Source organism: Schistocerca serialis, chromosome 6, assembly GCF_023864345.2.
Source record: "Schistocerca serialis cubense isolate TAMUIC-IGC-003099 chromosome 6, iqSchSeri2.2, whole genome shotgun sequence".
NCBI lineage: Eukaryota > Metazoa > Arthropoda > Insecta > Orthoptera > Acrididae > Schistocerca > Schistocerca serialis.
This window is the reverse complement of record NC_064643.1, coordinates 466822279-466894367: the sequence shown is the minus strand read 5'-3', so window position 1 is coordinate 466894367 and position 72089 is coordinate 466822279.

The window sequence follows — 72089 nt, the reverse complement described above, 5'->3', positions numbered from 1 at the left end:
GGTCAGATGAGCATCGGGTAATATCAACAGCAGCAGAAAATGGTATAACAGGTGTAGGATTCGTTATGAATAGGAAGGTAGGGCAGAGGGTGTGTTACTGTGAACAGTTCAGTGACCGTGTTGTTCTAATCAGAATCGACAGCAGACCAACACCGACAACGATAGTTCAGGTATACCTGCCGACGTCGCAAGCTGAAGATGAACAGATAGAGAAAGCGTATGAGGATATTGAAAGGGTAATGCAGTATGTAAAGGGGGACGAAAATCTAATAGTCATGGGCGACTGGAATGCAGTTGTAGGGGAAGGAGTAGAAGAAAAGGTTACAGGAGTATATGGGTTTGGGACAAGGAATGAAAGAGGAGAAAGACTGATTGAGTTCTGTAACAAGTTTCAGCTAGTAATAGCGAATACCGTGTTCAAGAATCACAAGAGTAGGAGGTATACTTGGAAAAGGCCGGGAGATACGGGAAGATTTCAGTTAGATTACATCATGGTCAGACAGAGATTCCGAAATCAGATACTGGATTGTAAGGCATATCCAGGAGCAGATATAGACTCAGATCACAATATAGTAGTGATGAAGAGTAGGTTGAAGTTCAAGACATTAGTCAGGAAGAATCAATACGCAAAGAAGTGGAATACGGAAGTACTAAGGAATGACGAGATACGTTTGAAGTTCTCTAACGCTATAGATACAGCAATAAGGAATAGCCCAGTAGGCAGTACAGTTGAAGAGGAATGGACATCTCTAAAAAGGGCCATCACAGAAGTTGGGTAGGAAAACATAGGTACAAAGAAGGTAGCTGCGAAGAAACCATGGGTAACGGAAGAAATACTTCAGTTGATTGATGAAAGGAGGAAGTACAAACATGTTCCGGGAAAATCAGGAATACAGAAATACAAGTCGCTGAGGAATGAAATAAATAGGAAGTGCAGGGAAGCTAAGACGAAATGGCTGCAGGAAAAATGTGAAGACATCGAAAAAGATATGATTGTCGGAAGAACAGACTCAGTATACAGGAAAGTCAAAACAACCTTTGGTGACAATAAAAGCAACGGTGGTAACATTAAGAGTGCAACGGGAATTCCACTGTTAAATGCAGAGGAGAGCATATAGGTGGAAAGAATACATTGAAAGCCTCTATGAGGGTGAAAATTTGTGTGATGTGATAGAAGAAGAAACAGGAGTCGATTTAGAAGAGATAAGGGATCCAGTATTAGAATCGGAATTTAAAAGAGCTTTGGAGGACTTACGGTCAAATAAGGCAGAAGGGATAGATAACATTCCATCAGAATTTCTAAAATCATTGGGGGAAGTGGCAACAGAACGACTATTCACGTTGGTTTGTAGAATATATACCATCTGACTTTCGGAAAAGCATCATCCACACAATTCCGAAGACGGCAAGAGCTGACAAGTGCGAGAATTATCGCACAATCAGCTTAACAGCTCATGCATCGAAGCTGCTTACAAGAATAACATACAGAAGAATGGAAAAGAAAATTGAGAATGCGCTAGGTGACGATCAGTTTGGCTTTAGGAAAAGTAAAGGGACGAGAGAGGCAATTCTGACGTTACGGCTAATAATGTAAGCAAGGCTAAAGAAAAATCAAGACACTTTCATAGGATTTGTCGACCTGGAAAAAGCGTCCGACAATATAAAATGGTGCAAGCTGTTCGAGATTCTGAAAAAAGTAGGGGTAAGCTATAAGGAGAGACGGGTCATATACAATATGTACAACAACCAAGAGGGAATAATAAGAGTGGACGATCAAGAACGAAGTGCTCGTATTAAGAAGGGTGTAAGACAAGGCGGTAGTCTTTCGCCCCTACTCTTCAATCTGTACATCGAGGAAGCAATGACGGAAATAAAAGAAAAGTTCAGGAGTGGAATTAAAATACAAGGTGAAAGGATATCAATGATACGATTCGCTGATGACATTGCTATCGTGAGTGAAAGTGAAGAAGAATTAAATGATCTTCTGAACGGAATGAACAGTCTAATGAGTACACAGTATGGTTTGATAGTAAATCGGAGAAAGACGAAGGTAATGAGAAGTAGTAGGAATGAGAACAGCGAGAAACTTAACATCAGGATTGATGGTCACGAAGTCAATGAAGTTAAGGAATTCTGCTACCTAGGCAGTAAAATAACCAATGACGGACGGAGCAAGGAGGACATCAAAAGCACACTCGCTATGGCAAAAAAGGCATTTCTGGCCAAGAGAAGTCTACTAATATCAAATACCGGCCTTAATTTGAGGAAGAAATTTCTGAGGATGTACGTCTGGAGTACAGCATTGTATGGTAGTGAAACATGGACTGTGGGAAAACCGGAACAGAAGAGAATCGAAGCGTTTGAGTTGTGGTGCCACAGACGAATGTTGAAAATTAGGTGGACTGATAAGGTAAGGAATGAGGAGGTTCTACTCAGAATCGGAGAGGAAAGAAATATATGGAAAACACTGATAAAGAGACGGGACAGGATGATAGGACATCTGCTAAGACACGAGGGAGTGACTTCCTTGGTACTAGAGGGAACGGTAGAGGGCAAAAACTGTAGAGGAAGACAGAGATTGGAATACGTCAAGCAAATAATTGAGGACGTAGGTTGCAAGTGCTACTCTGAGATGAAGAGGTTAGCACAGGAAAGGAATTCGTGGCGGGCCGCATCAAACCAGTCAGTAGACTGATGACCAAAAAAAAAAAAAAAAAAAAACATGGCTACACTCCATACAAATACTTTCAGAAACGACTCCCTGACACTTAAATCTATATTCGATGTTAACAAATTTCTCCTCTTCAGAAAAGCTTTCCTTGCCATTGCCAGTCTACATTTTATATCCTCATATCCTCTCTACTTTGACCATCATCACTTATTTTGCTCCCCAAATAGCAAAACTCCTTCACTACATTAAGTGTCTCATTTCCTAATCTAATTCCCTCAGCATCACCCGACTTAGTGTACATATAAAAGAGACGTTTATTACAGGCCACTGAGGATGCTGCATAGCAACTAAGGAACATGGATAACGGAAAAATGACGAAATTTACGAAGGTTCGATGTAGGAATGCAGCCAGCTCATCGACAGCCAGCTGCGGCCCAGCCCCGCCTGCTGGTCCGGACCCAGTGGGCAGATCTCTAGAACGGCTGACGCTGCCGGTCGCCGTCTGCTGGTGCTGGCGAGGCTACGGCGACGGCGACAGTGGCTGGCGCGCCATCGACCGCTCGCCGCCTGGGGCTCTGCTGTCCCAGCTCTGCTGTCTGATCACAGGGAGGATCGCCAACGCCACCTCCACTGCCCTATAGTCAGAGGCGACGTCTCGCGTGTAACAGTCCGTAACCCTACCACAACACACGCGTCACCAGTAGTCCCCTAACATTCCATACTACCTGCCACCTACCTCCCGATTCCAAGTCGCATTTCGAAGGAAACAACATGCTCTGGATATACCACAGATAATGTAATAAGCCAAAACATCTACATCTACGTGATTACTCTGCTATTCACAATAAAATGCCTGGCAGAGGGTCCAATGATCCACCTTCATCTGTCTCTCTACCGTTCCACTCTCGAACGGCACGCAGGACAAACGATCACTTAAATTTTTCCGTGTGAGCCCTGATTTCTCTTATTTTATCGTGATGGTCATTTCTCCCTATGTAGGTGGGTGCCAACAGAATTTTTTCGCAATCGGAGGAGGAAATTGGTGATTGAAATTTCATGAGAAGATCCCGTCGCAACGAAAAACGCCTTTGTTTTAATGATTGCCACTCCAATTCACGTATCATGTCTGTGACACTCTCTGCCCTATTTCGTGATAATACAAAACCAGCTGCCCTTCTTTGTACTTTTTCTATGTCTTCCGTTAGCCCCACCTGATGCGGATCCCACACCGCACAGCAGTACTCCAGAATCGGGCGGACAAGCGTAGTGTTAGCAGTCTCTTTGGTAGACCTGTTGCACCTTCTAAGTTCAGAAAATGGTTCAAATGGCTCTGACCACTATGGGACTTAACATCTGAGGTCATCAGTTCCCTAGAACGTTCAACTGCTTAAACCTAACTAACCTAAGGACATCACACACATCCATGCCCGAGGCAGGATTAGAACCTGCGACCGTAGCGGTCACCTTCTAAGTGTTCTGCCAATGAATCGCAGTCTTTGGTTTGCTCTACCCACAATATTATATATGTGAACATTGTGATCGCTGCCCACTGCGAGCCTGAATGTCGCCTGGTGCCTCTGCGGGTTCGTGACGCGTTAAGTACATAAGCGGTACTCACAAGCGTCATCTTTGACCTCGAACACCCGATACCACACAAAACCGTGCTTAGACTAACTCTCCGTCATAAAAACCACAGCGGTCTGTGTCATTCCCATCCAAACTCCGTGCTTGTCTTCTAGTACGCCGGCTGCTGTGGCCGATCGGTTCTAGGCGCTTCAGTCTGGTACCGCGTGACCGCTACGGTCGCATGTTCGAATCCTGCATCGGGCATGGATGTGTGTGATGTCCTTGGGGACTGATGACCTCATACGTTAAGTCCCATAGTGCTCAGAGCCATTTGAACCATTTCTTCTCGTACCATCAGACTGTGGAATGTTGCAGCTGCACTAACAAGTGCTCGAGTTTCGTGAATGGTATAGCCGCAGTACGAATATGTCTGTTGGAGCATTCGAATGCGGGTTACTGTGAAAACTGTCTATTGTGATGCCATGAAGAGAATTAATCCTACGAATGTGGTACTAATATTAGGGACATAGTTGCGACATACTGAACATTAAAACTGGGGTGGAGGTAGTGTGTTCGAGAGCGGCCCAAGAAGTACCGACCAGCGCAGAGATACTGCACAACAAAACGGTATCAACGGGCGCCAATGAGATGCTAGCAGGAAGCCGTGCCTGCTGTAGTTCGAAGCGCCACCGCAGCACCTCTGTTCTGAAATAGCGTCGCCAGAGGCCTGTTCGAGGTCGGACCCGCCCTCTTCCAGGAAGTTCTTGTCGGAGTAACGACGTGGTGCTGCCTGCTCGCCGTGACACAGCCCTTGTCAACCGTAGGGGAGAAACGCGCCACACTATTAGAACTGTGTCAGCAAATGCTTATCAACTTGTGTTTTCTAGTGGCTCTAGTGAAGCCACAGTACTGCCATTATCCAATGGTATCAAATCTCCACTCAGTAATCGTGGCCTATTTAATGTTTTCTAAACCGCAAGTCCATCCCTGCAGTTTCACAGCTACAGCCGAGCCTGAATTATTACGAGCCACCTCAGAGTCCTAGAAGTCGGACACAACGTTACAGAACATAATAATTCAGAAATATAACGTGCTGACAGAGAAATACGCCACGTTACGCTGGATAGATATACTGATTTGGAAGGACAGGAAGAACCTCAACTTGAAGGTGGCTTTTCAAGCAGTACAGGACGTCCTTCTAAAGAGCAACAGAAACTGTTCAGTCAAAGTGATTACGAACTATCTCCACCCAAACTGTCGAGACTGAGTGTATTAGAAGATAATGATGACAGCCTGCTAGAGAAAAGTTATGAAGATTATTAAAATCTTGGCTTCAATTCTTATAGCAAACTAATGACGCCCTATAAGTGCATTAAAAGTAAATCAAATTGCAGATTAATTTTAAGTTATGTGTCTAACAAAAGGCGATCAGGAGCCCTTTCAAATGAAATAGACTTTTTTTTTTTTTTTTTTTTTTTTTTTTTTTTTTTTTTTTCACTAGCTGCTTATATTTTATGACCCACCGTCTAATTTCTTATGGTGGGTCGTATATTGCCACTTAGCCGCTGTGACTGGGTCCGGGGTCCGCAGTGACTTAAAGTAACACCACACCGGCTCCCGTCCCCACTCACACCGTTGCCCGTGTCCCGCCACGTGGAGGCGGGCTCTGTTTAGATCCATTTGTTATCTTTTTTTTGTGCAGCATTAGAAAAACTTATAACTAATACAAAATCAAGTAAGATATTAATAAACAAAACGAAATTAAATATTTAGAAAGAAGGAAGGAAGAGAACTGAATAGAGAAGTTATATGTATAATATGGCCCGTCACCTGGTTGTGGGCTGCGGCCCGGGTCTTGGAATGACCATCAAGACGCTGGCCGTTGCTCACCATGCCTTTAACATCTACCATCCTAAAAACTACCTTAACTAGAAGAGATTAGGGTACGTTAAAGCTAGAAACTAAGACTAAGACCTCCATGTCCAGCCTGCTAAACTATTTACGATATACAATAGAGAGGTAACTGATTTTGTGCTTGGCTCAAAGTTGCTAATGAAAGGGTACTCGTGGTAAAAGTAATAAGGTAATGACGCTAACGGTTTGTGTTGAGCCTGCAAGGCTCCTAGTAGAGTACATCAGGCGCAAACACCTCCCGGCCCCGTCGACAACACGACCTGAACGGTGGTTTTCCCCGATCTACCATAGGTATCCGTCGGGTTGGGCTCAAAAGAGAGGAACCACAATTAAGATCCTTCCATCCAGGACGTGCGCCGCCTCTTACCAGGGGGGCGTAGGTCCCTTGAAGAGGTGCCCAACTTTAAGCTTCAGATGAGAGGTTCTTAGTATAGTGGAGGTTGAGGTATAGGCTGTGTAGGTTGGTTGTACAAACAGTTCACACTGAGCCAATGAGACTTACAATGATACGTGGTGTGGCAGTTAGCACCTTCCGGCCCCGCCAGCAACACAGCCTGAGCGGTGGTTTTCCCCGATCTACCATAGGTATCCGTCGGGTTGGGCTCAAAAGAGAGGGACCACAATTAAGATCCTTCCATACAGACTGTGCGCTGCCTCTTAACGGAAGGTGTAGGTCCCTTGAAGAGGTACCTAGCTTTAAGCTCTTATTGGACATGGAGATGCTGTAAACTATTTATATATACGGTGCAATCTGTTTTTAGGATTGTGTGTGACTTGTGCACCTCTTGTCGGTTGTTCCACTCTGTTCTTTGAATTTGACTTGGTTGACACTATGGATCATCCGCGCTGGACGCTTCAATATCTGTGTTGGTGCCCTGGTCTGTATCTGTTTCTTCTTCATCACTCGTGGTGCTAATCATATCTGTATCCCCCTGGGCATCGTGACGTCTGTTTGGACCGACTTGCCTTCGGTAGGGTCTGTTGCGCAAGTATTCTATTTGTTGGATCTTCGAGATTTCGTCCGTTAGTTTGTTGAGTTCAGTCCACCTTTCCGGGTCGCGTATTATGGCATGTAGTTCGTTCTGTGTGTTCAGGCGATTTATGTGTACTGTGTGTCTTGTGTTCGTGCGTTGTCCGCAGAAGAAGACAGTATGTTCAGGGGAACCTTCTTCCCCGCATGTGCATCTATTAGTCTGCTGCAGACTCACGCGGTACAGGTGCGTGGGATAAGGGCCATGTCCTGTGATGAAATGTACCATACCGCGGCTGGGATCAATATGTTTTAGTTTTAGTCTTTCCCGGATGTCAGGGAAGAAGTTGTAGACACGGCGGCCCTTATCGCTGTTGGCCCACTCGCTCTGCCAGGTATCCACTCGCCGTGCTCTGAGTTGGCGTGTTGTCTCAATCGGTACACCAGTGATCTGCCGAACCTGGTCTATTCTCCCCATCCTAAGCCAGTACATTGCTGCGCGGTACCTGATGGTGATATCTATGGGGAAAATTCCCATGACGACACATAGTGCGTCATTTGATGTTGTATTGAATGCCCCTGTTAGTCGAAGTAGAACACTTCTTTGGCCTCGACGTACAATGGTTCTGTTGGTTGAGAGATTTAACCTGTGGGCCCACGTACTGGCAGCAAAGCATAGTACTGACTCGAAGAGAGCGCAATGGTATGTTCGTGTCACTGACAGGGGTAGTCTGAATTGCTCCGAATTTAGCCTAGCCAGTTTGTGTAGTATCTTTTCTGCTTTGTTTGTGCATATTCGCATGTGTTCGTGGAAGTTCAATCGTTCATCAATGTATACTCCTAGATAGCGTGTGACTGCTAGTCTTTTTATGTTTGTGTCCCCAATTTTGACTATTGGGTTCCTGCGCAGGATACCCTTTAGCAATGTATAAGTTGTTTTGTTTCCTGCTATCTTTAATTTATTATCTGTGCACCATTGGGTTATTGTCCTAAGTGTTCCATTGGCTCTTTCTTCTAGCTGGGCACGGTTATTTGCTGAAACTACGACGAGTAGATCATCAGCATAAGCGACAGCTCCATCTGTCAAGATGTGCTCCTCTAGTAACTGTAGGAGCGGTTCTATAACTATGTCCCAGAAGATGGGGCCGCAGATCGACCCTTGTGGACAGCCTTTTGTAATTCGTTTAATCACTTTCTGGTTGTCCATTTGCCAAACGACCGTTCTGTCTCTGCAGTAGTCCATGAAACTATTATACAGAGACTCCGGTACCTGCAGGTGTCTGAGCCTCTTGAACAAGGCCGGCCACCAGAGGTTGTCGAAGGCACCTGAGATGTCTATCATAATTGCAAGTGTGTATTTGGAGGGTGTGTCGTGTACTATTTGGAGTGCTCTGTTAATTGCGTCGTCTATAGATTTCCCTTCCCTGAAGCCGTATTGGTGTGGTGTCAGTCCCCGTAGTGTTCGGTGTGCTTGTAGTCTTTTGCAGAGTAGTTTTTCTTGTACTTTACCGAGTGTATTGATAATGCAAATTGGTCTGTATGACTTGGGGTCTGATGGGTCTTTGTCTGGAGCCTTTTTGATGATAGCCGCCTTCGAGGTCTTCCACACTGCAGGCACACGGCCCAGCCTTAATGCATCGTTTAACAACGTTGTGAGAAACGGGGTGATCTGCGGTGCAATTTGTTTCAGTACCTCAGAGTGGATACCATCCGGTCCAGGCGCCTTTTTGTTTTTGAGTTCTGAGATCGCTGTCGCCACTTCTTCCTGCGCAAATGGACAGGTGACGGTTGGTGTGGTGTATACTGTGTCTACTTCGCGTCTCAGTGCTGCGTGTTGTGGTGTGTCTGTGTCTGCGATGTCGTCGGGCAGGAGTTTGCTCAGCAGGAACTCCGCTGTGCGTCTCCAGCCCTTAGTCATCTCACCATCCTCCTGTCGCAGCGTTCCCAGAACCAGTGGGCTCTTAATTTTCTCTGTCACGATTTTGTATGGTTCCCCCCAAATGTTTAGTTGTGTTTGTGCTGCTACATGGCTGTTCCAATGGTCTTTCCCGGTCTTATTCAGCTCAAGTTTATATTTATCCTTGGCAAGCCGGTAGTCGTGTAGTCGTAATTGTCTTTCTCTATCTGAAATTGCTCGTTGGTAAAGCTTACGTTTACGTTTTGAGTCTTGTTTGAGTCGTGTTAATTGTGTAGTCCAGGGAATATTTTGGTGTTTTGTCATTCTTTGCGTGGGTATGCAGGTGTTCTGTGTGTGTATAATGATATCTGTCAGCATGTGTGCTCTGTAATCAACACTGCCGGTGATGTCTTGCGGTATGTGCTCATGTATTTTTTGTCTGACCCTGTCCCAGTCTGTTTTGTCAAATAATAGTCTTTTTGGTAGTGTTTCTGTGTTGACGTTTGGTGTGCCACTTAAGGTTAGTGTGATGATGTTGTGGTCGCTAGCAGTGATCTGGTCATGTACGGTCCAGTCTCGTACGTGGTTGATGGCGGCATTATTAACGAGGGTGATGTCTATGTTTGATGAATGACCGTTGTGTCCGATGTGAGTCGGGTGATGTCCTTCCTTGTTGAGTACGTGTAGTCTGTTTTCTTGGATGATGTCATTTATTATTCTACCTCTGTCGTCAGTTCTGTCTGAATGCCACAGGGTTGATCTGGCATTTATGTCTGCACAGATGAGAAGTTTTTTGTTGCCAGCGTATTGCGCAACATCTCTGATGAGGTCTGCGTATGGTTTGATGCAATGACAGAATTGGGCGTACAGCGACGCGATGATCCAAGTATCCCCCTTGTGTGTGACTTCAACTGTAACTAGGTGCTCGGAACAGAGTTCTGTAATTTTGACTGGATGTATTTCTTTGTTTAGGATTATGACAGATGCCATGCAGCCTGTCCCCTCCGCAACTGTCACCGCACTTGGAGGAAAGTTGGGGATATGCCCTTGTCTAGTGTAGGGCTCCTGTATGCACAGAATGTCACTTTTTAGTTCACGTAGGACCCGTGGGAGCTCCGAATTTACAAGTATACTCCGCATAGCATTAAGCTGTGCTATTAGCAATTTGGGTGTTTAACTGTGGCGTAGCACTTGCTGCCAGTTTGACTGTAATCGAAGTATGTTCTCCCATGAGCCCTTACGTGATCCTTGTAAAGCTTGTCCATATCGAATGGTTCCTCCCTGCGGGCGCACACCTGCATGAGCAGGTCTAGTAGGCTGTCTGGATCTGTTGGAATATTCTCCGTTTTGAGAATCAGTCTATCGGTTTGCTCTGATGTACGGAAACAAACAGATTGGCCGTACGGGTGTAGGGTGCGGATGAGCATCCGCTGTGCCGTCTCTAAGATGTCTCTTTTTTCTAGCCTACTTAATTTTACATTTATATCTAGCTTGTCGTAACTAAAACTATCGGTGTCGATGGCGTGTGTTGGCGTCTCTGCAGCCGTGACGTGTCGTGATGGTGTAGTGGCGTCGTTGTGCACCTCTGCGGGGGGCGCTGGATTGACTTCCTCGTTGGTTGTTGTGGGGGTTTCCTTGGGCGTCGGCATTGAGGTTGTTGGTTGGGAGGCTGCGAAGGTGTTGGTATCATCAGGGGTATGCACTTTCGTATCACTAGGTTTTGAGGTAGCCTGCGATTGCCGCGATTGGTCGTCACACGCTTTCACTTTCGGGACTCTCTTAGGCTGATTGGGTTTCCTATGCGGTTTTAGTTTCCTAAAGGCTGCGATGATTCGTTTGTTTTTTGTGTGTGTTTCGTTTGTGCAGTCTTGATGTGTATCAGATGTGTTGGTTGTTTGTGCCTCCATTCTGCATTGATTTGACGTGATTTGGTTCCCACTTGACTGCTCGTCTGCGCTACCTGTGACAGACATAACAGCTTTTGCACTGTCGCCTCTGTTGCCAGACCCTCCGCAGACTTTTGTTGCGGTTGTTGCTGCGGCTTTTTGTGTGGCATTCGTGATGTCTGCCGGCGCTGTGGCCTGCTCAAGGTCGGTATTACTGTTTCGAATATTATTATGAACACTACAATCTCTGGCGTAAGGGCAATAATAGACGTCGTCTTCTTCCTCTGTCAGTGAGTCAGAGAGAGTTATTTTGCGTTTGATTTGATTACAGTCTGAGGTGTCTGATTTGTTCATGTTTTCCGTTTGGACTCCAGTTGTGCTTGCTTGCGTTACGGTTGTGTTTAGCACCGTTGGGTTCAAGGTCTCGCCTTGTATGAATTTTATTGGTTTGATACGTCCTTCGCATTTTGTAGTGTCGTATGTGCGTCGTTGTGCTGGGGTGGATGGGTGATCTTGAGTCGTTAGCAACGCTGTTTTGTGCAGTTGCTTTGGTTGGTCATGTGTGGTATGGTTTTCTGGTCTGTCGGTATCAGGATTTGGGGTTATCATGTCTATTCTCAGTAGTTCGTCTTCGAGTTCGTCTATCCTGTTCATAAGGGTCGTCTGGAATGTCATCCAGTACATTATTTGTCTTTTGATTAGTTTGGCGGCTTCTGGTGACATTTGTCCTGTGAGTGTTAGGTCGTCTATGTATTCAGTGATTGCATGATGGCTGTCCTCCAGGTTTGTATTGTGTATCAAGCCTGGAATGTGACCATTGTTGGGGTAGTCGTCAGGTAATAGTTTTTGCCTCTTACGCCAGAGTATTGCACGTAGATGGTTTCTGTGCCTGGTGGATGGTGACTTGTATGATCTTATTTTTTCAGGGGTTGATTTATGGAGCATGTTGTTTGACTCAGGGGGATGTTCAGTTGCCATAGTCAGTACTGTCAATTAGTCTATCAAGCAGCTGTTTGTAGGTTTGGCAGACGCCACCCCTGCTCTTATTGCAAATTCGGTTTCTGTTCCTGCAAGGGATGCAATCGATGGGCTCTGATGCTCGACAGTCCGCGCGTTTGTGGCCCTTTTTGCCACACCTTGAACAGGTCGTACCTGTGTCTGCGCAGGCTTTGGTTGTATGGCCAAGGTCACAACAGTTGTAACACTGGCTCACTGACGTATAGTCTTTGACAGATAGGGATTGGAAGTCTATGTACACCCTTCCTTTTTTGGTGAGGTACCAATAAATTCTTGGTGTGACTTCCAACACTTGGTGGTTGTATCCCTTTCCTTTGGGCCCTGTGCGGAATCTGATTTTCACGTCTTTGTCGAATTCGTCTTTTGTGAAGTCGTCACTGAGATTTTGGTCGTATAAACACTCAAGAAATTCTCTATCCGAGATAGTGTCTGTCACTCGATAGACTATCACCAAAGGTTGCCGCTTTCTGGGCCCCTCACACGCGATATTCTCAATATCTTTCGTCTTTTCTATTATTTTCCTACAGTCCTCCTGTGTTGCTGCTTCGACAATCACAGCTGTCTTCGTGTTTCTTATTGACTTAATGTGTAGGTTGTCTCGTCTTGGGTTGATGTTTTTTGTCAACGTTTGTTTTATTGTTTTCGTGTCTTGGTTGTTGGTAGACTTTATGAAGAGAGTGGTTGCTTGCTTGGCTTTTGCCACCTCAATGCGTTTATGTTCTTTGGGTGCGGTGGAGAGTGCCGCAGCGTATGTTAGTGTCTTGGCCTGTTGCTGTGCCTGTTCAGTAACCTTTCCTGTCAGATCCCTAATTTGGTCCCTGAGCTCTTGGTTTATTTCAGCGAGTTTTGTATTGTCTTCCTCGAGTTTGTTGACCTGTTCTGTGAGAGACTCAATTCTAAGGTCCTTAACGGGGTCAGCTGAGTGCTGAAGTTCGCGCAGTAGATCTTTGTTCTGCTCTTGCAGCAGCTCGACCTTTGCTTCTGCTGACGTGAGTTGGAAAGCCAAAGGGAATATTTTATTCCTTATCGTATTCAGTACGCTACTCGATACGTGTTTGGCCTTTAATTCCGCCCCAATGTCATTTAATAGCTCGTCAATTGCAGCGATCTTCTGGCTCGGTGACATAACGGCATATTCGTGGGCACCAGACGCCATGCCTATAGGCGATACTTTGCAACTGGTGCTGCTCTGCGCTCTACTAAGCGTCCCTTTCGTGGACTTGGGTGTGGTGTTAGCACCACTTAGTAGGCGTGCTCGATCCAGGATTGCGAATCTGTGTTATAGTTCTTAAAGAGTGACCTTTTTTTTAGTGTGTATTGCGTGTGCGGCACCACATTGTGACACGTAAGTCCCAAAAGCGATACGTCACAGAGCGAGGCCGAATGTGGGCTGGGTGGCTTCGCCGGCGATGTCCGATCGACACCGAGCGCCGCGGTCAGCTCCGCACGGCAGCCGGCCACGTGGTTCGCGGGACCAGGTGGGGACTGTGAGCCCGCGTAAGCTGCTGACTCCCGCGGTTGGACGCGGAAACACGAGTCGTGTTTAGCAACACAGGTTTGCTGTGGCCAGCGCAGTTTGGCCTACTTGCGAAACTCACGCGTAGTGCGTGTCAGCTGGCGCACCGCGACCTACTCTCGGGACTTTGCGTTCCGTCGCTCGGCGTGTCGCTTTACGTTACTCGTAATCGATTTTCTTCACTATCGACAGTTTATGACTTTTACCTATAATATGTCTATAATTCAGAATTATGATCGTTTCCCTTCACTGTATGGGTATTGTTCACATTGATTTCCTTCATATTAAGCTAGTCTTTTCTGCGAGATTTGCTACCATATGTTAGTCTTCGTTTTTAGTCTAAGTCCGTTATTATCAGTTTTTTATTCAGGACACTTTTGGAAGCTACCCTTCACTGTTCTAACATGTTATCGTGAGTTTGGTGGATATTTAACGTCTAATTACGGAGAAAAATCCTACCATACGTTACTTTGATGATTCGTCACACGGTAACTTTCCTTTCATATTGTTTTTAACACTTTCACAGCACTGCGGTTAGTAATGTTAGTAATGTCAAGCGTTCCTAATCGTATTAGTAGTGTTTTTGGATATTAGTTGTAGTGAAATACCTTTGATGAGGTCCAATATTCCGTAAATGTGCCCGCGAAGTCACTAATGCACTATTTCTCTAGTCTAAACACGAGAAAATTTTGTAGGACTGCTTCACTTCACTGTTATCCATCACTGATCACTGTTTTTTTCGTTCACTGGCGTGATTGTTCCCGAAAGAACCGACAAAAAGACCGTAGTTGCGGGAGCGCGCGCGAGACACGTCCGTACGCGCTCGTGCTGGACAACACAACAGACTGCTGCAGTTACAAACTATAAGCTGAACATGTAATATCGCAGTTTGATAAAATCAAAATGTTCAAATGTGCGTGAATTCCTAAGGGGCCAAACCGCTGACATAATCGGTCCCTAAGCTTACACACCACTTAAACTAACTTATGCTAAGAACAATGCACACACCCATGCTCGAGGGTGGAGCCCGGGCATCGCAATCCGTGACGTGGCTCGCAATCTGAAAGAGCAAGGTTGTATGTATCTACAGTTCAGGCACTAGAAGCATATAAAATGGCTCATGTGGACAATTTCAAAGCGTCGACTTCTTTTACCGAGAATCTTAAGGCTGAATACGGCATTTCGTCCAGGCATGCCATATCGTCACATGTAAGGACATAGCAAATGGCTTTGAGCACTATGGGACGTAACAGCTGAGGTCATCAGTCTCCTAGAACTTAGACCCACTTAAACCAAACTAACCTAAGAACATCACGCACCAAACTATTAAGTTTCTCCAAATAAACTGCTATTATTTGCACAGTGAAATACCTTAGACAGATCACAAAAAATGGTCCACAAGTGCAATCTTGTCATTCAGACATTTTAATTTGTGGACTTTGAAATGGCAGATGCCATGATCAGTGATTGCTTCAGAATCTTACATCTGCAGATATGAATGTTGAGTTACTTGTAATATTGAACTAATAGCATAAAACTGCAATTCATGTTGAAGAATAAGGCACTACATTAAAAGGTTAGTGTGTGATGTGAGCATTATCCGGGACTCACCATGGAGATAATACAGTAAGAATCTGAAAGAACTACAAGTGAAAACAGCCAGTAAGGAGATTACACTCAACTGTGTACAAGTGGTGGTAATGATGATGATGATGATGTTTGCATTGTGGGGCACTCAACTGAGCGGTTATCATCGCCCGTACAAATTCCCAACCTTTTCTCAGTCCATTCTTGCCACTTGCAGGAATGATGATGAAATGATGAGGACAACACAAACACCCAGTCATCTCGAGGCAGGTGAAAATCTCTGACCCCGCCGGGGATCGAACCCGGTGTGTACAAGACTGGGGCGTAGTGGCACAGATGGTTTTCAGTAAGTAGTCAGATATCATAGCAAAGTAATGAAGTGTAATGGACGTTTTGTCTCATGTGGCGCTAACTGAGAATGAAAATATTACATTATTAAGCTAAAGCTGCTTATGCAAAGTACCAGCTAATTAATACAGCAAGGGGGTTAGGACAGACAGGTAGGTTTGGTCTTTGGTGTACACCGAAAGAGCAAAACCACACAGGAAAAGCGCACAAGCCTCCCTACGAGGTACAGTATCGAAGGAAAGAAACAGGCGTACTGGCTGAAAGCTAAGTACATTTGTTACTAGCAGTTTGTTTCTGTAGTAACCTAGGGAAAGTATCAGAGGTGTATGTTTGACTAGGTTAGGACTGTTTGTTAAATGTCATTAGGTTACAGCAAAGTGCCTCAGTAAGTATAATTCCTTGCTGTTGCCAGTCTAGCAGTGGGCTTATTAAGTACTCAAAGTGTAAGTAAGAAATTGTGCTGTAGGGGCAGGTTCAAAAAGTGCGTTCTGTTCAGAAAAAGTAAAAATTAGTTGGAAAAACTGAGACACTAGTTTCCAACTAGTGCTTCCAATTTCTACATAACGAATATATTGTTTTCTATGCTGTCAAAGCGAAAAGTATTTGCGAACGTCCTGTGACACTTTTCATAGTGTTAGTTCAAACACAACAAAATACAGTGACAACTATTATTTAATTATGGATCCTTTTTTGTTCTCTCGAGGAAGCTATCTGTAATAATTGCATATAAGTTAGCACATTCCTAGAGTATTAGTAATATTTTAATCTTACGCGATAAATTTTAATTAAAATAACTTCTACAAAACTGGTAAGTAGGAACTATTTTACTCACTGGAGGCATCGTCATCTCCATAGAGATTGAGACATTTGACGTGGTGGTGTAAAAAAAAAACTTTCTCACGACGTCTGCGAACCGACTACCGTTTATCTGTCGAGCCATCTTGTCACGTGCCCTGCAGTTCCACACGTGAGGTAAAACGTCATTCATTCAACCACTGTTTACCTCCAAACAGAGTTGGTAGATTACTGCTGGAAAGTCTGGACTGTACGGAGAGAAGAAGTTGTTGTTGCTGATGGTAATAGCATTCTATCGGTGATTGTACCAGTATTATTAACGATCTTTCGTAGGTTTTGAGCAGGGGGGGGGGGGGGGGAAGTATTCTCTACAGGTTTAACCCCCGCCCCACCTCTAGGGTCTGGGGGGAGGAGACCCGTGCGGTTCTAGGCGCTAGAGCCTGGAACCGCGTGACCGCTACGGCGCAGGTTCGTACTTTGAGTACTTAATAAGCAGGTTCGAATCCTGCCTCGGGCATGGATGTGTGTGATGTCCTTAGGTTAGTTAGTTCTAAGCTCTAGGGGACTGATGACCCATAGTGCTCAGAACCATTTGAACCATTTTTTTTGGGAGGGGGGCGGAGGGGGGGAGGGGAGGGCGGTATGTTCAAATCTTAAATACGAGCATCCCGTTTCTGTTGCTGATTCTTATACTACTGGAGAAAATACATTACTTTTTTATGTAACACATCTGTCGTTGCGCGATGGATCGAGCTGTAACCGGTAATATCTCGAAAAAAACCAGACCTGTTCGGTAATTGAGAAAAAAAGCTTGTTTGAGATGCACCCTCTGACCTCTCAACACAGGGGTGCTTGTTTGTAAGAATTATTTCACAGTAAATGTTCAAAAATATCGCCGTCCACTTCGAGGCATTTATTTATCCACTAAGAAGTGTTTCCGATGTAATTTTCTGTGAAGGATTGGCGATGCTCTGGGTCACAAACTTAACTCTTCAAGTAACCACACAAACAAAAGTTAAGCGCAATCAGATCTGGAGATCTTTTCCATTCTTTATTCCGTTATACAGTTTTTGAGATACGTCGTTGTCTCAGGATAAAATAAAATCACCTTGTATATCTCTTCACGCGGCCTAATCTCTGTTCCCATTATCCCTACGTACATTCATTCATGTTCGATAGATCATGAATACGACATTTCGTAATGATGTGGAACGCGAGATATATGTTGGTTGTAGCATTAGGGTTGCAGAGTCTTCTTCGAGTATATGGTTTTTAAACTTACCGTTGCTTTCCGTCGCAGTACTCTCTTTTAAGTTCCCAGAAATTTCTGTTACATTCTGTCAGAGCTAAACTGTTCTGTCTCTTAATTCAGTGTTCGTTGTGATACCACTTCGATGCAGATTCCATATGGTGGAGCAATACTCTAGAATGGATCACATTACCATCGTGTATGGAATCTCCTTTTTAGGTGCATGGCACTTTCCACAACTTATATACCAAATCTAACGTTCACCCACTCTATTCTGATTGTCCATGATCGTCCCATTGTAATCGCTTGTTAGTTTTATTTCCACGTACCCATATGTGATGACGCACCCAAGATGTTCATCACTGATCTTTTAATCAGATACTGCACGGCCTGCAGACATTACCTTACATTTATCTACAGTTAAGGTTAGCTGCTAGTCATCACATGAAGTGGAAGTTTTGTTCAGCTGCACCACGTATTATATCAACATACAATGTGTATTACCAAATATGGTATAACGATGCAGTAAATGTTACCTTCTGGGAGGATTTAAACAAAATTGACCGTGAGTTACCTAATGGGTAATTCAGTGTTACAGAAGAAACCAGAAAGCTAAAGATTGAAATTTGGAAAATGTTTTAAGCAACCAAGTTTACTTAAATTAAATAAAATACGGTCGCCAGCCTAATTAGGCATAGTAATATGAAACATTAATTTTAAAGAATCTGCATTAAATTTTGGTAAAGGAAAGCTACCATTACGTCTTTCCCAGACAAGTGCAATGAAACTCTACTATAATAAGATAAGTGATACAGTGAATACTAGCAGTCATAAATGGTACGGTATGTGCAAGTTCTCACAGGAACAATTGACACTTTATCTCTTCTCAACAGTAATAGTTTGTCATATATAAATTATCATCAAATGTTATGAAAGACATTACTAAACCAAAAATGACATGGACATAGTCCTGTTTCAATAGTTACTTTTCATATAGTACAAATATAATTAAAATACACTGGCAATAGGATTTTTATGCTCACTGTGAAGCAATCTTGTTTCTATTTTTATGAATAAAAGTAATTATTGTAACTTTATCTTTATAGGCAAAGACGTAGATAGAGCCCTCAAACTGTCTTTCCAATTTTTACTACAAAAAGCATACAAAAGTCAAAATTTACTTCAACTGCAATTAATATATTCATTATTCAAGTAGGTTTATTCATTTTAAGCAACTCCAAATTGGGGCCTCTTAAACTGTTCATTACCATAAAGCAAACTAAACACAATCTCTGAGACAATTTTTAAGCAGCAAATTTTGGTATTATTCTGTTTCAAATTTCGCTCACCTTGCAGGACTTTTAAAACAGTTAATGCCAGAGATTTTTCATACAAGTTCTTAAGTATGACTTTAAATGTATTTTACTCTAACCAACCTCAAAATAACGTGCTTCCTTTTTGTCATTAGCACAACCAGTAATTTTCACTGACAGAATTAAATGCAGTTAATCTTTGAAGCAAAAATATTTTGAATTAAAAACAAGTCAAACATTATGGTGGTTTTCATAAATGCACTACTAACTACCTTTCTTGATTTCAATGAAACCCAGAGTATTTCCATATATCTTGTTGCATTCAGAATTAAGCAAGACCAGCAATCACTTACTTTCAATCGGTTTTCACATACAGGATACTCGGATGTTAGTAATTATGTGGAATGGATCCTAAGAGGTATGATGAAAGGAACTAATTCAAGGGTCGGACACACAGTTTAACAGAATTTGCCTTATTATTGAAAATTAAACAACACTTAAACGTACTGGTTCATACTTTGACATGAATCTGACCTCTTAGATTTGCTGAAATGATGGCTCAGTATTGGTGGCGAGTACATGGTGGCTACCTGGTCTTTCCTGTGGATGTAATTTGCTCTATTACTTCCTTCTTAGCGACGAAATTACCAACTTTACAGCCTTTTCCGATAATAGAGCACTATTTTAGAGCCGTACACACATCCGAGGCCTTTCCATATTAACCCAGGTACTGGATGCTACCCTCGGAACTTGAGCTGTTCACTCACTTTCTGCTCAGACCAGAGCAGACTGTCCAGTAGTTGGCTGCCGACAGACTGTGCTCTCTCACTTGGCGCCCAGACTGAGCGCCACATCCACCTTTTAGCCCGCGCCAACCACTTTTTGGCGCGCGCCAACTCACTTCCGTTGCAAATGGGTTTTGTATCCCGCCTGGATTGCGGCGCGTGGATTGGTTCAGGAAAAGGTAAAACGCGTCGGTACTGCTGTACGAATTTAAATCCCCTTTACTCAAGCAATAAGAATATATAACTTGGAATGAGGTGCGAAGCTGAAGCGAAGTGTCCTGGCTGGCTGCACCTGATGAAATGGGCTGAATCAGTCGCGGAGCTCGTACACCCCGACAGCGCCGGCTAGAGGGTGCTGTCGTCGGTGTCTCTTGTAGTGCCAACCTAGCAGAACGGAACTACGTTGTGGCATCGTAGCTATCGATACCACAATGGGAAATACTGTTGCTTTTCATTTTAAACAGTGCAAGTCCCGAGGTATCAACCAGCTTGTGCTTAGTTTTAAACAAACATGTTTTAAAAACTCTTAATATTTAAATACATTAACATGTCAACACAAAAGCCACATAATTATATATCATTTTCCTCCAATTAGTACGAAGACTTTAAATAGTAAAGAGAAAACATTTTATAATGTTTATTATTGTACGACTTTCCATTTCATTACAATAGGTCAAAGACATTACATAGCGAAAAATACATATTTGACATTAAACAGAATTAATCAGTAGAAAATATTTACAGTATTAATTATGGTGTTACAAGCTGTTTCTAAAATATTACGATTGTTCATTGATAGTACATTCCTGTACACAAGTACATCGTCAGCGAAGAATCTTGTAGTACAGCTGAGCGTATTGATACATAGTTTATGTGTTCTGAGAACATTAGAGGTCCTAATACGCTTCCTTGGGGACTCCTGATGTTACTTCCGTTTCTGCGAAACATTCTCTGTCGAGTATAATTTATTGGATTCCATTAGTCAAATATTCCTTGACCACTCACATATTTGGCAAGGTACTGGTATCTGCTGAAGACAGCACAGCTCGTCGAATGAATGTGCGTGGCCTTTGCTACGTCGCCTCTGTTATTTTTTGCAGGACACTGCGTCTTGATAGAAAAGCGGCCATCTGTTTATACAGGGAAGAGGAAATCTGGTACAACGTTGCAACATGTCTCTCAATCACCAACGGCATTATATTGAAAAACAGTCTTTGCCTGTAAAATGAATTTGTATTTAAACTTTTTATGATGTCTGCACGTTTTAATCTCCGGCACTACCGGTGGTCGGTAAAAACTGATCTCGAATCGAACACATATTACACCAACGATGATAGTACGGTCCCGTGCAAAGGGAAGAGGACATTGTGAGAGGCGAGAGAACACAATAAAACAGATCAGTCATATCCAATTCACGCTTGTGATAAACCTTCATAGGTCTTGCCGAATGGTGTTCATATTAATGCGGGGCAGAGCGATTGCAAGCTGTGCTGGATTTAATTTCGTACTTGTGCGGGCGGATACGTTTTTTATAGCTATCGGACGCTTCATCGTTGTAACCGGCTATTCATTTAAAACGCTGCAAAGTTATTTACGTCGCGCGTTAGACAGTCCGCCCACGTCTCACCCGCTGTAACGCAGTTATTCCGTAGTTCGCCCTGAAACGATGTTTCGTGTTGCAGCGCTCTCGTTGTGAAACCAAAGTAATACGTTTGCAGAGTGCTGAGAAATGAAGTAATGAATTTAATGGCGCAATCGATGTATTAAACAAGAAACTTTCTGCTCTTTAGTAAGCAAGGTGGTACCAACATTAACGCAATGTATGAAAAATGTTTTTAGCTATACTGCTTCTAACAATACCACCACTTTAAAAGTAGGTTAGAAATCAGATTAATAATGTTGCTCACGCAGCATATTTTCTCTTTATCGGGCAACAACAAAGTTATTGACTGTGGATGGTATCGTCAGAATGGCAATAATGAAGTCACTGTAAAAAGTCATTAATTTTGGTACTTATCTTGAATGGATTCACACGTAGATTTGGTCGAAGTTGTTATGGCTCATCTTGTTGATTCTAGGGTGATCAATTTTGACTGCTAGAAGGTCCAGATCTGTATTTTAGCAATATTTGAAGACCTAAAAATGCATTTTTCAGGAAATTCTTAATGATCAAACAATCCCAGGTCAGAACAATGGTATAGTAGAAACAATTTTTGACTTGGTGTTCACGACCCACATTTTTATTAAACTTCTTGTAAAATCACATATACTTCTTCTTAATTGTCACATAATCAAGAAGACAGTTTTGTATCAATCTTCATATATTTAATTTCCACTTTAACCGACTTAACTTCTGCAATGTGAAACAAAGACTGCTCTGTGAGCATTCGCGCCAAAACGGTTACGAGTAAGTCAAAGATTATGGCAGTCTCACAGAAATGAATATACACAAGAACCATATCACTGTAATATATCGACACATCGGAGTACCTATACATTAATAAAACCAAATGTGAATATTGCCACAAAAATATGTCTGTTACTTCGCAGAAAATTAGTACGATACTACTGGTATCGAGAACTGGGGTTGGAGTGCCGTAATGGTCACGTAAATAGAGAACCATTACATGCTCAAACATTATTTCTTTGTCTACCTAGTTGTTCTACTTTGTGGAAGCAGGTTGTAAGAGTTAAATTTTATGTTGCGATTATTATTCGTATAATTCATGCCAAGTGACACATGGCTGATTACACAGGGATTTTAGAGGGGAGAGGATGGAGGTGGCCCCACAATTGACAGTCTCTTTGAAAACAGCAGCTATGAAAAATGCTAATTTCGAGTTTAAAATTCACTTTATGATACCGAAAGAAGTGATGCTTAAGTTTAAACTTTCCATCCTTGACAGAACGGCACGAACGTAGTTGTATGGTAAACTAAGAGTAAGAATAAATTTACCTTACACTGAAATTAAAAGATCTACAGTTTTGTTGTAATGTTATCGATTTAGAGGCTACTAGCCTCATCTTGAGATATTCCTTCATTACGAGCTCGAACAACGCAACGTCGCGTATCACTGATGTCGATACAATCACCACCGTACACAGCTCTGACTCTTCTATGGACTTCAGTGAGGCACGTTTCCTGCGGTTAGAAACTCGATTACAGCACGCTGTTTCTCACGCAAGGATGTAGTTACGTTACACACCGCAATGTTACACGCTACAATTCGGAGCCCTATAACGGCAGAGGGTTGCAAATTGCGTCAGCGAAGCAGGAAAGTCTTCCGAGTATTATGCGTAACACACAAAATCTCAACCGATATTCACACCAGAACAAAAAAAATTCTGAGACATTACTTTTTAGCACCACCTCTTACTATGATTTTAAAACCTATGGCAATTTGAACAAATTTCTCATGCCATTATTTCGGATGTTTCAGGAAACGATTTTTGCAGTCGACGTGTCATCCAAGGAGCGAAAGCTTTACTCAAATAATAAAGCATCGAAAGTTGTCAGTTCACCTTTACTTTTTTTTAATAGAACCACAAGAGAATCTGCACTAGAAAGACAACTTGTTCACTCAGCGCCATTATTTATCAAGATCTCTTATGGTGCACACATATTTGCTTTGATAATTGCCAAGCAAAACATTATCTAGAGTGTGCGAGATTAACGTAATTCTCATATCCATGTATACGTGTGGAATTAGTAACTAAAGATACTGAGGAGGTAGATGTTCTGTATTTATCACAGGAGTAATTTGTGTCACACTTTTAACTTGATACAGGGTGGCATTTATTGAATTATATGAAATAAAATCGTCGTAACTTCTGATGATTTGCGTTAGGACGTTCAAACTGCACGGTTGGCCGCGGGGCATGATGGGAATTAGTATGCGCGTGTATGGTTTGGTTTAGCGAAGAAGCCCACTTTCATATGGATGGGTTCGTCAATAAGCAAAATTGGTGCATATGGGAACTGAGAATCCGCATTTCGCGATCGAGAAGTCTCTTCACCCTCAACGGGTGTCTGCGTGGTGTGCAGTGTCCAGCCACGGGAACAATCGATGTGATATGCCTTGTTGGTACGATGACTACCGAACGGTGCGTGAAGGTTTTAGAGGATGATTTCATCCCCATTATCCAAAGTGAACCTGATTTCGACAAGATGTGGTTCATGCAAGACGGAGCTCGACCCCATTGAAGCAGCGGAGTGTTTCATGTCCTGGAGGAGCACTTTGGGGATCGTATTCTGACACTGGGGTACCCATGGGCAACTGGCATGGGCCTCGATTGGCCGCCATATTCTCCGGATTTGAACGTATGCGACTACTTTTTGTTTGGCTATATTAAAGGCAGGATGTACAGGAATAGCCCCAAAACTATCGCTGAGCTGAAAACATCCATTCGGAAGTCATCGACACCATCGATGTTCCGACACTGCAGCGGATCATGCACGATTTCGCTACTCGTTTGCGCCCCATCATTGCCAATTATGGCAGGCATATCGAACATGTCATAATCTAAATACGAATATATATAGTGACGTTTACACGTTGAATAGTGTGTGGGCGCCGTAGTTTGTAACTAATTTACGTTTTTTTTTTTCATGTAGTTCAGTAATTGTCATCCCGCATTAAGTAGTTAAGCTATTGTAAACATTACAGAAATACTTATAGAAGCATTTTTGATACCAGTCAATACAAAAGAGTGCATATATATATAGAATAGATTAGGCGATGCTTGACATGTCGCGAATATCATCGACGTTACTTCCTTAAACGCAGAAAGTGATAGACAGCTATACAATTGTAATTTAAAGTTTTGTCCAGGATATATTGTCCCAGAATTAACTTAAAAGTAGGTTCAGAACTTCATTAACATCGAGAAGTTTCATGATTATAGGAAAAAGTCGGAAGTACCAGTTAATAAATATTTCCTGTTCGCAGCTTCTCTGTCCCAACTTTCCGGGTATTGGGATGGAAGGAAGAGAGAAGTACAATTTGTAGATTCTCAAACAGCCGTTGTATCTTTAAGGGACAGAGAATGGAACATACTTTTAAAAAAATGAAGATAAAGACACGACAGCAGGGTAAATGACAAAACGTGATCAGCAAGTTGCACGTACGCTCAGCAGACTTTCATGTCTTTATCTGTGACGTATCGTCTGAGTAACAACGTAAAAGTAACTACGTTACCCCTGTTCTGACGGAAGTTTTCGGGAGATTCCCTTCAGTTGTGAGGCAAATGCCGGAACTAGATCACGAAAAAAATGAATAATAGTTTGAAGCCATTACTTCCGACAAAATTCAGGAGTATGGGCCTCTTAGTAATCAGGCGAATGGTGGTAGTTTGAATTCTGTCCCAATGTCCTCAGTTGGGAACACCTTTACCCTGTTCTCGAGTTTCTCCGATGTGGTTGGAAAGAGCGAAATTCTACATCAGCCAGGCTTGCCCTAGTACGTAGGAAACAACGATGCAGGTGAAGTTCTAAAATAATACTCCATGTGGTTTTCATAGCGTTTTATTGAAGCTGTCACGTAAACCCGCCATAAATAAAAGTTTGAGAAAAAATAATAATTAACAAACCACGTAAGAAAAATTTTATAACTTTCGAGATTATTTCAAGCTATTCTTGTTCAAATTGAGAAATCAAATGTCACATACACATAGCAACTTTATTTGTACCAGAAATGTTTACAGAGATGTACGTTTCCTACCGTAGCAGCATTGGCCTTTTCCTTATCATATGTAAGTGTTCTTATACTTGTGATCCTAGACAGTGTGCTCCGAAACGGTCTTCACCACTTCGATCATGTTTATCTCAGAAATGGGGGTACATTGAAAGATGCGGTTTGCGGCATAATGTTCACGCACGCGTAAAGTTTTAGTAGCCGTTTAATAGGGTTCAATGTGTGCGCCAATGGTAGCGTGCAGGATAACTAAAAGGTCGTCGACGTCCTCCCAAGCCCGGCCTAGCATATCACCATTAATGTGTGCAATAGCTGTTGTGATACGAGCTCACTTTTCCTGCAGGTCCCACACCAGGGTCTGGTAGATAGCATCTTCCACAAAGCCCCAAAGAAAAAAATCTGGTTGTCTTATGTCTGGAGGCCAAGACACATTCCTCCGATTGAGGCCCAGTGAGGATTGGCACAATTCTGCTGCAGCATGACGTCATATTACGGTTCTTCGACCTGTGGAAACTCAAACAGTTACAACACGTCCAGATAAATAGTCAAGGTTAACTAGTCGAGGGTATTGACGACTCTACAGAGAAAAACGGTCCCACCACACGGCTATGAATCAGACTGTACCACATGTTTACCTTTGGCCTGTCGCCCACAATTTCCATGCTACAGTAGTTGTTCTCAGAGCCCCAGCTCCTCACATTCTGTGGGTTTACCTTCCCAGGCACATGAAAGCAAACTTCGTTCATGAACGCCACCTTTTTCCGATAGCCTGGGTCATCGAAGCGGCTCGTATTCTCAACTGCAGATGGTTTACTCATTGGCCTGTCGTCAGCTTGAACCGCATGCAGGGGCTGCATCTTATAGGCATGAAGCTTTGGTATTTTGAGCAGCACACTGTGCGCCATGGTTGGTGGTAGCTGCAACTCTCGAGACGCTTTACACACAGATTTGGTCTCCGAAAATTGCCTGTAGGACTCGTCTCACATCTGCAACATTTGTGCTCGGACGCCCAGAGCTCGCCTCCTTCATGATTCTTTCGGATTACTGGAACCTTTTGTAGATGGTGGCGTGCTTCTGTAACGTGTCCGAAGCGTCTCTGGACCTGGGTGTCAGATGTTGTGTGTAACAACCATTCTCCACACTGTGCCACTGGCCATTTTCGTCAATTGAAAAAAAGCCTTTACGCCTGCGTGAATATTATGGTGCAAACTGCATCTTTCTACCTATCTCCATTTATGAAATACCCACGATGAAGCTGTAAGAATCATTTTGGATCAAACCGTATTGTGTGTTTCAAAACTGATCTCAAAAGCAAGTCGTTGCACTGAATGATACTGCAGTTCTGTACTACTACTTAAAGACGCCACAGTTACATATACGCCGATGAGACTAAAGGACATGATCGTCTTCTTAAAAGTGGGTTGGTCTGCCTTTGAAACGCACTAAAGCAGCGATTATAAGTGGAAACCAAATAAGACGTTGCCGGCTCCATGACGGAGGTACGTGGCAGCAGACGTTTATTGAGTGGTCACGAGGTTCCACCGGTTTCAGATCAGGCAAATTTGGTAGCCAAGACATCATCGTGAGTTCACAATCATTCTCCTATAACCACTGTAGCATGATTCTCGCCCTGTGACACGGAGACTTATCTTGTTGGAAAATGTTGTCGCTCCATAACACTTGTGTCTGCACCAGCATTGTACTCTGTCGTCAGACCTGCCACAGAGCGCCACCCAACTGTTTTATAAAACTGGCAGACCTCCAGCTTCCAAGTTGTGTGATTAGACGTGGACATCGACCATCTTGTCTCCCACTCGCTGTTTCACCACACTTCGACCACTTTCCATACGCGCTCGCAACAGTAGCAAGCGAACAGCCGAGCAGCTCCACCGATTCAGAGATGCTTATTTCCAGGCGCGAGACCATAACAATACGCCCTTTGTCAAAGTCGTTTGTATCAGTGGTTTTCCTCCATTTGCGCCCCGTGTCTTCCCTAGAATGATTCCCCGTTCGTCTCTGTACGGGTGTCACCTGGCAGCATTCATCTCCACAGTGGCCATTGGCCACAATGCTTTACTTGGAAAATTATCAGCTCGTTAACATTTTAACAATTGAATGTATTCCATCTTGAATGTTGGCAAGAAGTGTGTTGTGAATTTGATAAGGCTATTAAACGTATTTCAGATGAAGGTTCCATGTTGTTGTTGTGGTCTTCAGTCCTGAGACTGGTTTGATGCAGCTCTCCATGATACTCTATCCTGTGCAAGCTTCTTCATCTCCCAGTACCTTTTTCTTTAAGAGTGTAAAAGGTGAAATTGTTAACTCTGTACACAGTGAACATATGATCACGCAGTCGACATTACATATGAACAATATATAGCATGATTTATTATTTATTAGTGCGCTGACTGAAGCACAAGTTTGTAATGAACTTCAGGTATTTGTGTTTGTTTACATTAACTTCGTGAGATGGTTGCTGTGGCCGAGTGGTTCTAGGCGCTGCAGACCGGAACCGCGCTGCTGCTACGGTCGCAGGTTCGAATCCTGCCTCGTTCATGGATGTGTATGATGTCCTAAGGTAGAAGTAGGTCTACGTCTAGGGGACTGATGACCTCAGATGTTGTCCCATAGAGCCTAGAGCCATTTGAACCATTATCCTCGTGAATACCTCAAACGCTGTCTAAAATTACAGCCAGTTGAGACGTGCAGATAAACAAATCATACCATAATTACTACCATACCACATTTTGTTGGAAATGAAAATCGTCTTTTCTTCTTTTAATATCCGTCTTTGCAGTTGGTTGCATTATCTTTGTTATCATCACCAGACCGACGGCGATAATACATCAGTAACAGAGACTATCAAATATTGTATGCGATTATTTACCTGTATCGGACTTTGCAAAAAAGAGAAAAAAGCATATTTGAATATAGGCTTACATGCCATGAGTAAATGTCTACAGGAGAGATGTAAATGTCGTGTGACTAGGGCCTCCCGTCGGGTAGACCGTTCGCCGGGTGCAAGTCTTTCTATTTGACGCCACTTCGGCGACTTGCGCGTCGATGGGGATGGAGTGATGATGATTAGGAAAACACAACATCCAATCCCTGAGCGGAGAAAATCTCCAACCAGCCGGGAATCGAACTCGGGTTCTTAGGGTTGACATTCTGTCGCGCTGACCACTCAGCTATCGGGGGCGGACTACTGGGGCGATGTCCATATTATGTCGCAGCTGGTGAAAATTTATAGAATAAACATATCTATTGTTTCAGTCACTATTTCAGACTGTCGTTGTTAGTTTGTGATATACTTGTATACTCGCCATTGACGTCATCTTGGTGAAGGTCACCGAGAAGTTACACCTTTTTAAACCTTATCAACAGGAAAATAATAAGAATTTAGGCAACCAGCAATTAGAATAAAATAAAAGGGGAAGTAAAACCTGTAGATTTCGCCCTAAACTCATTTTGTTATAAACAGTCTGTTGGATGCGCCTTTTGATACATATTTATAAGTCTACAACTACATGTACAATGTGTGCTCTAAAGTATCCGGACACCCTCAGAAACATACGTTTATCATATTAGGTGCATTGTGCTGCCACCTACTGCCAGATACTCCATATCAGCGACTTCATCATTAGACATCGTGAGACAGCAGAATGGGGCGCTCCGGACTTCGAACGTGGTCAGGTAATTGGGTGTCACTTGTGTCATACGTCTGTACGGGAGATTTCCGCAATCCTAAACAACCCTAGGTCCACTGTTTCCGATGTGATAGAGAAGTGGAAACTTGAAGGGACACGTACAGCACAAAAGCGTACAGGCCGACCTCGTCTGTTGTCTGACAGAGACCGCCGACAGTTGAGGTGGGTCATAATGTGTAATAGGCAGACATCTAATCAGAACATCATACAGGAATTCCAAACTGCATCTGGATCCACTGCAGGTACTATGACAGTTATGCGGGAGGTAAGGAAACATGGATTTCATGGTCGAGAGACTGCTTATAAGCCTCACATCACGCCGGTAAAAGCCAAAAGATGCCTCGCTTGGTGTAAGGAGCGTGAACATTGGACGATTGAACAGTGGAAAAACGTTGTGTGGAGTGACGAATAACGGTACACAATGTGGCGATCCGATGGCAGAGTGTGGGTATGGCGAATGCCCGGTGAACGCCATCTGCCAGCGTTTGTAGTGCCACCAGTAAAGTTCGGCGGGGGTCGTGTTATGGTGTGGTCGTGTTTTTCATGGAGGGGGCTTGCACCCTTTGTTGTTTTGCGTGGCACTATCACAGCACAGGCCTACATTGATGTTTTAAGCACCTTCTTACTTCTCACTGTTGAAGAGCATTTCGAGGATGGCGATTGCATCTTTCAACACGATCGAGCACCTGCTCATAATGCGCGGCCTGTGGCGAAGTGGTTACACGACAATAACATTTCTGTAACGAACTGGCCTGCACAGAGTCCTGGCCCAATCCTATAGAACACGTTTGGGATGTTTTGGAACGCCGATTTTTTGCCGGGTCCCACCCACCGTCATCGATACCTCTCCTCAGTGTAGCACTCCGTGAAGAATGGGCTGCCCTTCCTCAAGAAACTTTCCAGAACCTGCATGACCGTATGCCTGCGAGAGTGGAGGCTGTCATCAAGGCTAAGGGTGGGCAAAGACCATATGGAATTCCAGTATTACCGATGGAGGGCGCCACGAACTTGTAGGTTGTTTTCATCCAGGTGTTCGGATACTTTTGATCACATAATGTACGGCTTTATAAATTACAAACCATAGTATGGTGCGCCGCGGAGGATACCTTATACCACTACTAGTCACTTCCTTTCCTGTTCCAATTGCAAATACGAGTAGAACGAGCGAAGTACAACTGTCTATACGCCTCCATACGTGCCCTCATTATTCTTACCTTGTCTTCGTGATCATTGAGCGAAATGTAGGTTGGAAGCAGTGGAATCGTTCTGTAGTCAGCTTCAAAAGCCAGTTTTCTAAATTTCCGTTCAGCGGAAGGTATGTTCTCTTTCTTTCAGCGATTCCCATTTGTGTACACGAAGCTTCTCCGTAACACTCACGTGTTATTCAAACCTACCGAACAAATCTAGCAGCTTGCCTCTGAATTGCTTCGATGTCTTCCTTCGATCCCACCCGGTTGGGACTCCAAACACGCGAGCAGTACTCAAGAATGGTTCGCACTAGTGTTCTGTACGCGGTCTGCTCGACAGATGAAAAACAATTTCCTGAAATTCTCCCAATAGCCCGAAATCGACCATTCGCCCTCCCTAGTACCGTCCTTACGTGCTAATTCAATTTCGTATCACTTTGCAAGGTTAATCGACGGAACTGCATCAAGCGGTATACTACTAATGCTGTATTCGAACATAACTGGATTGATTTTGCAGCAAATCAGCATTAACTTCCTTTTATCTATATTTAGACCAATTTGGCATTCATCACAACAATAGAAATTTTGTCTAAGTCATCCTGCATCTCCTTACTGACCCTAAATAATAATCGATTACACATATATTAACGAAGTACATAAATATGCAATTATGCGTGAAATTCAGAAACCACTATTGTGATGAGGGATTGATGGCAGAAAATTTGTCATTACCATAAATCATTTTCATTACATTCCCAGTATTATGGTGGCCGTTAACGAAAGCCATTTGCTTTCAATATGTGTCCGTGGACCAGAGCAGCCTCAAAATTAAGAAAATCGTCGCCCCCCGTCATAAAAACGTAAACTGCGTCCGCAACGCGAACCACGTTTTTGACTGTGGACGAACACTACCAATGTGATGAAATTGCTGGAGACGTCGCGCTCCGCCCAATTCCCTCGGCTCACTCACTCTACTCGCCAGTTTAGTCTCGTTTGTCGGATTGGTCAACGTGTTCCTTGGTGCAGGTGTCAGCAGGTATGCTACACTACTGGCCATTAAAATTGCTATACCAAGAAGAAATGCAGATGATATTCATTGGACAGAAATATTATACTAGAACTGACATGTGATTACATTTTCACGCAATTTGGGTGCATAGATCCTGAGAAATCAGTACCCAGAACAACCACCTCTTGCCGTAATAACGGCCTTGATAAGCCTGGGCATTGAGTCAAACAGAGCTTGGATGGCGTGTACAGGTACAGCTGCCCATGGAGCTTCAACACGATACCACAGTTCATCAAGAGTAGTGACTGGCGTATTGTGACGAGCCAGTTGCTCGGCCACCACTGACCAGACGTTTTCAATTGGTGAGAGATGTGGAGAATGTGCTGGCCAGGGCAGCAGTAGAACATTTTCTGTATCCAGAAAGGCCCGTACAGGACCTGCAACATGCTGCCGTGCATTATCCTGCTGAAATGTAGGGTTTCGTAGGGATCGAATGAAGGGTAGAGCCACGAGTCGTAACACATCTGAAATGTAACGTCCACTGTTCGAAGTGCCGTCAATGCAAACAAGAGGTGACCGAGACATGTAACCAATGGCACCCCATACCATCATGCTGGGTGATACGCCAGTATGGCGATGACGAATACACGCTTCCGATGAGCGTTCACCGCTATGTCGCCAAAGACGGATTCCACTATCATGATGCTGTAAACAGACCCTGGATTCATCCGAAAAAAATGACGTTTTGCCATTCGTGCACCCAGGTTCGTCGTTGAGTACACCATTGCAGGCGCTCCTGTTTGTGATGCAGCGTCAAGGGTAACCGCAGCCATGGTCTCCGAGCTGATAGTCCATGCTGCTGCAAACGTCGTAGAACTATTCGTTCAGATGGTTGTCGTCTTGCAAACGTCCTCATCTATTGATCCGTTGGGATCCAGCACGGCGTCCTGTATTACCCTCTTGAACCCACCGATCCCATATTCTGCTAACAGTCAATGGATCTCGACCAACGCGAGCAGCAATGTCGCCATAAGATAAACCGCAATAGTGATAGGTTACTAACCGACCTTTATCAAAGTCGGAAACGTTATGGTACGCATTTCTCCTCCTTACACGAGGCATCACAACAAGATGCACCAGGCAACGCCGGTCAACTGCTGTTTGTGTATGAGAAATCGGTTGGAAATTTTCCTCATGACAGCACGTTGTAAGTGTCGCCACCGGCGCCAACCTTGTGTGAATGCTCTGAAAAGCTAATCATTTACATATCACAGCATCTTCTTCCTGTCGGTTAGATTTCGCGTCTGTAGCACGTCATCTTCGTGGTGTAGCAATTTTAATGCCCAGTAGTGTAGATAACAGCGTGCTTTGACTCCCACTACCTTGGAGTAAGCTTTCCATCGCAGGAACATGGCATCGGCAGGTGCCCGAGTATAGAATACACATACCTGGGTTGGCACTATGACCGACCACCCTTGTAAATGTTGTTGATGCGTTAGTTAGTGCCCCTTGCAACGAATCCCTAAAACTCTCACGGCTAATTAACAGCTCACTTTCTCTCTGCTAGTTTTCCCTCGTGTACACTAGAATTCAGATAGATTTTCTTTCTTTCTCATGCAAGTATGAGAGTTATTTGCTCTGCTGCCATCTTGTCATCCTGTTTCTAACACGATATTTGCCGGAATAAGCGAACTTACCTATGTTTCTACCACTTCTTCTGTTCTGATAATTTCACATTTGCAGCTGGGATATTTTCACCAATAATCCGGTATTGAGTATTAGTAGCTTCCAAATGGAACTGTAGCCTCAGCTTTCGTTCATAATGAACGATACGTTTGAATTAAGTTAAAGTTGTGCTAATCATCATAAGGGTTATCAGTACTTACAGTAGTTACAGTTTGCAGAGAACACACACGCACACTCATCTGTTACCATAGATGTTATGGCTGAATTATTAGTAGCATCCAGTTTCTACGTTTGCAACACAATTGTGCTGCCAAACAGATATGAAAAAAGTGAACCTCAACAGGACTGGACACACAGCAGCAACAGTAACTCTTTGTTTTCTAACTGAAAAACTGTTACTTGCAAGTGAAGTTCCGAAAAATTTGTATGGTTTATGTGTGTGAATTTGAACAACAGATGAAAATGCAGACAAGAAGAGATATTTCGAATCGAAATAGAGGTAACAGCAAAATATAATCGCGAAATATTTTCGTACAACAAGATTACATGTAGCGATTAGGTGATTTGTTTAATCTCCAGCCACTGTCTCAATAACATCATTTAAAAGCGGATGACAAGCCATCAATGTCCAGTAATGTGCTACATAACCGAATAACGCAGAAAAATGAAGGTATTGGCAACAAAACGCAGAAACTGTTTTACGCCTAATTTCCTCAGAATTATCATTCACAGAATTAAATGAACAACACACTCCGACGATGGCACAAAGGTGCTGACACGTGTTTGAGTTTATATGTAAAACATTCGTTTGTACAATAGGCGGATCTGACATCACGTAATAAAATTGTACCGCTTCTTGTCTGCAGCCTTCTCACCTATTCCAGTATATAGGGTGTCGCGGGAGGAATGATCAGTACTCAGGGATATGACAGGAACGAGCACTCGAAGCAAAAATATCCCGTAAACATGGGCTCTAAAACGTATATCCTAAGAACTATGAGAACTTGTTCAGTAGAAGAGATTTATTTCGCAGTAGCGAGGATGAACATGTGGTCGTAGCTCTTAAGGTGTACATTTTAGAACCCATCTTTGCTTCGAATGATCGTACCTGTTACATCTCAGAATGCTGATCATTTCTACTGGGACATTGTAGCGTACAATAACCCATCTGGACCATGTATACCCTCAAATTTACGATCTTACCATTTTTCGATCTTATTTGTAATATTTTAAACTGCGACTGTACAGTAGTATATGTCGTGCTAACACAATTAACCCCTGTGATGAAAAAACAAATTCCATAAAATTACTGTACTACAAAAAGATAAATTTATGTTTATGTGAATATATATATTATCTTAATTGTTCTATTGTGCTGTTGAGTGAATTTAATTTTATGTATATTATTTTCGATTTGATGTTCTATGTTTCGATCTTAGTTTGACTATATGTTTACTGATGTATTTTGATTCGATGTTGACTGGGCGCGAGTTGAGTTGTATGTTGTCTGGCGGAAGGAAGGAGGGAGAGATGTAAAGTTTTCTGGAGTTGCGTACAAATGAAATGTATTTAACTGAGTGAACATTGTAATTGATGGCAGCAAGGCATCTAGGACTATAAAAAATGAAAATTACATACGAATCATAAAACTTTGAACATAGCTGCTAATGTTCAGTGACCGTGTCAGAATTATATTAGAACAAATAAGCACTCGGTCACAAATGTTAAGTCAAAACTTAATATTTGTTACCGAGGGCTTATTTGTTCTAATATAACATACGAATCAGTTTATCGTCTATGTTATTTCAAGAAACACGTCAACCTATAGGGTTTCCAGATCTACAAGAGAATCTGGGTTCCAGGCAGAAGAAATTCAAGCAACGAGTTGAAGAAGATCCTCAAAAAAGAAGAAGACTACTTTTTCTTTAAAAGTACTACTAGAACCGGCCAACAATATTTCTACTCCATGAACAATTCTTACAATTAACGGTCATCCAATGTGCGTAACAAAGGAGGTTTAAAACATACAGCATGTTTCGGCAGAAACACATGCCGCCGGGCTTCTTATCTTAGACAAGAAATCCGGCGCTGTACGTTCGTTCTCTGGAGGTGGGAAATTACTTACGTGTGACAAGGGAGGAAGCGTCAGTTAGGGACTACTTCCAAGATTTACGCAATGAATCTAACAGACTGGCCGACCGGCAGACTAGGTGTGCAGTCTGCGAGACACGAATACAGAGAAGCGAGCGGCGAGGTGTGCTCCTGCCTTGGAGGGCTTAGCGACGGACATCGATCTACAACATAATGCCCCCACAATGGCTTCTCGGAATTCAATATCGCCAAATCGGCCGTCGCTTTAAGGCGCTACTTTGCGGTTCCGCAGATTTAATAAGGCCACTAGCCTCTTGATGCATGAGGTGCAGCGGTGACAGCTTGCTGAAAGCTTATCCTACATCTGTAAGGCAGCTCCCGATGGTTCATTGCTAAGAGTTGCGTAAGCTGACTGGAGTGTTAGTTTTTTGACTGAAACTGTGGATAAGTGTAGCGGAGACAATATTTGCGAGAAATTGTTTTGGGGGATTTAAGGAAAGATAAGCGTAATTGTTCTGTAGTAAAAATGATTGTGTATTTCACTATTGGCCAGACAGTAAACAAACGAATGTAACAGAATGTTTCTAAAGCATTTTTCTCCTATTAAAGTGCTGTGTCTATGTAACACCACTCAAGTTGAAACCCGTGGAGCCAGAGTGAACAGGAACTTAACAACAGGCGAAACTCTCCCGCCAACAATCCGCGGACCAAAGTTCGTTGGCCGTGTTTATGACTAGTAGTTGATAAAATAAACAATAGTACCATTTTAGAATCACGTAAACAGACAGCTTGATGCTGATGATTGCTTGTGTGTTAATTTATGCGCAATGAAGGAATCAAAATACCTTAAATCATAAAAAGAGACTGCAGGGAAACAGAAGCGGAACAACACACAGGCAGACATCAAATCCAATACTAAGCTAATATCACGTGTATTACCAATAAAAATAGATGTACTCAACTGTTGCATGTTTCATTGTTTAACTCACCCGTAATTTTGTTTGAGGCTTTGCTTTTCGGCAGATTTTTTAACACTTTTGCTTAAAATTGCCGCACCGCAGAAGAGTCAACGGCTTAGATTGAATGTCACATGTTCTGCATGCAAGTGCGGAGTGCGTGTGTTGACATGAATCCGAGAGTGAATCTTTCATTTCATTTTCTTGTTCTTTGATCTGCGTTGAGTTACAGCTGCGTCGTATTACACTATCTTTTAATTAGTCGTTTCCTTGGGCAGTGAAGTGATAAATGCAAAACTGTTAGTGTAGTTCACTGATACTGGATAGAGACAAGTATAAAAGAATTCATTGCGGCTTAGTGCAGTGTCCTTAGTGCGGTAAATAATCTTGTAACAGTGCGATTGTGATTTTAGCTAAAGATTGGATGAGGCAAGATCACGAATTACAAGTGTCTGTATGCTGCAAGTTTTGTAAAAGCGTCGCAGTTTGTGTAGCCAACGCTTATCGCAGTTGGTTGAATCTATTGCCGCTCACGTACGGTAGTGAGAGGCTGCAATCGGAATCGTGTTCAGTTGACCGAACGGTTCAAGTGGTTTATGATTGTATTGGATTAAGCAACATTTCGTTGCATCAAATGTCTATCCTATAGCTCTCTGATGTTCTAAGAGTACAAAGATTTCATGCAGAAAAATGACGATGTTCGCGTGATCCTAATCGAATCATAAAATTTAAGAGTATTGTTTCCGAAGTAAATGAACTAATCAATGGGGAAAGTGTAGAATAAGCTATTTTTTTTACAAATAGCTTACTCTCTTCCTATGCAAGTTTTCATAAATGTTTAAGGCAGTTCGCATCTACATAACAAATACAGCGAAAAGCTATCACGAAGTTTTTAGTAGCTCACAGAAAAGCAATGAAGTTACTTATTAATGCGGTGGCCAGTCCAAATATTCTAACTTTGTTCGTTAACCAATTTGTTATCAGAACAATAATCATCACCTAAACGTGTGCTCTCGCAATAGTTAGCGCACGTAACCAACAAAAAATTTAGCGAAATATTTAAAAGAAATATTAGCTATTGTTTTAAATCGTTAAAGGAATTCAGATATAATAATTTGGAAAGAAGTGCAAGTAGTCGTTACTGTAAACGTTAAATGATGAAATCTCTCTATTATAGTCTAAACTGCGTTACCCCACGGAAATTTGTAACGTATAGCTACATAGGCCAGTTTCATTAGATTACCGAGCAATACTTACAGAACTTCTCTCTTGGAAACAGTCAAAATGATTTCATTAAATAAAACAATTAAGATTCAACACAGCAGGAATGCCGGAATACGAACCATCAAGGTAAACGCAAAACACTTTCACAAAATAAGTATGAAATGAAAATTTCATCAGATTATGGCTTTAGTTTTAATCTTAGTACTGCCAATATTTTTAAAGTTCATTTACAATTACATCTACTCTAACTGGAATTATATTTACTGACTTCTCATTGTAAAACTGAAGAAACTGACTGACTCATTCCGACATCATTGTTTTAAATCAAAACAAAACGAACATAGATTCTTTTCTTTTTTTATATAATTTGCTCTTCTACAGATGAACGACATTCGATTATATAAAATTAGGACAGGGGAGGAGCTGTAGTCAGAGTAACACTGACTGAAGTTAATGACAAGATCAAGGAACTAGGATTTTACACAGGTAACATTATTATTTAAATTCACAAAGAAAGTCACCATAATTTCAATGAGTATGCTGTACAAAGTTTCTAGCATTAGGGTAACAATTATTGAACTATATGAAAAAAGTGAATCAGTTACAAACCACGGCGTGCACACACTTTATTCAACGTCGCTACACGTATTCCAATTTAGGTTATGACATGTTCGATATGCCTGCCAGTATTGGCGATGATCTGGCGCAGACGAATAGCGAAATTCTGCATGACCCGCTGAAGTGTCAGAACATCAATGCTGTGGATGACCTCTTGAATGTCTGTTTTCAGCTCAGCAGTGGTTTTGGGATTATTGCTGTACATCTTGTCTTAAATATAGCCCCACAAAAAGGAGTCGCATGTGTTCAGATCCGGATAGTATGGCGGCCAATCGGGGCCCATGTCAGTGGGCCATGGGTGCCTCCGAGCCAGAATACGATCCCCAAAGTGCTCCCACAGGACATCAAACACACTCGTGCTTCGATGGGGTGGAGCTCCGTCTTGCATGAACCACATCTTGTGGAAATCAGGGTCACTTTGGATAATGGGGATGAAATAATCTTTCAAAACCTTCACGTACCGTTCGATGGTCACCATGCCATCCAGCAATATCGCACCGATTATTCTGTTACTGGACATTGAACACCACAGAGTCACCTGTTGAGAGTGAAGAGATTCTCGATCGCGAAATGGGGATTCTCAGTCCCCCAAATGCACCAGTTTCACTTATTGAATGAACCGTCTTGCCGGTTGTCGATGCTGTTCAGACGACGGTGCAGGCGTCGGCGACAGTATTTCTCGGCTCTAGTTATTACGAGAGCGCTCTGATTGGCTACAAACGACTTTGGGGCTAGATCTTGACGTCACTTGGAACTTAACTCATCTGCCCACATACTTCACTCCCATTGAGCCTGATTAGTCGCGTTTTGGCCTCACATGGACCAACTTTTCGTCTTACACGAGCTACTCACTTCCATTGACGTGCCGTAGCGCACGCTTTCTCTCATGTAACAGACGCAGCGCCCAGATAGGCTGCTATCAATACAGTTCACTATTCGCCAGATATACTAACACTTAACTTCCCTACTGTTTCCCTTAGGACAGGGACCCAGTGTAATAAAAGTTTGCATACAATTATCAAGTTTTCACATCGGTGTTACAAAAAGTAACACAATTAAGAAAATATATTTCGATTATATATATGCAGACTGAAACGACGAATGAAAATTTGTACCATTTGATTTTAGCATCTGTGTGTGGCTTTCAGGCAGACTCCCTTGTTTCGATCTATGCTGATGTGCTATTCCAATACAGCTGTTCGAGTTTAGGGGGATCATCAAGTGGGCTGATGGGTGAATGGGAATTTGGACTGAGGAGGGAGGCATGTTAAGGTAGTCCGTTCGATGCCACTGTGGCATGGTGGTGGTTTTGTTATCGCTCCTAGTGAACAGGAGACCCGATTTCGAATCCCGGTCTTATTGCAAATTTTCATTCGTCGCTTCAGTCTGCATATACACATCTTAGGTGCAGCAAAAACTCACTATTCTTTACTAGTAACAAATCAGATAATATTTAGGGAACACAGTGACAGAAAAATTAGTGCCACTTCGTATTTTAGTGTTGAAAAAGAGCCAAGTTAGTTTAAGACACATTTACAAACACAATGACACGAGCGTAAAGTAGGTTTGGTTAATGGTGTCTTCTATACGTACGTATAGATGCTCGAAACTATTTCACTTATATGAAATGAAAAGCACACTTGAAGCTCGTGGCAAAAGGACGCAGAGTAGTGATACGATGCTGTTTATGCTTGCATTACCGCATTGGGCATGGTGCAGTTGAATTTACCCTAACTTTCCCGACATAGGAGCCGAGCGAGGCCTCTGGATGATTTAGACGGCGTTGTTATCACCTCGGTCGAGATGAATCGGATCCCGCCTCCCATGATGAATCTTCGGTGGAGTTCCACCAGACAGCAACCAGCAGCCCGATGTACTCTCCCCGGGTGCGATTGTGTCGGTGAGGGAAGCACTGGCTGATATAGCTGCTGGTAAAACTTTCTGGATGTAAGGTCGTGGTCGAAGACACTCTTCTGTTCCAGGACTGCGCTGGATACCCTCAGAGACGCTCCCCCGCTGAATCTTGCCTACTGACCGGTCTGACGTCCAAGAGCGACATAAATACTGTAGGAAAGGGGGTGTGGTCCAAGTAACACGTGATGAGCAGAAATAATCCTTGCCAGTTACAAAAGTTAACTATCGATTGTCGTCTTGTCTAAGATAAAACAGTTTAGCGATTCTGCAGTGCTACTGTCCATAAGTCGCTAAGTTTCATTGCCTCCTATTTCCTATTAAAATTATCCTGATGCTTATATATTTCAATGACTTCTCTATATAGCTGTGAATAATAATTTGACATTATGGATAAAATTTATGTTTCAGGAAACTTAACTTCGTCATTTCCTGACTGAAGAGCATGCTCTGCTACAGCTGATTTCTCTATTTTTCCTAGTCGGCAAAGACTTTTGTGCTCTTTTAGCCGTGTATTTACGCTCCTCTTAGTAGTTCCAATATAAACTTTACCACGCGTACACGGAATTTTGTGTACACCACATGTCGACAGGGGAGGGCGTTTATCCTTCACAGATCGGAGTACTTGACTTATTATTATTTTTTTTTTTTTTTTTGTTGATCTAAAGACCGATCTGATGTCATGTTTCTGCAAAATCTTACCTATCTGATCCGTTCCTTTTTTAATAAAAGGGGGAGAAACTATATTTTTCCGTCGTTGTGATTCATCTTTTTCCTTCGGTCTTCTGTTCCTTGATCATAAAAATTCTCTTTACCTCTTTCCCTGAGTAGCCATTTTTCTCGAAAGCCTGATTCAGATGTTTTATTTCAGAGTCCAGGTGTTCCGATGTGCATATCCGTTCGGCTCTAACAACAAGACTTTTAATGACACCTCTCTTTTATTATGGATGGTGATTCGAGCTTTTACGCAAATATCTGTCCGAATGCGTTACTTTCCGAAAAACTTTATGTTCCAAACTTCCATCGGATTGTCTCATAACTAAAACATCCAAGAAACATATTCTGTTATTATTTTCCTTTTCCATGGTGAATTGAGCCGCGCGGGATTAGCCTATCGGTCTGATGCGCTGCAGGCATGGACTGTGCGGCTGGTCCCGGTGGAGGTTCGAGTCCTCCCTCGGGCATGGGTGTGTGTTTGTCCTTAGGATAATTTAGGTTAAGTTGTGTATAAGGTTAGGGACTGATGACCTTAGCAGTTAAGTCCCATAAGATTTCACCCACATTTGAACATTTGAACATGGTGAACTGGATTTTTGGATTAATTTTATTTAGATGATCAAAGAATTCGTCCATAGCCTTTCCACCATGGGACCAAACCGCAAATGTCTCATCTACAAACCGGTACCAGCGAGATGGTTTGTTATTTGTTTTTCTCCAGAGCCGATTATTCGAATTTCTCCATATAGAAATTAGCGATCGCAGGACCTAATGGGTTACCCATTGCTACACCATCAAGTTGCTCATAAAATTCATCGTACCACTGAAACTGACACGAAGTAGGGCAATGACCAAAAAAAAAAAAATGGTTCAAGTGGCTCTGAGCACTATGGGACTCAACTGCTGAGGTCATTAGTCCCCTAGAACTTAGAACTAGTTAAACCTAACTAACCTAAGAACATCACAAACATCCATGCCCGAGGCAGGATTCGAACCTGCGACCGTAGCGGTCTTGCGGTTCCAGACTGCAGCGCCTTTAACCGCACGGCCACTTCGGCCGGCGGCAATGACCAAAGCGGAGGAACGCCTAGGAGGATGTACAGCGTAGTCCTGCACGAAACGTCAAGAACAGAGGGGTTTCTTGGACCACGACCTTATATTCCGAAAGGTTTACCAGCAGCTATGCCATCCCGGTCGTGAAAGCCTTCATCCTATGACTGCCTGATCTGTCGCTGCGGTCTTTGATGTGTCAACGTGTCAAAGCAGTGGCCATAGAAAGTTGTTGGAATTCTCTCGTGGTAGTTACGAGTACGAAAAAGCGGGAGAGAGAGAACGAGATAGATAGGTAGATAGGTAGAGAGAGAGAGAGAGAGAGAGAGAGAGAGAGAGAGAGAGAGAATCATCCGGATACGAAGGAAATCGATAGATGTGATGCATATGTACAGACAAATAAATGAATAAAGTTTCATAAAAATTGAATGATTTATTCAAGGGAAAGTGCTCCACAGACTCGGTAAGTTAAGAATTACTGTCCTGTGCCAATCTTTTCAAATATTTTCATGTCAGAGTAGCACCTGCAACCTACCTCCTCAATTATCAGCTGGATGTATTCTATTCTGTCTTCCTCTACAGTGTTTATCTTTTACAGCTCCCTCTAGTACAATGAAAGTTATTTCCCAACATCTTAACAGATGTTCTGTCATTCTGTCCCTTCTTCTTGTCAGTGTTTTCCATACGTTACTTTGCTAGTTGATTCTGCGGAGAAACTGATCATTCCGTATATTACCAGCCCACCTAATTTTCGACATTGTTCTGTAGTACCATATCTCTAATGCTTCTTTTCTCTTCTGTTCCGGTTTACCCACAGACCATGTTCTCACTGCCGCAGAATACTGTGCTCCAAACTTACATTATTAGAGATGACTTTCTGAAATTAAGGTCTATGTTTGACACTAGTAGTGGGGCGTTAGATTGTCAAAATCCCGAGCACAGCGGTATGTTGGCGTTATTCTATGCCCCGTTTTCTTGCTCTTCATAGCATGCCATCCTGCGCCTACATTTCAGCAAGGTAAGGCCCTCCTACGCATGAGGAGAGGTCTAGTGCGTGCTTGCCAAACCATAGCTTGGCCAGAACGGTCCCCAATTAAGAACGTCTGGAGCATTATGGATAGGGCTCTCTAACCAGTTCGAGGATTTGATGACCTAACGCACCATTTGGACAGAATGTGGCACGATATCCCTGGGGACGGCATTCAACAACTCCGTCAATCAATGTCAAGCCCAATATCTGGTAGCATAAGTGCCAAAGGTAGACCAACGCGTTATTGACTTCCTCAGTTTGTGAATCTCTTTCTCTTGAAAGGTATCATCCAGTTTTTCTGAAACTGTAATCATTTGTTTGACTGTACATTTACACTCCTGGAAATGGAAAAAAGAACACATTGACACCGGTGTGTCAGACCCACCATACTTGCTCCGGACACTGCGAGAGGGCTGTACAAGCAATGATCACACGCACGGCACAGCGGACACACCAGGAACCGCGGTGTTGGCCGTCGAATGGCGCTAGCTGCGCAGTATTTGTGCACCGCCGCCGTCAGTGTCAGCCAGTTTGCCGTGGCATACGGAGCTCCATCGCAGTCTTTAACACTGGTAGCATGCCGCGACAGCGTGGACGTGAACCGTATGTGCAGTTGACGGACTTTGAGCGAGGGCGTATAGTGGGCATGCGGGAGGCCGGGTGGACGTACCGCCGAATTGCTCAACACGTGGGGCGTGAGGTCTCCACAGTACATCGATGTTGTCGCCAGTGGTCGGCGGAAGGTGCACGTGCCCGTCGACCTGGGACCGGACCGCAGCGACGCACGGATGCACGCCAAGACCGTAGGATCCTACGCAGTGCCGTAGGGGACCGCACCGCCACTTCCCAGCAAATTAGGGACACTGTTGCTCCTGGGGTATCGGCGAGGACCATTCGCAACCGTCTCCATGAAGCTGGGCTACGGTCCCGCACACCGTTAGGCCGTCTTCCGCTCACGCCCCAACATCGTGCAGCCCGCCTCCAGTGGTGTCGCGACAGGCGTGAATGGAGGGACGAATGGAGACGTGTCGTCTTCAGCGATGAGAGTCGCTTCTGCCTTGGTGCCAATGATGGTCGTATGCGTGTTTGGCGCCGTGCAGGTGAGCGCCACAATCAGGACTGCATACGACCGAGGCACACAGGGCCAACACCCAGCATCATGGTGTGGGGAGCGATCTCCTACACTGGCCGTACACCACTGGTGATCGTCGAGGGGACACTGAATAGTGCACGGTACATCCAAACCGTCATCGAACCCATCGTTCTACCATTCCTAGACCGGCAAGGGAACTTGCTGTTCCAACAGGACAATGCACGTCCGCATGTATCCCGTGCCACCCAACGTCCTCTAGAAGGCGTAAGTCAACTACCCTGGCCAGCAAGATCTCCGGATCTGTCCCCCATTGAGCATGTTTGGGACTGGATGAAACGTCGTCTCACGCGGTCTGCACGTCCAGCACGAACGCTGGTCCAACTGAGGCGCCAGGTGGAAATGGCATGGCAAGCCGTTCCACAGGACTACATCCAGCATCTCTACGATCGTCTCCATGGGAGAATAGCAGCCTGCATTGCTGCGAAAGGTGGATATACACTGTACTAGTGCCGACATTGTGCATGCTCTGTTGCCTGTGTCTATGTGCCTGTGGTTCTGTCTGTGTGATCATGTGATGTATCTGACCCCAGGAATGTGTCAATAAAGTTTCCCCTTCCCGGGACAATGAATTCACGGTGTTCTTATTTCAATTTCCAGGAGTGTATATTCATCAACCAATTTCCGTCCGATTCGGGTTATTCCTTCTGGGTACAGCTTTGTTTCTTTTGTGTCTGTGGTTGTGTCTTGGACAGTATTTCGGGCCATTTGTTGTTGGAAGTAATCTGATCGTCATCTACATTATCTCAGTTACCAGTTACAGTGCAGCCTTAAGTAGAAGTTCCTTGCTTCAGTGTTCCTTTCGTGGAATGCTGTTTATGCCCTGGCTGATATGTATTGTAACAACTGTAATTAAGCTGTGGTCCAAGCTGATCTGGATGAGGTTAGCTGCTGTCGCGAAGCGCAATTGCTCCTCATTAAGGTAGTGGTGTTATTCTATATTTTGTATTTTAAAGCTTGGTAAGTGAATTTTAGTTTTTAAAATGGTTTTAATGCCATAGTCAATTATTATTAAAGGAAAATTTAGCCTCTTAGGATTACATATGTTTATTTGTCTCTATGTTGAATTCTCAGTTGTGACCTAACAGTGCCGGCCGGCACAATTAGAATATAAATTTTGTATAAACTTTCATATTTAATATATATGAACATTATTGCAAAATATATTGCACGCTGTCAGTGAAGTTCTCTCACCTTTCTTTTCTCCGGTAACATCATCGTTTCCTTTCTTCATATCTGTAGTATCCTATTCCATCCGAATTTTGAGCGATTCCTGAGAACATTAACCAACACTCACAACACAGCGAAATCGACCTACGATCAGGTTGCGCCACTAACAGGTCTAAAAAATAAATACTGCAGTTCGTAAACATGGTGCAGGGTTAATTTCGCCTTTAAATAGACTCGTAATTGAAATTGGCATGCAGCGTGGCTGATCACTGGCTAATCATTAGGGACGTCATTACTTAACTGTACACGGACACAAATAATAAATCATCGAGCTCTGCGGTACGACGCTGAATGTCAGCGCAGCCACTCCAGACGACGGAATTCGGTCACACCTCGCGCCAGGCGGATGCAAAGCGAAGAATCGTAATGAATCCATAGTTCTTAACTCAAAATAATACAAACCAGCTGCTCATTTCACCAACTGCGACATGGTCGCGTATACAAACAGTGATCCAATGCTGTCAAATGTTTTTATTTCAGTCTTTGATCACAATATGAATTCTTTAGACGATGACCGGTTTCAGTCTGTAATGACCATCCTCAGATCTTTAGGACATGGCGTAAAAAAGATCTGAGGATGGTCATTACGGACTGAAACCGGTCATCGTCTAAAGAATTCATATTGTGATCAAAGACTGAAATTAAAAAAAAAGAAAAAAACATTAGCTGCTCATTGCAGCGAAGCACGTAACATCACTTAAAAAACCGTGTTTTGTATGCAAGGACGGTAAGTTGTTTTTACATAGGACTGAGGGAATAATTTTAATGAGTAGGTACAATGTGATTAGAGTGAACACACAGTTTGTAATGGTACGTTGTAATCTGCCATCAGGTTTTGCCGCAATGCAGTAGCGATAAGAGGCTAACCCAATGGCCGTGGATGGAAACCCGCGTCATCCTGCCTCGGGCATGGATGTGTGTGATGTCCTTAGGTTAGTTAGGTTTAAGTAGTTCTAGGTTCTAGGGGACTGATGACCTCAGACGTTAAGTCCCATAGTTCTCAGAGCTATTTGAACCATTTGAAACCCGCGACACATTCTCACTACGTTGATTCGAAGTCGTTATTTAGAGATATTTTTTCCGTCAACTTTCTTCGCAGCTATATTTGTGACATTCTCTCTTGACCCATCATCACAGGTCGCAGAATTAAGCTAACGGGAGGAGAAAATTTCTTTTTGATAAAAAGTTTATTTTTCTCGCATTGACTTTTTGTAGCTGGGCGATTCTCTAACTTTACTGTTCCGACTATATTCCATAGATCATTAGAAAATATAAGACAGCCAACGAGTTGTTACTCAGTTTTGCCTTACACAAATTTTGTTACTTATTATAGACTTTGTATACTCGTAGAAATAAAAAGGTAACAGTGTATAATTTGGATTAGTCGCTTCCTGTCGTCGGTTAAAATTGTTTTAGTTACTTCTGAATTATTTCACTGGTCATAGTTTAGATAAATTCAAATATCCAGAGGTGTTCGTTCGTAATTTCTCGATCTCTTTAGGGTTCTGTAATTCAATCGGTAAAAACGGATTCTTTACAGGGTCGCTTTGTTGACCGTTTCTCAGTCGGTCTCTCCGTCCGACTGATAAAAACCTTTCTGTCAGGAACGGGTTAACGTATCGACTTGAAATTTGTATCACTTTCTAAGGTCTAGATTCCCTCGACGGTGTAAAACTTCAAGTTTGTCAAATATAAGGCCATTTATGTCAGGTATTTTGTTATTCGTAAACTCATTCAGCAAGATCTATAGCATACTTCCCATTGACCTACAATTATGAAAATTGGCAGGAAGTAAGGTTTCAAATACAGTTAAAAGGAAAAAAAAGAAAATTGTTAAACTTTAATCATATCACATAAAAAAATACGTCTTTTCTCAGAAGAACTTGGTTGCATTTATCATCCGTCGGAAGCGTAATAGCAAAATATTATTGCATGCAAACGTAAAATTTAAGTCGTAGTCAAGTTTTAGTAAGTAAATAAAAAATATTTTATTATATCTTTTCTTTATAAATATATAAACTGAAGTCTCTTGCTAGCTTCTTTTTGTACGAGTATGTTCAGGCTAGTCTCAGGAGCTACTGGAGATTTTCATACCATTTTGGAATTCCCAGAACCGATATGTTACCAGTATTGATATCGATAATAGGTAAAAATCGTCGAGATCCTTGATTCCTAGGACGAATGAACCATCTGTACAGATAACTAAATTTGTACAGAATCATCAGTGCGTGACACCAACTCGCACTTGGCTATTTTTCCTGAAATTTTTTCCTTAAAATTTTCAGAATATTTTTTCATTCGTCGTATATATTAAAAATGTTATGAACTCACCCTATTATATGCACACAAAATTTACCACAGAACTTTCTGCCGTAATCGAATGTAAAATTTCCAGTCCTTTGACACCTCGGCAGATGGACACAGCCTGATTTACAATCTCACATTTGATCCATTTAGAATGATAGAGTTCTTTTTTTTTTGTTTCACAGTGTACAATAACTAAGTATCCGTGACCCAGACGAGTCGAGCCGCATCTCCTTCCGCGTGCTGACCTTCGGCTGTTAGGGTTTTCGCGACCGCCGCTTATCAAACTCCTTACAAAAGGAGTACCCGATGCTGGACTCCTCTGCTCTCACTTGGTTACATTCAACGGACAGAATAAACATCATTATGTAGTTTCATTCTGACACAGTAAGGGGAGTACTTTAAAAGAACACAAACTCACTTAAGGTCATTTATCCCTCGAGAACGAAGTACACCGAAGAGTTTGACACACGACAATGCTCAGTAACCAATAACGCCATCTACATTAAATCACTTCGAATGGTTTGGGTTTATTAACACACTAAGACCTGACAAACTACAGAAGCCTTACATCCCATTTCAGTCCAACGTTGTCGTCGCACCAGAACGCAGGGAAGACCTGGTTATTGCGCGATGCCATCAACCGCCCTCAAACGCTCACAATCATATCAGCGCACACTCCGTTCGAGAGTGAAAATCTCATTCTGGAAACATCCTGCAGGCTGTGGCTAAGCCATGTCTCTGCAATATCCTTTCTTTCAGGAGTGCTAGTTGTGCAAGGTTCGCAGGAGAGCTTCTGTGAAGTTTGGAAGTTAGGAGACGAGGTACTGGCAGAAGTAAAGCTGTGAGGACGGGACGTGAGTCGTGCTTGGGTAGCTTAGTTTATAGAGCACTTGCCCGCGAAAGGCAAAGATCCCGAGTTCGAGTCTCGGTCCGGCATACAGTTTTAATCTGCCAGGAAGTTTCACTCACAATCATGCTCCTTTGAAACAGTCAGAAATTGGAAACTGTGTCTTACACGCAAGCTGTATTTTCCGTGATCCTTCTTAGTGTTCATTAACAATCTGACGCAGAGCATGGGCATTGCACACCCTGTCAGTCATAATGATGACGTTACTAATGTACTCCAGCAGTGTCTCTATCGCAACTCCAGTTGCTAACCGGGAGCGTTCAGTACGTACTGCGACGCATTTCAGTTGAAAAGTTGCGTAATTTGCTGTCTGAGATTGCGGAATACTTCCACTTCAGCCACTACAGCTTCATGAAGTTCCGATAGGTAGCGGCGCTATACGTAGCTTAAATATGGCGTCTGTAACGGAGGTGCCTTCCCAGCAGAGAGCTGTTATTGAGTTTCTTCTAACCAAAGCAACCCAGATATTTATAGGCGCTTGCAGAATGTCTACGGAGAAGTGGTAGTAAATAAAAGTGTGAACAAAAACACGGTGAGCTATTAGGCGAGACATCTGTCATCATCCCAACAAAGTCGCGTCAACCAGTCTGGTGCCCCGCATCCCGACCGGCCGCACACACAAGTGGCTCTTATAGTTTTGGAACGTGCGAACACTCTCATTCAAGATGATCGATGGATCACAATCAAACAATTCGTTGTCGAACTGGACGCCTCTGTTGGAAGTGCTAACATGCTCGTTCACCAGTTGAGCTACTCGAAGGTGCATCTCTGATTGTATCCTCGCCGCTATGACAGCCGTTTAGTCTGACGGTAGCGGCTGTGTGATGCCGCTCTTGGCCCTAAGAGACCTTGAAGCTGTCATTGAATTCCCTAGAGTATTTTATGTAGTTGACAATTATGTTACATTTTTACATTTTAGTTTTTATTCCTGTGACATTTATGTTTGACGAGAGCACTTTTACTCAGACGTTTGTAACCATGGTGTGATTCCATGCATTCCATGCCATAGTGCAATGGAAACCTTGGTGAACTGACAAAAAAAAATTGTGCAACCGATGTGGCTATATATACATCCTGTAATTAAATAGCGAACGGTTGCTGGATCACAGCCAATAAAAATGTTTAAAGTTTCAGCTTTGCTAGACGATAAAAGACAGCATAATCGGCAGTTCAGAGTGTCTCCTAAATTGTTTATATAGATAAGGAGCACCGAGCACTACCTTCGGGAACTCCAGAAATCACTTCTGTCTTACTCGATAACTTTTCATCGGTTACTACGAACTACGAACTCTCTGTCAGGAAATCACGAATCCAGTCGCATAAATGAGACGATATTCCATAAGCATGCAATCTGATTACAAGCCGCTTCTGATTTGAAATGATGAATGAATTGCTTAGTGAATGCAGGTCCATCCATTTCCGACCGTACATTACGAGGAGAACTGCATGCAATGGACGTTTGGTGTAGTGTACCTTGCAAGAGACCATTGCTCACAGCAGCACAAAAAGCTGCAAGTCTGGCAAGGGTCAAACAACACAGAAAGAAAATAAACAGTAACTGACTGCGGGTTGGTGTCGTCCAAAGAGTCGCGACTCTGCCCATTTTCAAACGATGCAAGGCGTCGAGAGCACCGACAGACCAATGAGACATTCACCCAGCATCACAAGGAGGGTGTAGTTCAGGATGTAGCTGTTTCTGTGATATTTAGGGAGTGTTTTTCCTACCATAAATTGGAGGCACTAATTTTGTTTAACGTGTGTATGAACCAGGCTGTGTATGTTAACATTATCGGTAACCAAGTTTTGTCCTTCCTTCTACATAATCGTGATTGCCTTGTGGACAATCCCTTCTCTCCCCCAAGATAACAGCCTTGTCCAAAGGGCTGCACTCATTCGTTCCTGGTTTGACTAGCACTCAGGCACCCTATCACATATGTACTAGGCCGCTAAATCACCTAGGAATCGTCAGTTGCTATTGAGAGCAGCGGATGACACATAGGAATGATTATCTATATCTACATACATACTCCGCAAGCTACCGTGCGGTGCGTGGCGGAGGGTATCCTGTACAACTACTAGTCATTTCCTTTCCTGTTCCACTCGCAAACAGAGCGAGGAAAAAACAACTGTCTGTATACCTTTGTACGAGCCCAAATTTCTCGCATCTTATCTTCGTGGTCCTAACGCGAAATATATGTTGCCGCAACAGAATAATTGTGCGGTCAGCTTCAAACAATGGTGCTATAAATTTTCTCAACAATGTGCCTTGAAAAGAACGTTGCCTTCCCTCCAGGCACTCCTATTTAAGTTCCTGAAGCTTCTCCGTAACACTTGCGTGTTGTCGAAACTTATGGGTAATATATCTAGCAACCCTTCTCTGAATTGCTTCGATTCCTTTCTTTAATCATATCTGGTACGGATCCATAACACTCCAACAGTACTCAAGAGCAGGTTGCACAAGCTTGTCCTATATGCGATATCCTTTCAGATGAACCACATTTTCCCAAAATTCTCCCAATAAACCGAACCTGACCATCCATCTTCCCTACCATAATCCTCACGTGCTAGTTCCACTTCATATCATTTTGCTGCGTTACACGTAGATATTTAAACGACGTGACTGTGTCAAGCAAGACACTAATTCTGCCGTATCCGAACAGTACGGGTTTGTTTTTCTTAATCACCTGCATTAACTTACATTTTTCCACATTTAGAGCTACAAATTTTGTCTAAGCCACGTAGTATCCCCTGCAGTCACTCAAAGTCGCCATCTTCCCGTACACCACAGCATCAGCAAACAACCGCAGATTGCTGCCTGCCCTGTCTGCCAGACCATTTATTTATACAGAACATAATAGCAATCCTACCACACTTCCCCTGAACACTCCTGACGTACCCTTGTCTCTAATGAACACTCGCCGTCGCCGGAATTTGATAATCCTAGGGAGTCGAATCATAAGTAAATGGCTTCAGTTGTATATGACTTGAAGTGACTTGCGCTCCCTTTTCCTCGCCGAACTTAGACCCTTATCAAGGTGAGAGGCGAAGTTATACCTTACTAGTGTGATGTTTCCTAGGGTGACAAATTTCTTGTGTGCTAACATCGGACCGTTAATTCCAGACACTTAGTTTCTTATGTCCACACGTCTATTTACAAACTGCCCTAGGGTAGTAAAGCAGCCTGAGAAGTGATAAAAGCATTCACTTCTTCGTATCTCTTAAGTCGATGTGTTATTTGTCAATTCAGCGACGGCTTCACGGCATTCAGTCACGTCTGTGAACCTAGAATGCTGCCTTACATCAGGAGTGGCAGACTGTCGAGGAGTAAGAGGTTTACGCGACAGGTAACGCTTTACCTGTTGATAGGGACGGCGCTGCACTGCTCTACGTTGCGTGCCGCCCGCAGTAAGCAGAACGCGCCGCCTGCTAAATAAAACACGGCCCAGCCTGTGACGAGGCCGAGGGCTCCATGCCGTCATTTGACAAGCGCTGCGACACCGCGCCGAGGCACTTACTCTGCCGCCACTCTGGCAGCTGCCGCCTAACGGCACTTCATCACTTCACATAATACGCTGCCATCCATAGAAATCTGAATTATTTCAATGAGTCATAACATCTGAACCAATTGTTGAATGTGAGATCCGCCAGTTATGCAAAACACCGTTTCTATCAGTGCCGAAGCATGTTTCGGCACCACTGTGCCATCATCAGTAGGTTTTTCGTTTTTATTTATTCTGGAAAATACTTCTTACAGTTATGTGTGCATCACAACACCTCAGCATTATGCGGAGAATGGAAGTACTTGCCACTCGAAAACGTAAGTAAAAACGAACATAGGCGCGAAAACATCGCGAAAAACTGAATTACATTGTAAAAGATGGGTTAACACCCAACAAAAAAAAATTCTCATCAACATCGTTTGTTTGAAGATGACAAGCTACGCGTAGTAATTAACACACAAGTGATCCAGAAAATTCATGCACACCAAATGTAAAGGTATTTTCAAAAAGAAACGATCTGTTGTTTGAACTAAAAATGCACATAATTTTATAATCATATAACAAAAATGTTCACATTGCAGAATAAATAAAAACGAAAACCCACTTATGAAGGCACATGGTGCCGAAACATGCTTCGGTACTGAGAAAAACGGTGTTTTGCATAACTAGCGAACCTCACATCCAACAATTTTAACTGCAAACACGGCCAATACAAGGAGCTGCAAATCAAAGTGATGGATCTGAACCAGTAATAGGACACATTCGGAATTTAGGGAGATAATTATACATAATTGGTAGATCACAAACAAACAAGTCCTCACAGCAAATGTTGCTTTTACTTAACATACAAAGAAAGAATTGCACCATAATTTAAGAGTGAAATTAAAAATTAAGATAACTTTTCCACACTTCGTCAGTGTATGTTTAGTAAACGTTAAGTCTCAGAATGATCAAATGAATATATTAGGCAAAACAACCAATCATAAAAAAGAAATAAGCGGCGCTGAATTATAAAATTAGAAAGCTAAAAACTGGTTAGAATATGCAAATGTATGTCATAATTAAAAGTTACAAGTCTGAACTTGATCGCAGCAATGTTTCGGTTAAAATCTGAATTTTTAAGAAAAATTTAAGCCGCTAAATATTAGACTCAGAAAACTGAAAGTTCGTACATCGCCTCAGTTTCGTGTATAAATATTAAATACGTGGCACGAATAAGCTACCTCTTTTGGTTTGCAGGTTATTTACTAAAAACCAAATTTGGAACGCAAATGTCCTTATTCTTACTAGAGTAAGTGTAATTTGTATTTAGGATAGAAAGCTCTAATTACAGCACTCGATAGCATTTCATTTATGAAATAATTACAGCTGCACCAAGTTGAAAGACTGTATTGCAAATAACAATGGTTACGAGGAATCTTAAAGAGGCAGTTCAGAGGTCATGTTCTACTGTCGGTTCCATTCTAAAAATTCTAACCGGCAAAGTTTAAACGCTGCCCAGCTATAAATTTTTCAGTAACTAAACTAAACTTAACTCTCTCTATATAAAAATTTAGATGATTCTATATTATTAAACGACAGAAGTATTACGAGGTGCGTTTCAAAAGTCCGTGTAAAGTCCCAGAGATGGCACCACCGGCGCGTATCGAAATCATGTTTAGTTAGTAGCATCTTTGGAAAAAACGTACACCAATCATGTTTAGTTAGTAGCATCTTTGGAAAAAACGTACACCAAATGTCAGCCATATTAGTCAATTTCTTTGTGTTTGGCATTCGTGTGAATCAAGGAAGTCGAGTGATTGTCAAAAAATCGACGAAAAAGAATTTCGTGTGGTGATTAAACATTACTTCATGAAAGGCAAAACGTCCCAGGGGACTACGCACGAGCTTGATAAACAATACGGTGACTCTGCACCTTCGATCAAAACAGTTTATATGTGGTTTCAAAATTTTCGTAGTGGCCATATGTTGATGGATGACAGAAGACTTAGGGTGGGTGAGATTGCTAGTGCTGTGGGCATCTCGAATGAACGGGTACGTAACATTTTGCATAAACATTTGGACATGAGAAAGCTATCTGCAAGATGGGTTCCGTGATTGCTCACACTTGACCAAAAACGGAATCGTGTAAAGTATTGCAAGGATAGTTTGCAGCTGTTCAGGAAGAATCCGCAGGATTTTAAGAGTCGTTTCGTCACTGTGGATGAAACATGGATACATTACTGTACTCCTGAAACCAAACAACAATCTAAACAATGGGTTACCAAGGGAGGATCTGCACCAAAAAAGGCGAAGACCATTCCTTCTGCCGGAAATGTTACGGCGACTGTCCTTTGGGATTCGCAATGGATAATACTCATCGACTATCTGGGAAAGGGTAAACCTATTACAAGTGAATATTATTCATCGCTATTGGACCGTTTGAAAACCCAGCTGCAGGAAAAACGCCGGCGATTGGACCGCAAAATGTCTTCTTCCATCATGACAATGCACCAGCACACACCTCAGCAATTGCGGTCCCAAAATTAATGGAAACAGGATTACAACTCGTTTCACCACCCCCCGCTCCCTATTTTCCAGACTTGGCTCCCTCGGACTACTATTTGTTCCCCAAAACGAGGAGGTGATTGCAGCAAGTAATAGCTATTTTGCAGACTTGGACAATTTCTGTTATTCGGAAGGGATCAACAAATTAGAACAGCGTTGGACGAAGTGTATAAGTCTAAAAGGAAACTCTGTCGAAAAATAAAAAAGGTTTACCCCAAACACGTAAGTAGCTTTTGTTTTTGTTCGGACTTTTCAAACGCCCGTCGTAATTACTAAGTGTCTGAGAAAGGGACCATTTAGGAACTGCTACCTGTGCCTAGGGTGGTTGATGGTAAGTGTTCCGTTTGGTGGTTCGCTGCGCCCCTGTATAAATACAGCTGGAGAGGCAGTGGGAGGACACACTGCGCACCGAGATATCAAACTGTCCTCGTCAGTCAAACGCACTCGTATTTTGTGCCTCAGATGCCGTCAGAGCTGGGCATACTTGAATGCTTTTTCCGTCCAGTATCGTTTAGATTTCACGTAAGTAATGTCGACAAAATCATCAGGTAAATGGCGAGATTATTTTTCAATTTAAGCCGAGCAATTAATCTTCGATGATTAGAAGTCAGGGTGACAGACCCCATTTAATTGGAACTTCACGTCCAGGTTGCCTATGAAATCTTAATAGTGCTGTTTCCAATAGGCATATTAGTTACAATACTGAGACTTATATTTTGTGCGTGTGAATTTTTACAGTGTATGTCAATTAGTTAAAGCTCTAAAATTTCATGTATGGTCATAGTTCCTGATCCCACTGAATAAATAACAACTAGGAACATTTCCTTTCAGTGAACACAAAGAGTAATGTGGACTTGAAGACTTGAAATTATGATCAGTATCTTCTCCATCGCTTTCTGGCTGACCACGAAAATAGTTTCCTGGCTCTTGTAGACGGTGAAGGCAGGTGGCGAGCGCGCACAGGCAATTTGAGAGTCGTTTCGTAACGACGTATTGAGAAAGGGCCATTTGATCATTACCCGTAGCCAGCACGGTAGCTCAGTGTATTCGGTCAGAGAGGCGGTAGCCCTCTGTAATAAAAAAACTGAATCAAGGAGTCAACGATCTACTTGAACGGTTGTCATGTGAGGAACGCCCAGACCAAACGCAACGAACACAATGAACGAAATAAAGGGGGAAAGAAAAAAAAAAGTGGTCAGCGCGAGAGAATGTCAGTCCTAAGGGCCCGGGTTCGATTCCCGGCTGAGTCGGAGATTTTCTCCACTCAGAGACTGGGTATTGTGTTGTCCTAATCATCATCATTTCATCCCCATCGACGCGCAAATCGCCGAAGTGGCGTCAAATCGAAAGCCTTGCACCCAGCGAACGGCCTACCCGACGGGAGACCCTAGTCACACGACCACATTCCGCGATGTTCCGTGAAGTGTATTCTCGCCAGTGTTGCTTATTTCGTATGTTACGGCCTCACGGAGTTCTGCAGTGGTCTGTGGTCTATTCTTGTACACTCGGCTCTTAAGATATCCCCACAAGGAAAAAAAAATGCTTTGGATGGGTGGGAGGGGTGGAAGAAGGGGGGGGGGGCTGGCGGCGGTTAGGTCAAGTGATTTTGGGGGGGGGGGGGGGGGCACAAATTTTTTGAGATCACTCGCTCACCAAAGAAACTGGTTACAAGCTGCATGGAAGCGTTAGACGTACGACAATTTGCTCCACCTTGTTGAAAATAATGTTCTGTAAGTTCGACGTCATCCAGCTGGTCCATAAATGTACGACTGAAGATGCCCATATAAACTGTAGTTTCGCGTCAAAGATAATGGGACCGCCAGCGGTTCTGCCAGATGACACCGCGCACCACGCTCCAACCTTTTCATCATGCAGGGTGTTTCGTGAATGAGAAGGGGTTTACACCAGCTCAGCATCTGCTGTTTTGTGTGTTGACGTAAGCTGACGTAAGTTGCCTTTGTTGGAATATCGTGCACACTGAATTACCTCCGGAAACCCGATATGTCTTCTTAGACAGACAAATTAGTTAGAAGGCAACAGTTTTATCGATTATGTGGAAGCTGGAGACAGCTCATGTGGTAAACAATGACAATGGTAAACAGAGACCATCACTGAGCGCAGGGGTTGTTGATAACGTTCGAAGACGCTTGGAGAACTTTCCAAGCAAATCGTTGCGTTGATCGAAACAAAAGACAGGCATTTTATGTGGCACATGTTAGAGAGCTGGGAAGAAATCGGCAATTTAACCACACAGAGTGCACATGATGGAAGCATTCCTTTTTTTGTTTTGTTTTTTTTATTGTGTTTTTACAATAAAATCTCGCTGTAAAAGTGTGTACTGCACGTTTCTGCCAGATATAGACTGTGAAAGGTACTCCTGACTCGTCCAGAACTACTGAGATCAATGAGACAACTTTTCCGTTACTACGACCTTCCGGAGGGAAATTATGACCCTTTGAAGTAGTTCAGATTTATATCGATGGCCCTGTACGTTGGAAATCTAGAAATTACAAACATCAGAAAACAGGCGAAGTTTACACAGTGAGGTAATAAAGTCTGAAAAGCTTATAAATGTGTTGCAGATTGGGTTGTTCTGAGGAATAATTGTTAAAAAAAAAGAACTATATGTTGCTCCTTTTTTGAGTTAATTAGACTGAAGTTAGTCAATCATGCTGTTGCACGTGTGAATTCAAGCTGCCTGCCAAATACAACTAGTATCAGTTGTTCTCAAAGCGTAGATGACAGCGCACGAGACTGAGCAGCCTTTGACTTGGGTTCGATTCTTATTATCGTCCCATGTCCAGTTTTTGTATACCTCTTTTATTCGGCCTTAGGTACCCAAACAAAGAACACGTTTCGCACCGGCCGTTGTGACCGAGCGGTTCTAGGTGATTCAGTCTGGAACCGCGCGACCGCTACGGTCGCATGTTCGAATCCTGTCTCGGCCATGGGCGTGTGTGATGTCCTTAGGTTAGTTAAGTTAAGTAGTTCTAAGTTCTAGGGGACTGATGACCTCAGATGTTATGTCCCATAGTGCTTAGAGCCATTTGAACCAACACGTTTGGCGATACAAGCCACTGGAGGGGCGCTTGAATTTGCGCCCGCAACCTTCTGATCGGCTAAATTCAATGCTAATTAACTCGGGAAAAGAGGAACGTATCTAATCTAACTTTTTTATGAGCAATTATTTCTCAGCACAAACTACTCTGCAACAGCCGTACAAGCCGGCTGGGGTGGCCGAGCGGTTCTAGGAGCTACAGTCTGGAACCGCGTGACCGCTACGGTCGCAGGTTCGAATCCTGCCTCGAGCATGGATGTGTGTGATGTCCTTAGGTTAGTTAGGTTTAAGTAGTTCTAAGTTCAAGGGGACTGATGACCTTAGAAGTTAAGTCCCATAGTGCTCAGAGCCATTTGAACCATTTGAACAGCCGTACAAGCTTTTAAGACTGTTTTTGACCATCCTGTAAATGAAAAGACCGATATCAATGATAAACTGTACCATTTGATAAAGTCTAGCATTAGTAATTTGCTATACATGTTTACAGCTGTATTATGGGGTACATTTGGGCTGATAAACAATATAACCTTAATTTGTCGGTAATTAATATGACCGATCCTTTCACTTACCTCAATTTTATCCATTGCTGTCAGTGTTGCTTCCCTGACTGTATTACTTTCGTAACATAAAATCAAAAATCCGCCTTCAACCACAAATCGTGGTTTTTATTTCAGTTCATCGTGCACCACGAGCCCTGCGGTCTTATCTTTACGTTGCCTGTTCAGTCTGAATCATGTTTCGAATTTACTAATGGCCTGTTTGCGGTAGTGATTATATGGTTTTTAAGCACAATACAAATATGTCTACTAATTATTTTATGTAGAACAAACGTACCAAAAAGAAAAGACAAGACTAGAAATTTTCAAGAAATCAGAAATGATTTTTTATTTATTCTTTTTTCAAAATACAGACTGAGAAACTCGTAACTATTCAGAATATTCAGATTTTTATTTGAAAGGTGTAAGTTAGAATTTATTATTGATTTCTTTATGTTGTTTGCTGATTGGAATAATGTGGGCAACTCACTGAAAATAGTTTCTCTAATGAAATAGTTTTGAAAATACTAATGATGTCTAAATACACTATTTCTAGATCATTACATTACGAAGAAGAGCTGAAATTAAGGAATAAATTCCACTGTTTTGTTGCATTTAAATTTCAACTTCCCTTAATACGTCTGAACACTGTAATTCACTTATATTTAGCAATTTGACAATGATTTGAGTAGTTCGTTCTTTTCAAAAAATTGGTGTACAGAAACAGAAACTATATAAACAATGAACGCGCGCCAATTTGATTTATTTTATTACGCAGTTTCACCAAACGCAAAAACTACGTCACTGTTTCATTTGTTTTGTGAAGAATTACTCCTACGTTAGTTCTTTTAAATTTATTTTCTGTGTCGTACTTTTGCAGCACATGACTAAAATAAAAATAAAAATGGAGTTATTGGAAATTACTGTTTTAATTATTACCTAGCGAACTTCGTAGCCCCTGGACATCAAGATTATAGCAGTATCTGCAAACTTCCAGCCTCTTTTTACAGTAACTTACCAAGTGCTCAGATAGCTGCAATTAATGCTAAAACAACACTAAAAGGTGATCTGAAGGAATAGGTGTTGAAGTATTATTAAGCTACATGAAATTATTTGGAGGCTATAAAAAGGTAAACACCACGATGTTTGTAGCTTATCTCAGAAGTGGGAAGTAATTATGGGGTTTCCCGTCCTGTATTTTTGTATGTCGCACGCTTTATGGGAAAGTATGACTGTTACCACGTTTGTTTGTGTGTGTGTGTGGGGGGGGGGGAGGTGGAGGGGGGAGGGTTGTGTGTCTAGATAAATTAAATTTAGTTGATGAAAACATTACTTCTTAAGCATCTACCTACACCAAATTTTCCTTTTGTTTCAGGTAAGTCACCGCATGTGATAAACTTGAGACCCTGCTGCAGCATCGTGCAGTGAGAAACTCTTCAAAATCTGCAGTAACTCAGCAACATAGATTCACAGTAAGACATGAACACAGGTTACTACATTCGTCTCAGGCGCCATCGAAGTGTGCCGATCCACTGGAATGATTTTGCATGCTTGACCCTTTTCTGTACGTCGGTTTTTTTGTTTCTCGAAAATGCAGATGTAGAAATTTTGAGTAGGTACTGTAAAGACACATGATGAATTAGTTCAGATTTGTTGTATTACTCTGCGACATGCGGTAATTCAGATTTAAGGACCATTAAAAGATAAATTTTACGTCATCATCAACAAATTCCTTGATAACTGTATGAGGCGAGATAGGTTTCACACCACAATTAACAATTTTCGCCATTAGAAGTAGCAGTTTAATATAAATGTCTAGTAATCTGAATACTGAATGCCACCTACGAGCTGGCGGGTAGTATGTAGACCTCCAGTCTTCAGCATCTGAGTCGTTGAAATGATGGTGTAATTGACCTGAGTCCCATTGCAAATAACACGAGTAAGGCAAATGACGTTTTAACTGTGTCGATACTTCATGTTTCAGCAATAGAGCAGAAGCGAGAGAAAGCAAATATCTTCCTGAGGTGACAGGCAACGACAGGTAGCGATTATAGCTACGGTCGATGTTTAATTGCCAGTTGCAACTGGTCGATTGAAGCTATCGCTGGCGCACGCGGTAGCGGTGTACACAATCATTATCGCGAACGGCCAATAACTGCGCTGGAAAACTCGATAGCGGCGCAGCTGTCGCCCTCTATCGGAGAAATGAAGGTCGCTGGCTGGCTGCCAGTGATGGACCTGTTTAACGTCATTCGCTGGTCTCCCGTCCATTTCACTGAAGGAAACATCGTTACCTGCTCATCGCGACGGGCAGCCCAGAATGGCACGTTTCTGCCACCACTCTGCGTGCGTTCTGCAGAAAACTGCTGCATCGCTGCAGCCCTTAGTTCTGAAAATGTATTCCTCTTTTCATAAGCCTGCTGCCAAAACATTGGCTTGGGTTGAATTGGGATTGGCTGTACCAAACCGTCAAGCAATCTCTATGCCGTGGCCTCGATCAAATTACAGATAAGACGCCCAATAAAACTGTTTCCAAAATTATATCTTAAGATCTCGTAATGTCTTCGTCCGTAAGAATTTTTCGGAAGATTTTTTCATTAATGTCTGCAAGTAGAATGCCGTGTGCTGAATTGCGGAGTTTTAATGTTTACAGATTTGGAGGTTATGATTAATATACATTTTTCACAGGTGAAGATTATTCCGCCCAAGGCCTCACCTTGCTGCTACTGTAGATATTTGCAAAAAATACACTGAAATGACATAATACCATCTCGGACCTCCTTTTTCCCAGCGTTGTGCAACAACTCGATGTGGCATGGACTCAACAAGCTGTCGGAAGTCCACTGCAGAAATATTCAGCCATGCTACCTCTATAGCGGCTCTGTATTGCGATAGTGTTGTCGGTGCTCGATTTTGTGCACAAACTAACATCTCGGATACGTCCGATGAATGTTCGATAGGATTCATGGCTAGCGCTCTGGGTGAACAACTCATTCGCTCTAATTGTCCAGAATGTCCTTCAAACCAGTCGCGAACAACTGACAATTCCGTTGTTGTTTGGAAGCATGAAGTCCATGACTGGCAGAAAATGGTCTCCAGGTAAACGAACATAAACATTTCCAGTCAGTCATCGGTTCAGTTCGTCAAGAGCACAAAGTCCATTCCATGTAAACACAACAGAATTGAAATATAAAGGCAACACCAACTTGCACAGTGCCATGTTGACGCCCCACTCGAACCATACCATCAGCTCTTGCCAACTGAAATCGAGACCCATCCACCCAGGCCACGGTTTTCCAGTCGTATAGCGTGCAGGGATTTTCTCCGACCGGAGACTGGGTGTTTGTGTTGTCCTCATCATCTCATCATCATAGTGGCGAGATTGGAAATGGAAATATTGAGAACTTGTACGGGCGCTGACCACCTCGATGTTGAGCGCCCACAAACCAACATCAACATCAACATCATGATCATTATCATCATCATCATCATCATCATCATCATCATCATCATCATCATCTAGCGTGCAACCGATATGGTCGCGAGCGCAGGAGATGTGGTGCAGGCGGTGTCGTGCTGTTAGCAAAGGCACTGTCGTCGCTCATCTGCTGCCATGGCCCATTAACGCCAAATATCGTCACAGTGTCCTAACTGTAACGTGCTTCTTACGTCCCACATTAATTTCTGCGGTTTTTTTTCTGTTAGCACTGATACTCTACGCAAACACCGCTGCTCTCGGTCGTTAAGTGAAGGCCATCGGCTACTGCCTTGTCCGTGGTGAGAGGCCATGCCTGAAATTTGGTATTCTCGGTACACTCTTGACACTGTAGATCTCGCGATAGTCAATTCCCCAACGATTTGTAAATGGAATGCCCCATGCGTCTAGCTCCAGGTACTATTCCCTGTTTAAAGTCTGTTAATTCCCGTCGTGCGGGTATAATCACATCGGAAACCTTCTCGCATGAATTACCTCAGTACAAACGACAGCTCCGCCAATGCTCTGCCTTCCGTATGTGTATATATATAGTTATCCCATGGCTTTTGTCAACTTACCGTAAATCAGCTGCATTAAGGTTACTACAAAGTAATGAAATAATTGCTAAAGAAACTGTTTCATAGTTTGGCTGGTAATGGGGATAGCTAACAGTTTGAAAAACGCCTTGTTCAAAAATTACTATGATCAGTTAATTAAAGAACCGACGAAGAGGACGAACGAAAGGATTAGAGGTTTCCTGGGAGTCTTCCGCGGTGGCATGACTGAATAAAATGTTATTGGTTTTCAAGCCGCGTCAGATCCAATAAAATCCTCGCGCTTTTGATGGCTAACTCCACCATCGTCGTCAGGAGTAAAATTACTGACTGTCGTGACTGGCACCGTTTTCCGCTTATATAGCTACGATTACGGCCGCTAGCACCAATAAGGGCGTGGATGGTGAGTTGGGCAGCTCACAGCCGGGTCGGGCCGGAACTGCTATGAGCTGCCCATCTCACCCTCCACGCAAGCGCCGTTCCAGCCCTCTCTTACTGGTGCCAGCGGCCGTAATCATAGTTATATAAGCGGGAAATAGTGCAGCCGCGGCAGTAGTTTTACTCCTGACGCCGATGGCGGAGTTAGCCATCGAAAGCTCGAGAATTTTATTGGAATTGACGCTGCTTAAAACCGGAGAATATTTTGTTTAGGATTAGAGGTTGACGTCCCATTGGGAACATGGCACTATATTGTTGAGAAATGCCACTGCCGTCGGGAATCACGATTGTCATGAAATGTTGTATGTGGTCTACAACTAGAGTACGATACTCCTCGGCCGTCATGAAATCTTGACGAGATCCACTGGACCCATGGATGTCCTCGTGAATGTTCCCCAGAGTCACCGGCAGCTTGTCTTCGTCCCGCTGTAAAGGAGTCAAGGAGCTGTTCCTCTGGAAGACGAAAGATTCGCGCCTTTCCATCGGCGTGTTGAAGGAAGTATCGGGATTAATTAGACCATGTAATGCTCTGCCACTGCGCCAACGTCCAGGGCTGATGGTCACGTGCCCATTTCAGTCGTCGTTGCTGGTGTCTTGGTGTTAACGTTGGCACATGCATGGCTCATAGGCTGCGTAGGCCCATCGTTAGGAATGTTCTTGCACTGTGTGTTCAGACACACTTTTCCTCTGCCCAGCATTGAAATCTGGTGTTAGCTCCACCACAGCTCGCCACCTGCCGTATCTTACAGTCTGCCTAGCCTACGACGTCCGACATCTGTAATGAGAGGTGGTCGCCCAAACCCACGACGTCTGTAAGTGCTTTCACCTCGATACGCCACGCGTTGAAGACACTCACTACAGCACTCCTCGAATACCGGACGAGTCGTGGAGTTTCCGAAATGCTCGTACTGAGTCTCCAGGCCATCACAATCTGCACTCAGTTCAAAAATGGCTCTGAGCACTTTGCGATTTAACTTCTGAGGTGATCAGTCGCCTAGAACTTAGAACTAATTAAACCTAACTAACCTAAGGACATCACACACATCCATGCCCGAGGCAGGATTCGAACCTGCCCTCGGTGAAACTCAAGACAGATCGCGCCTTCCCTATTCTGCACAAAGACAGCACGCTCACTGATACTACACGCATCGTCTGCAGCTGCTAGTTGCAGATTGTTGCTCATGTCGGCACCAACGATGCCTGTCGTCGGATTTCCGAGGAAATCCTTGGATCCTTTCGACGGCTGGCTAAATTGGTGAAGGCGGCCTCCATCTCTCTAGGAGTGGCAGCCAAGCTGATGATCTGCAGCATCGTACCCAGGGTGGACCGGGGTCCTCTGGTTTGGAGTCGAGTGGAGAATCTAAACCAGAGGCTACGTCGGCTCTGTGACGAAAATGGTTATAGATACCTCAACCTACGCTATGGGGTGGAAGGTTGTAAGACGCCCCTCAATAGATCAGGGGTGCACTACACACAGGAAGCAGCTACATGGGTAGCACAGTATTTGTGGCGTGCACGTTTTTTTTTTTTTTTTTTTTACATTAGGTTCCTCCCAACTGGAAACAAACGGCTGGACCGAAAAATTATCAGTCCATGACACTGATTTGGGTGTGTCAAGTGTAAAAATTGTTAGTTCGCCTAAACAGGTCATTCCGAAGGATTTAAATATGCTTAATCTCATGTTAGTACATTGTCGAAGTGTCTGTAGCAAGATCCCCGAGTTAATCTCCGAAATGAACAGTAGCAATGCCAATATTGTATTAGGTACCAAAAGCTGGTCGAAACCAGACATAAAAAGCAGTTAAATTTTGAACTCTGATAGGAAGGATAGGACTGATGCTATAGGAGGTGGTGTGTTCATTGCAGTTAAAAGCTGTTTAAACGCAATTGACATCGATATTGCGTCGGACTGTGAGATAGTCTGGATAAAGCTGTCAATCAGACAAGGATTGACCATTGTATTAGGATGTTTTTATAGACCACCAGCATCCGCAACAAACGTCGCAGAACGTTTCAGGGAAAGTCTTGAGTACATAGGAAGTAAATATCCAAATTATCCATTAGTTATAGGTGGAGACTTTAGCATCCATTGATTGGGAAATTTACACGTTTATCACAGGGGGCAGAAGCAAAGATTCTTGTGAAGTTATTCTAGGAGCGCTCTCAACATACAACCTTGAGCAATTGGTTAGAAAACCAACTCGAGATTGGAACATACTAGATATATTGGCGACAAACAGACCTGATCTTTTAGAGGAAGTAAATCTAGAAGAAGGTATTAGCGACCATAATGTCGTTGTGGCTTCTATGTCAGTGAAAGTTGCAAAAAAACCAAAGAAATAGCATAGAGTGTTCTTGTTTGGGAAACCAAATAAAAGTGTCATTAATGAATGTCTTCATAGTCAGCTCCAAGCATTCACCGCGGGACACAAAGATATTGAGCATCTTTGGTCGGAATTTAAAGGTATTGGTCACCACGTGCTAGAGAAGTATGTGCCTAGCAAAAGTATAGGGGAAGTAAAGGATCCTCCTTGGTATAACAAACATTTTAAGAAGTTTCTGAGAAAGCAGAGAATTTTACACAGTCGTTTTAAACGTAGTCATTGCCCCGCTGACAAACAGAAATTATGCGAAATGAAAGCAGCAGTCAGAAAGACAATGAGAGACTCTTTTAACGAATTTGAAAGCAGAATCTAAAAATAACCCCAAAAAATATTGGTCGTACGTAAAATCTATGAACGCTACGAATAATTCAATACCTTCTCTTGCTGACAGTACGGGTAATGTAACTGATAATGATAAACAGAAGGCCGAAATTCTAAACCTAGCTTTCAAAAACACGTTTACGATAGAGGACTGCAGCATCATTCCGCCTTTCAGTTATCGAACAAACGGAAGGATGGCTGACATAGTGTTTAGTGTATCTGGGATTGCAAAACAGTTAAGATCCTTAGACGCCAGAAAGGCATCTGGCCAAGACAGTATCCCCGTAAGATTGTATGTTGACAATGCTACAAATATAGCATCATTCTTATCCGTCATCTATCAGAGATCATTGGAACGGCAGAAAGTTCCACGGGGCTCGAAGAAGGTCCAGGTCATAGGAATCTATAAAAAGGGTAGAAAATCGGATGCACATAATTACCGGGCAATTTCACTGACATCGATTTGTTGTAGAATCAAGGAACATATTTTGTGTTCAGACATAATGAACCTTCTAGACTCTGAGAAGCTCATCTGCAGAAACCAGCACGGTTTTAGGAAACAGCGGTCATGCGAGACACAGCTGGCCCTCTTTGTGCATGATATACAAAAGGCTCTAGATACCAGCTCCCAGGTTGATGCCATATTTCTCGACTTTCGAAAGGCGTTCGACTCAGTTCCGCACTGTCGCTTGCTACAAAAAGTACGCGCTTACGATCTATCCAATTACATATGCGGTTGGATAGAAAGTTTTCTAACAGACATGGAGCAGTATGTCGTCCTGAACGGGGTAACTTCAACAGAAACAAGAGTAACTTCAGGCGTGCCCCAGGGCAGCGTAATAGGTCCTCTTCTTTTTACGATTTGCATAAACGATCTGGTTGATGGTATTGACAGTGGCCTTAGACTGTTTGCCGATGATGCTGTAGTATACAGGAAAGTAGTATCACACGAAAGTTGTGAACAAATAAATGAGGATTTGCAGAAAATAAATGCGTGGTGTAATGACTAGCAGTTATCTCTCAATATTAGTAAGGGTAATCTACCGCGTATAACAAGGCGAAAATCCCCATTGATGTATGAGTAGAAAATAAATGATCAGTCTTTGGAAGCGGTAACATCAGTCAAGTATTTGGGTATGACTATTCGAAATGATCTCAAATGGAATGATCAGATTACACAAGTAACGGGTAAGGCGAACTCTAGATTGCGGTTTATTGGTAGAATCCTGAAGCGATGCAGTCCTTCAACAAAGGAAATAGCTTACAATACGTTAGTTCATACACTCTTAAGAGTATTGTTCGTCTGTATGGGACCCTTACCAGTTGGGTCTGATTCAAGAGACTGAGAAGGTCCAAAGAGTAGCGGCAAGATTCGTGACTGGTACATTTAGCCATCGCGAGAGCGTTACAAATCTCATAGAAAGTTTGAAGTGGGACACACTTGCAGATAGATGGCACGCTAAACAGAAGGGGCTGCTCTCTAAATTCTGAAATCTAATCTTCACCGAGGATATAGAGCATGTATTATTACCACCCACTTTCAAATCGCTTAATGATCATCATTCAGGGATAAGGGAAATAAGAGCTCGTGCTGAGGCGTTCAGACAGTCTTTTTCCCTCGATCCACGAGTGGAACGGGGGGGGGGGGGGGGATATGACTTTGGCGCGAATTGTGCCCTCCGCCACACACCGCTTGGTGGCTAGCGGAGTATATATGTAGATATGTAGATGTAGACATCGTGCGTGTTTCTGACCAGCTGTCATTCCTCATAGGTGACGCTGCTATCGCCTAGGCGGGTTTATATCGATAGTAGGTCGATGCCGTAATGTTCTGGCTGATCAGTGTAAATTACGGTAGAACATGCGTAGTTGTAGTATTAGACTAAAGACAACAATAGCGATCTGTAGAGATAATTTCACTTAGGTTTGAAATATGTAGCAGATAATAATGATAATCTTGACCGTTCCAGTGACTAAAATGCAAGAAATGAAAACATTACACACTCTCTTGTATCAAAAACCGAATGTGAAAATAATCGTTATTTTGAGTTAATACATAAGCAAGTTCAATTTTTTGTATTCCTTAGTGTGGCAAAACACAGTATAAGTTACCATGGGAAGTGTAGGAAAAGATGCTAGTCCATTAAAACGGAAGTACAAGTATGTAATGAGCGAACTTCGTAACGCCAAAATAGTGAATGGGTGACATTCGCGATTTTTATGCTCTGCTAGACACACTCAGCACATCGGGTAACATTAATTTGATAAGTACATTCCTTATATATTGTTAAAAATTTTCTTATGTGCGATTACAGTCACGTACTTCGTCCTGATTTACTACACATCATGCTTAACATTGCTGTCCATTTAAGAACTCCTTTCGTTAAACACATTGTCACTGGTGCACAAGATGCATTTCAGTAGTGCAACCAGGAATGAGACTGCGCATTATTTGCTTTTCTTTCACGGCGACCAGTATCTCTAAACAATAAGAGTAACACACGCTACGATCAGAAGTGCTCTTTCAAAAAACTGTGATTATATTGTCGGGCAAGACAAATGTGGCCGACGTAAACCGCGTAACATACTGTCAGAATGGTGGTGATCGTAAAAGGCGGCAAATCGTGATCTATATTTCCGGTAAGTCACACTACTGTACACAGAATTCTTCAAAAAGGCTTTCTGGTTCAAGCCCAGGTACAACATTAATATATAAAGATTTCAAAACCAAGTGTGAAGAGGACAGTTGCCAGCGGGCATCTCTTTTTAAATATGTAATAACTGGCAGCTCTTTTTAAATGTGGTTAAAACAAAGGGGAAGAGTCGTATAGCATCTCATTACTAAATAAGTGGTGAATATCTTGGACACGTCCAACAGTATAAGTATTTCCGGATACCACTAAGAAGCGATATTAAGTGGTACGATCACATAAATTCAGCGTTATGAATGGCGGATGAGGACTTAGAGTTGTTGGAAATGTAGAGCATCTTAAAGGAAAGCTAGGGCGAACTTTTAGAGTGTTGTACCAGGGTTTGGTATCTTTATCAAGTAGTCGTGCCACCAACCGAACCATTTCAAACACGCACTGCTAAGAAACTTCCTGGCAGATTAAAACTGTGTGCCGGCCTAGACTACAACTCGGGACCTTTGCCTTTCGCGGGCAAGTGCTCTACCAACTGAGCTACCCAAGCACGACGCACGACCCGTTCTCACAGCCTTTCTTCTGCCAGAACCTCGTCTCCTACGTTCCAAACTTTACAGAAGCTCTCCTGCGAACCTTGCAGACCTAGTACTCCTGAAAGAAAGGATATTGCGGAGACATGGCTTAGCCACAGCCTTGGGGATGTTTCCAGAATGAGATTTTTCACTCTGCAGCGGAGTGTACACTGATATGAAACTTCCTGACAGATTAAAATTGTGTGCCGGACCGAGACTCAAATTCGGGACTGGCAGAAGTAAAGCTGTGAGGACGGGTCGTGAGCCGTGCTTGGGTAGCTCAGTTGGTAGAAGACTTGCCCGCGAAAGGCAAAGGTCCCGAGTTCGAGTCTCGGTCCGGCACACAGTTTTGATCTGCCAGGAAGTTTCATATCAGCGCACACTCCGCTGCAGAGTGAAAATCTCATTCTGGAAACATCCCCCAGGCTGTGGCTAAGCCATGTCTCCGCAATATCCTTTCTTTCAGGAGTGCTAGTTCTGCAAGGTTCGCAGGAGAGCTTCTGTAAAGTTTGGAAGGTAGGAGACGAGGTCCCGGTTGAAGAAAAGCTGTGAGGACGGGTCGTGAGCCGTGCTTGGGTAGCTCAGTTGGTAGAGCACTTGCCCGCGAAAGGCAAAGGTCCCGAGTTGGAGTCTCGGTCCGGCACACAGTTTTAATCTGCCAGGAAGTTTCATATCAGCGCACGCTCCACTGCAGAGTGAAAATCTCATTCTGGAAACGCACTGCTAAGATCTTAACAGGTAGGTGTGGTCCATATGAAAGTGTAAGAAGAACTGAAATGGGACTGCTTGGAAGAGGAATAAAGTAATTCTCTCGAAACTCTGTTTGGTTTATTTAGATAATCTGTTTAGCAAAAGTCTTTTGAACCATTATGATACCACCAGTGTACGACAGCGAACCGATAAGCAATCCCTCTCAATTTTTTATTCTGTTCTCAGTATCGGTTGAGGTATTACATTTCATGCATACTACTAAGTCGACGTTCCTGCTTTGCTGACGCAATATGTGGCCGTCTGCCGCGAGAGGGCTCCGAACTATAGCATGAAACGTGGAAGTTGGTAACGTAACTATGTCGATGCGTAAGAAACAGCGTGCTTTAATCGCATCTCAAACCGAAATTGCTTTCATACGTGGAACACTCTCTGCTTCAACATGACAATGCCAGGTCACACAAAAGCGCTGCGAATCTGCAACAATCTGCCTCCCTCGTTTCGTGGTTGACTGCTTTCGATCATCTCCCACACACAATCACATCGCCGGCCTGTGTGGTCTAGCGGTTCTAGGCGCTTCAGCCCGGAACCGCGAGACCGCTACGGTCACAGGTTCGAATCCTGCCTCGGGCATGGATGTGCATGGTGTCCTTAGGTTGGTTTAAGTAGTTCTAAGTTCTAGGGGACTGATGATCTCAGATGTTGAGTCCCATAGTTCTCAGAGCCACTTGAACCATTTGAACAATCCCATCTTGCTCCCATTCGATTTTTATCTGTGTCCAAAACTTAATGAACATCTTCGAGGACTTCACTTTGGTAGTGATAAAGCAGGATAAGCAGAGGTGAGGTTGTGGCTCCATCAATTAAGTCAAATATTCTAAATTGACGGTCTCAACAAATTGGTCTCTCGGTGGGAGTAATGTGTTTGTCGCTACGGTAACTATGTTGAGAAATAAAAATGCAAACATGAAGAATAAAGATGTAAAACGTTAATAATGTTTATTTACAAATTTTTTCGAGTTTTCCCACAAAAAAATCGGAGATGTCACTTTCCAGGGATCATGAGAATAACATAAGAGAGATTATGGCGCGTACAGAGGAAGACAGTTTCTCCTCGTTCCGTAATGGAATGGAATAGAAAACTGATATTACTGATATGATCTAATATCCCCCTACCCCACGCATTATACAGTGGCATACGTAGCAATTATGTAGATCCAGAATAATACAGATAATCAAGTGGTGGGTATAACCATGTCAGTATGGTATCTAAGAAGAAATCAGATGAACATATGGCTCCATTAATGTGCAATAGCATTTTCAGTTGCTGTGATGCAGCAGTCTAGATAACTGATCCCTTGACATTAGCCAATATGGCCTTTTATGTTTGTACTGCAGCACGGATGAAAGCAGCTGGAAATTATAGTATATTTCCTGAGGACCTGCAACACTGCTACATATCCTAAAAATGATGGTATCCTTCCGGGGAAAATGTTCCGAAACATACATTCACATTCCCAGACGGGGACTACTCAGAAGAACATTGTCATCAGAAAGTGGGTGTGGGTGTTGTCCTAGCGTAAGTTAGTTTCAGATTAAGTTGTGTGTAAGCCTAGGGACCGATGACCTCATCAGTTTGGTCCCATTACACTTAGCACAAATTTCCAATTTCTTCCAATTCGAATGCTGTTTTGCAGGCGTAAGCATTGATCATTTGCTCCATAGGAAACTACACTCAATATACAGGGTGTATCATAATTAAGGGCGTGAACATATACACTTCAAAGTACACGATACCAGAAGCAAAAAACCCTCGATAAACAGGCGCACAAACCAACCACTTACGAAATAATTGCGACTTTTTGCCAGTCACGACGGACTTGATTCAGTGTAAACGCCATCCCAGTTAGGAAAAGGTAACAATGCTGTACAACATTAGGAAAATAATTAGAAATACTTTGGTAGAAGTGCGGTGATCTGCATGAACACAACAGATTACCTGACCATACTCGCAGTTAAAGGTGGTGGTTCAAAGTGTCATCCTCGTACCCTGATAGAGAAATGTAGCCGTCGCCGGAATGAATATAGAATCCTTTCAAATACGCCTGGATATTTCGAAATTCATGCACGTTTAAGGTGGCACCAAACACAGAAATCCACGGGTCGAGATAGCTTTGGCCGCCCACGTCATACACCGTAGCGCCTACTGCATCGGCATCCCACTTCACCAGAGAACAGCTTGACCAAAGATCGCAGCTAGCCCAGGAACTACTTTGATACGCCAGGCACGTGATCGAAAATAGTTCTGGCAGATAAGTCCACCAAACGAGCTTTATAGGGCGGCGCACTCCGTGGTGGATGAGACAGACGTGCTGCCGCCAATTTCCTTCGTCGGTTTTCCGCACACGACAGCAGCGATCACTCTGACTGTGTAGTTGGCTGGGACTCTTCTGCCTTTTCGAGTGGATACCGGATCCTCTGCCACCATCATCGATGGGGATTACCATTGTCAGTTGGGTTCACCATCCCTTCATCTGTTCCATACTTTCCCGAAGAGCTACAGCAATGACGTCATCTGACTACAGGTTGGTTCTTGGCTCAGGTCCAGATTCTCACTCACGATGTCACGGCCCGGGTTTTGGTCCTCGCCGCCCCCAAGGCCACCAGCTTATTGGGAATGGCTCTTCTTCCCTTACTGGGCCTCTAGATACATGACTTGGGCCCAATTGTCCAGTTGTTATCGGCAGACAATCACTGCAGCAGCTTCTGGATGACTTCTGAGACGTTTTCTCTGCCGAAACTCTGGGGATCTACAGGTTTGAAGCACATGTCGAACTCCTCCCCTCAGTGGTCCCAAAGTTCCATAAGGCTTGCTTGGTCCCATTCGCACTCCATGACAAACTACAGCAGGAGCTTTGTTGCCTAGAGGCTGAGGGCATCCTGACCCCAGTCCACCATAGTCGTTCAGCGACATCCATCGTGGTCCTTCAGAAGCTGAACAGACCTCTTCGCATTTGTGAGGATTTTAAGGCCACTGTTAATGCTCAGTCCGTTATTGACTCCTAACCCATAACCAAGGTGATGACATCCTCTTCAGGTTGGCACAAGACAAGATGTTTACCAGAATTCACCTGAGTAAAGCCTACCTCCAATTGCCTTTGGACAAGTTATCGAAAAGATGTCGGTAATCAACATCTCTTTTTGGCTCTTCTGTTACAACCACCGCCCATTCGTGGTCGCCAGTGCTCAGACCATCTTCCAGCACTATTTGGAAACTTTGACAACAGACAATCCATGGACAGCTAACTACTTTGATGACATCTAAGTCCCTGGTGTTTCCACCCCGGACTTGGGAAAGAACCTT